The sequence below is a fragment of the Uranotaenia lowii genome, unplaced genomic scaffold (genome assembly GCF_029784155.1).
Source record: "Uranotaenia lowii strain MFRU-FL unplaced genomic scaffold, ASM2978415v1 HiC_scaffold_71, whole genome shotgun sequence".
Lineage (NCBI taxonomy): Eukaryota > Metazoa > Arthropoda > Insecta > Diptera > Culicidae > Uranotaenia > Uranotaenia lowii.
The window spans coordinates 36,717-108,805 of NW_026598656.1; the positions used below are offsets into that span (position 1 = coordinate 36,717).

The window sequence follows — 72,089 nt, forward strand, 5'->3', positions numbered from 1 at the left end:
TTAAGTCAGAAATAATCCTGTCAGAAATCGAGTCTGAATTCAAATCGTCTGAAATATTGTCAGATATTAAGTTTGTGTCAGAAACAACGTGTCAGTTTTAGAGCTTGTCTAAAGTTACAAGTCTGAATTCGCCAGTTTTGAAGCCTGTGTCAGATTACAAAAAGTGTTGCAATGTCGAGAAGTACGCTGAAGGCTTTGCAAAAACGTGAACGGCAGTTATATGTGATTTTCGATGGTACTGATAGATTTATCCAAACCTATCACATCGGTAGTGATCGGTGCCAATTAAGTTCAAGGTTGCAAGTGATTGATACAGTGTACAGCGAGTTTTTCGAAATACGGAGCAAGATTGAAATGTTGCTGGATGAAGCGGCCGAGAAAGAGCAGAAAGATGCTGACAGCGAAGTCAAAGGGGAGATTGCAAAACAGCGCGAAGAAAACGACAAAATTCTGCAGCAGTTTGATGACCGATACTTTGCAATTCGAGGTGACCTCCTTAGACTTCAAGGCGATAAGGATGCCTTAGGGGTGAACACAACCAGCAACAGTCAGAGTCAGTCTGTGTCAGGGAATACGTCCAGAGTAAAGCTGCCAGAGATTCGTTTGCCGTCCTTCAGTGGAACAATCAGAGAATGGGTTACATTTAGAGATTCTTTTCGTAGTCTCATTCACGACAACGAGCATCTGACGAAAATGGACAAATTCACTTACCTCCGTTCCTCTCTGCAAGGTGATGCACTGAAGGAAATAAACAACATCGAGCTGTCAGAGGCGAACTACGACGTTGCCTGGAAAATGTTAGAAGTCCGCTACGAGAACAAAAAGTTAATTGTCAAGGCTCATCTCGACGCTCTCTTCGCCCTCGAACCGCTGAAAAAAAGAGAACTACGACGGCCTGAACTTCCTCATCAGCGAGTTTGAGAAAAACTTGATGATGTTGCAGAAAATCGGTGAGCCAACGGAGTCTTGGAGTACAATACTAGTCTACATGTTGTGCGCTAGACTAGATTCTGCAACATTGCGCCAATGGGAGACGCATTACGGGTCTAAGGAGGTCCCAACGTACGAAGAGCTGCTACTGTTCTTGCAAGGTCACTGTTCAGTTCTCCAATCAATCACCTCTGCAAGAAGTCCACCATGCGAAGCACGTCAGACAAGATCAACAGTTTGCCATACAACCATCCGATCGGATTCACGATGCCCGTTTGTACCGAATCATGGCACTCACCGTTTCACTGCCAGAGATTCCTTCGATTGAAGATATCAGAACGTGTTGAAGCCGCCAATCGAAGTCGAGTCTGTCGAAATTGTCTACAGCCCGGACATTTTGCGACGAACTGCACTCGTAGCAGTTGTCGGTTGTGTCAACAAAAGCATCACACTATGTTGCATGCTACGCGATCCTCCGTTCCAAGTCCGTCGAATCCGAGACTCAGTCAACTGTCAAATGCACAACCTACTATTCAAGAAAGCACCCATATTAATCCACAGCAAGCCTATCATCAGCAAAGACAACAAACCATGCCAATAGTAACGGAAACACACACTCAACCACTAAATGCAACACACAATTCACCAAACACAACCATACAAATCAATTCACCTATGCCAAGCACAAGCCAAAGCTACGTAGCACTATCAGTTAAGCCTGCATCGAATACTCTGCTCCCTACCGCTCTTGTAAAGATTAAGGATCGTTACGGCAACGCTCAGATTGCTAGAGCTTTGTTAGATTCCTGTTCGCAACACTGCCTAATGTCTTATGAGTTTTCGAGAAAGCTGAAGTTGAACGAAGCGCCTGCATTTTTGTCAGTTCAGGGTATTGGGTCGTCTCGGTCAGTTTCGACGAAGTCAATATATGCTGAAGTCTGTCCACGATCGCCAAAAATCTCGGGATTCAGAAAAAATATGCAGTTTTTCGTTTTGCCAGAACTTGAGCTACAAATACCCACAGCATCGTTTGATACTTCAGAATCAGAAAAGAAGCAGAATGTTATGTCAGTATCCTACCCAAGAATGAGTCGGATTGCGTCAGATATCCCTTGTCAGAATTGAGGAATTCATTGTGAGAATTCATGGAAACAGATTTTGAGGAATGACAACGTTATGATATTTTGATTAAACAGAATGCTAGTTCGGTTTCGAACACTTTCCTTCAAATATGACCGATGTCCCCTTAAGTCAAACCAGTTTTAAGTAAGCGAACAAAATCGAATTGAACTCCAAACTATTTTGAAGATTCATCAAGCAGTCGTGCATGAGAGCATGAATGCTCCTATGGAACGAAGGTTTAAGTCAAGTCCGCATTTTACCCATATCGCTTGAAGTTTCACAGTATTGTTCAAAATAACCATATCGCTTGAAGAACCCTAGCATATCTATTAAACGTCCTCGTCAGAACCCTAATTAAATCATTGAAACAATCTGACCTTTTGAAGAACAATTTTATCTTCATAGTAATCGCATTGTATTAAGGTTCATGTCGATTGAAAGATTATTGCCCTATCGTTTTAAGAATGAAGCGTTCTGAAGAACCCCACCGATTGAAGGAAAAATTTCATGCACAAAACCCTATCGTTTGAAGTACCTAACTAAATTGCTTGAAGTACCCTATCAAAATTTTGAAGTTCACATTCTGCCGGAGAAACCCTCTTGAATTGTTCGAAATTTTACTTGCGCTTGAACAACAGTCGTTTGAGAAAAAAAAATGTGTTTAAGTACCCTATCGGTTTTACAATCAAATCATTGAAGAGTCCTTGCATCTTAGACATTAAACTGTCTGAATAAATATTGTCAGTAATACGAATCTTGCCCCATACCCCATAACCATACGTAAACGGAACGGCCTTAGGTTGTCAGGAGGTCCCCACAGAAAAATCGTTTTGCTTTAAGAGCTATCCTGAGCAACGTAGGATTTAACGAACTCCCATAAGAAATTTCGCATTGTCTGAAGAAGATCCCCAAAGGTTTAAGAGGATGTCATCAATGAACAAGGGTCATCAGACGTTCGTAGGAGCGTGGGCGGAGGTCGTGGCCTCCGCATTAGGGAAGTCCCATGTCTATTTAGCTCTTATCAAATGCTAAGCACCTTCCCTTTTACATTCAGGTTGGCTTCCATCGGTGCTAATCGAGCATCTACCCACACCAGCTGGTGACCAACCAACGCTTAAGCAGCTGCAGCATCGCTGGGTCGAATTAGGGTTATCTACTTCGCCGCAAAGAAACCTACGCCAGAGATTCCTCCATTCTTCGATCACCATATGGGTCAAGCAGCCAGTCTAACTTGTGGTCAGCATTAACGAATACATCGCCTGAGCCAAACGTGTACTTATAAGTTGGCTGGAGCAGCATCGTTTATCGTTCAGTCACACGCCAGCCAAAATTACAGATTGGGAGTTACAACCCAGCTGTAAGTCCTATTATCATCGCCTGTAACACGCACTGCAGCGGGCCAAGTCTGCAGCATAATCTAAAATGTTACCGAAGATTGCATGTTAGACTCGTCGAACATATACAATGTTTGTTGTACTCACCTTGCAAATCCATTCGCATTGGCCATCCATCCAGCAATTTCCAGAAACTCTCAACAACACTGGCAGATTTAGAGAATCGGATCCTTTGCACCACGTCCATCATGCTCCTGAAACACGCAATTGCCTCAACGAAATTCTCCGATCAACAACAGGAATTGCGACTCTGAAGGAATGTTCCAGCTATGCGGGGCCTGCGCTGCGCTCTCAGAAAAATGCTTCATCAGGTCCTTTCTAACAGGCAATGAATCGATTGCACTACGTCCCCTAGGTCCGGTGGTCCAACCTGTGCGAAAATCTACAAAGCAAAAAAAAAACATCACTGACGCTGTCGAGAAACATAAGCTACGCAGTTGAAATTTCATCGGTAATCTATATTATACGAACCTTAGCAACTCCAGTGGAACATAACGTAATCCGCCAGCAGCCTATGACGCCAGGTTCCTTCCGAAAGGTTTGAGAGCATCCCCCAGCTCCAGTGATTTCAATCCAGTGTTTCATCAGCAACAAGTCACACTACCTACACCACACTACACAGCAGCAGACTTTAGCAAGCATTAAGGCAAACATAGCCCAGCAGAAGATAGGTTTTTAGAGAAAATTGTGATCACAACAAAACTGATTACTGTTATAGTTGAAATAATATTTCAAGGCGGGCGGCATGTTTGAGTGTAAACTCACCGTGCGCCCAATGGTGGTGGTAGGGAAATTTATTGACACTAATTGACGGGAATTTAGACCTACCCGAAAGCAATCTAAAGGAGCTTTTGGGAGAAATAAGCTCTGTTCAGAACAGGGAGAAATGCACACAGAGTAAAATTTATGCTATTTTTTCAGTTCATATTATACTCACACAAACTTGTAAATGTGTTGATGGTAATGATAGGGTATTTTGTTTTGTATTCATTTTCTCTGGTTTCACCACTTTTTACACAACACATTTTGAGGCACAGTTCAAACCAATCCGCCGTGAAATTTAGATCGCCCAAATAAATTACCCCCCAAATCGAATCGAATAAAGTTTGTTTTTGATTAAGTCAAATCAAAAAGTGTTCGGGTTACTAATCGCGTCCGAAAAGTGTTCCGGTGCCTAAACATAAGTCGATAGTCCGGCTCGTTTTTTGGCTCGATGCACGGTTGTAGACGATACACCCAGCTTATTTGCGGTATCTTGGAGAGAGAGGTTAGGGTTTCGCTTGAAACTACCGGCAACTGTCTTTGTCGTCTCAGCGGCTTCCGGTTTTAAATTTCCCCCCGATCCAGACTTCCTGGCTGTCGACAAACGTTCCCCAAACACTTTAATTACATTTGTAACGGTTGATTTTGAAACTTTTAGCGATTTTGCCAGCTTTGCGTGCGAGAAGCTCGGATTTTCGCGCTGCTCTTCTTCCTTGGACGGCATTTTGACAACTGAAGAGTGAATTCCAAAATCAAAATAGGAGCAACATTCTATACACACACACCTTCAAAATAAGGGGTGTTTAGGTTTTTAACTGCAAAAATGAAAGAAATACGTCAAGTTGATATTGACCAAATTTTGACCGTATCACCATTTACGAGTTATCTTGCTTTTGTTTTTTAACTTGCCGTGCATGTGCTACTCTTAAAAGCGTAGCTCATATATTGTAAATTGAATAATTAAACTCTTTTCTAGAAAATTGAACACAATACCTTCGGTAACCCAACGTTAATAAATTTATAAATTTCGATTCAGCAGGTTTTGAGATACACAATGACAAATTTCTGTGTTTTTCGGCATTCGCGGTTCTTATTGTGTTAATATTTCATTGATAAGTGCCAATGACAACACTTGGAATATTTGAAAATTCAACAAGGCAGACTTCTGCGGTTCACTCCAATGCCAACATACATCAAGCTGTTTAAAAATTTGGTAAATCCTTCAATTCTACTCTGCACAAGCATTCCTGCTTTTTGGGAGAAATTCGTTGATCACATCAGACAAAGATGGCTAGTTTTCTCGCCAAATATTTACCTTTTCTAGTACATACCTCTTCCAGTCCAGGTTCTCAAAGCCTTTCGTTTTCAGAGCTGAATATCTGATATCCGGTAGGATCGCCAAATGTGGTATCTGGACCCGGATGTCTATTATTTAATCCGCCTGCTTTATGGTCCTTACCCAAATATCCATTCCATAAACGCGGCTTCCGGCTGATCGGTTGACGCGTTCTCTGAAGACTTTCTGTTGCGCGTGTGAGTGTGGCGGAAGATGTTGGCGAGAGAGGCGACAATAGTTCGACTCGACTCAACTGTCGAGGGGCTATCGAATGTTAATTATGAATTTATTTATTTATTTACATGGTATTCCGTCTAACGACATAACTTGACGAATATAATTCCTAAAATTCACTCGGTCCATGACAACAGTTCTCCAATTTCTCGGGCACCCCACGTTCGTCAGATCACGCTCCACTTGGTCTAACCACCTCGGTCGTTGCGCCCCCGCTCGTCTTTTTCCTACCGGATTCGTAGCGAACACCTGTTTAGCAGGGCAGTCGTCCGGCATTCTCGCAAAATGTCCCGCCCAGCGTATCCGGCCAGCTTTCACCACCTTCTGGATACTGGGTTCGCCGTAGAGTCGCACGAGCTCGTGGTTCGAAATGGGTCTCCTGTAATTTCCAGGGGTTTATCAGTATTCCTGTAGCCACTATGGGCTGAGATTTGTTGTTACAATATGCTGTGCTGTGTAACGTAACAAACGATTAATAGCCACTACTGCACTGTGTCATGTAACGTAACAGAACATAATTACGATTGAGATGACCGAGTGATGTTGTTCACCTTTTGTGTGCAAAATATATAAAAACCGGAATAAAATAAATCGGCACTATCTTTTCCCATAACGCTCGAAGCTCAATTCAATTTCAGTGGAACCAATCTAGCCACTTGATCCTCACTAAAATCCTTGCTTTACTATGACTGGATAGTCTGTTTAACATTTGGGGGAAGAATTTAAATGCGAACCTCGTTTGCAATTCGAAACGCCATTAATCTCCCGTCCTTCAACAGCCGACGTTCCAGGAAGGTGTTGATAGAAATGGCATTCGGCAGCAGCAGCAGCAGCATTCTAGCGGCCCCAAGTTGGACAACCACCACACATTGGCAATTCACCCAAAAAATATTAAAGAAAAAAACATAAACAAATGATACAATCAACCACCAACCGTTGCTGGTGGTTGATTGTATCATGAACGGTACCAAGGAAACAGAGGGAAAAAATGGCCACGACCCGGGCACGAGATTTATGGCGCGGATTCGGATTTCGCCTGATCCCTTCCGAGAACAATCAACAATCGGGCAACAAGTCGTCCCGGGCCGTGTCCGATATTTGTTGTATGTAGGATGGCTGGTTGGTGAGTTAAATTTGAATATTTAATTGAAAGTTATTGGTCCGTTAGGTTATGGGTCTGCATGGCTCGGGTGAGGAGATCAATTATCGAGGTTCAAAGTGACGGAACGGAAGCGATCGCAACGACGAATTGTTGCACCGGAATGGCGGGCTGTGTCTCTGAGCGGCACCTTAAACAGATTCCTCGATCGATTGTCCGATACCGCGCGGGCTGCAACATTTTCGGAAAGCTATGCTGTGGATTTTGGTGGATTCCTTAATAGCTAATCTATCGGACTTTTAAGGGCTTGTTGACGAAAATTTTAATGGCCCGTTGAAAATGGGGTACTGTGAATGCGTTTTGTTCACCCGTCGAATGATACCGAAAGGTGTGGGCGATAAGCTGACGTGAAAGAGATCGCTTCGATTGTAACCGATTTTATCGAAGATCAATCGATACCAAAGATACACATTTAGAACCAGATAAGTGTCAGTGTAAGGCTTAATTTCTTCGAACGTCAAATCCGCTTTAGGTGACTCAATCCTAGAACGGGCACACTACCACACCCTCTCACAAAGTGATCGCTCTGTCAAATCACCTGGAATATTCATGACCATCATTAATCTGTGTTTCTATATGCTCCGTATTTGTCGTGAAACATATTCCAAGTGCCTATCAGTCTGGGATCTCAATCGCTTCAAATATTGTTATAATGCCAATCTCCGTAGCTCTGAACCAGCCGTGGTCGTGCAAATCCGATCAAGAGACACATCAGCAAACGGAACAGGGCAACCGGGTGCCTTGTATAACGACTTTCGGTATAGCGATCTATAGCGCGGATTAAATCCGTTTCAAAAGAAATTTTGCAATTCCAAACGATTTAAGAGAAATGTTTTTCCTTGCAGTGATTCTCAAAAGCAGCTTTTTCAGTTGCATAATATTGTTTTCGTCACTAAAACAACAGAGCAAATCTTGAAGCTCAAAGGCATAATAAAAAAAAGACGATAATGACAAATATGATGAATAACATAACATAACATAACATAACATAATATAACATAACATAACATAACATAACATAACATAACATAACATAACATAACATAACATAACATAACATAACATAACATAACATAACATAACATAACATAACATAACATAACATAACATAACATAACATAACATAACATAACATAACATAACATAACATAACATAACATAACATAACATAACATAACATAACATAACATAATATAACATTACATAACATAACATTTAAATACCCTATCATATCAATTTTGATTCCTTTTGCTAAATCAGTTCACATCTATTCCATTTGTTTGATCAAATCTGTTGTATGAATGAAAACCCCTTCCGCATCCCCCCGCTGAAAAAAATGGAGCCTCAAACAAACATAGGGACATTTATTGTATATAAATACCCTCTCATGCCAAATTTGGTTCGATTTGTTCTATTAGATCTCGCGATATCGAATATTTCTGCATTGCACGCTCGTTCAATTTAACCATATTTGGTTCAAAAGTAACCATATTTGATTTTTTTCGGCGTTATGTCTTTTTGGATTGCCCTAACGAAGGTGGCTCACTAGCTTGTTGATGTTGAAATCATCTGGCCCGGCAGACGTGTTCTGAAACACAAAAATAACTTCATTTTGTTACCAACCTTGTAAATCCTAGGTATGGGCTATTATCTTCGCAAAATTTATGGGAGCTACATAGTTTTAATCGGAAGTATCTTCCAGTCCTCGAAGTTTTTTTCTTCTTCCGTTTGCTGTTGCTATGGCCAGAAACTGTTAGTGAATCTTCGCAATCTGGCTGATTCGATGCTATTAGTTTTTCAAGTCGACCTGAATCGATGTCCATTCGGTGCCCTGAAATTGTTGTTTTTGTTGATTTTTAAGATTATTGTTATGAAGAAAATTCACAGCAAACCATGTACCTTTCATGATCTCCTACGGATTTGATGTGACTTACATGATTTTTTTTCAAACGCGTTCGGCTACACCATCGGTCGCTTTCAAAATGGCAATGAAAAAATGTCAAATTATTCAATCATTTCGTGGTTCATACTCGAGAAGTACCAAAATGGTTAAATTTGATTTTAGAAAAATCATAAAAAATAACCATATTGACAGTTTTGAGGCAAATGTCATAAAATGTACACGGGCTTTCGGACCTCCTGCTTCGTCAGTGAAAAAAAAAAACGCTGAAGAAGTTCGCAGTTCGCAATGTCAGGAGAATGTTTGACAGTTTGTTGTTAGGATAATGGCTTCCTAACTAATCTAAACTCTACTATGGTCTCGCTAGTGTTTGGTTATATGATAGCTCAGGCGGCGTTTACGTGGTAGGCAGCAAAAATTCTCGGCACTGGTAGTCATTGTAGGAAACACTAGGAAATAAGATACAAGTGCAAAGTAATAGGTTGAAAAATTAGAACGAAAATAAATTAATATACACAGGCTCTGAATGAAATCGAGGAATTAATTTAAAGCAATCCAAAATAATTTGAATTAAATATGATACAGGAAAAGAATGTATTGCATGTACCGTTTGAATTGAGAATGATTATGAATATGAAGAAGTAAAAAGCTAACAATGAATCATGTCGTTACTTGCTGACACCGTTAGTGTGTGAAAAGGAGGTGAAAAAGAGATAGAAATTAGTTTATGAGAAAAATATGTTCAGAATTGTCATAGGAGGCATTGGAAATAAAGATCAGATTTAAGACGTTTGTTTACACGAAAAAATGTGTTTTCAATAATCTGAAGAAAACTCTTTAATTCAAAGTTTTAATTTTAAGTCAAATTCACTACAGTCATATGTTGAATTCTCACAATAACAATTCTCCCAGGATTTTCATTAAATTATTTGCATGTAAAAAGCCGAGTTTAGAGAAAATCCCTGGTAGTTCCGGTGGAAAAATTGCAGCGAGGGTTATTTTTTTCCAAAGTGAATCCAAAAGTTCAAAAAAGCTGTTTGGTTTAAAATATTAATCCCGTGATTCGATTACAAAAGGATTTAGATGTTTCGATTTTTTGAAAATATTCGCGATTTTTTGTAATAAGAATAAGTGTGTGGAAAAGTGTTTGAAGAGCGGATATCGATAGCAAAGGACAAGTTTCCAGTCGAGGACTTCGGATCAGTTGAGGACTTCGGTCCAGCTTAGGATTTTGATCCAAATAGGACTTCGTTCTAGTTTAGGAGTTCTGTCCAGTTAGAACATCGGTCCAGTTTAGACCTTCGGACCAGTTCAGGGCTCGGTCAGTTTATTACTTGGGGCAGTCGGGGACTTCGTATCAGTTGAAGACTTCGGTTGCCAGTGGATGATTTTAGTTCAGTTTTTACTTCGGTCCAGTTAAGGCAAAATTGTCAGTTGGGAACTTTGGACTAGATCAGAACTTTATTCCAGATAAGGCAAAACTGCCAGTCAGCAACTTAGGTACAGTTTAGGACTTCGGTCTAGCTAAGGTCCAGTTTAAGACTTCGGTACAATTAGTACTTCGGTCCAGTTAGGGCTCTTGTCCATTTAGAACTTCTGTTCAGCTTAGGACATTGGTCCAATCAAGGACTTTGGTCCTTTTCAAGACTTCGGTAAAGTTTAAGAATTTGGTCCAGTTTAGGACTTCGGTTCAAAATAGGACTCGACCAGTTTAGTACTTTAGTACAGATAATGCAAATTTGCCTGTCGGGGACTTCGGTCCAGTTCAAGCAAGTTAAGGCAAAGTTGCTAGTCGAGTATATCGGATCAGTTGAGGAATTCAAACCAGATAAAGCAAAGTTGCCAGTGGATGATTTTTATTCAGTTTGGACTTCGGTCCAGTTGAGGCAAAATTCCCAGTTAGGGCTTTGACCAGATGAAGACTTTGGTCCGGATAAGGCAAAATTGCCAGTCGGGGACTTAGATCCAGTTTAATATTTCGGTCCAGTTAGAACTTCGGTTCAGTTTGAGACTTCGATCCAGTAAGGACTTCTGTCCAGTTGAGGACTTCGGTCCAGTCAGGACGTTTGTTCAGTTTAGGACTTTGGTCCAGTTTAGGATTTTGGTCCAGTTTAGGACTTTGGTCCAGTTTAGAACTTTGGTCCAGTTCAGGACTTCCGTCCAATTTAGGAATTCGGGCCAATATAGAACTTGGGCAGTTAAGTATTTTGGTACAGATAAGCCATAGTTGCCAGTCGGGGACTTCGGTCCAGTTTAAGCAAGTTAAGGTAAAGTTTTTAGCCGAGGGCTTCGGATCAGTTGATGACTTCGATCCAGATAAGGAAAAGTTGCCAGTGGATTATTTTTGGTTCAGTTTGAACTTCGGCCTAGTTGAGGCAAAATTGCTAGTCAGAGACTTTGGTCCAGTTAAGAACCATGGTCCAGTTTAAGACTTCGGTCCAGTTCAGGAATTTGGTTAAGTTCATGTAATATCCTTGATCTGCACTAGTCCACGTTCCTATCAAGACTCAGCCTCGCTCTCGTCCTTCCTCATTATTTATACTTTTCTCTACTCGTGTGTCACCGCTCTCATTTATCTTATTATGTGAGATTGCCATATTCTTCAGGATACCACATCCTCTCTTTGCACCAAAAGCTTTATGATGGCATCTTTCCAATTCCAGGTATTCTTGATGCAAGATTCACCTAAAGCTTAAAACAACTCTTCCCTATCACTTCTTCACGATTTTTCGCTAGCTTACTTTCTTCTCTTCCATCTTTTTTTGTTTATCTCTTCCCTGCATATTCAATATCTTTCAACTGTATACTCTCTCTCCCTCCCTCCGTTCATTTCTTTTTCATCATCATAATAATACATTTTTTTTTTTTAATTTTCTTAGTGGATTTTTTTATCCATACACTTTTTCTGCTTCCTGTTTATTTTCATCTCTCGACTTGGTTTTTCCGCTCTTCAGTTTTCTTTTCTTTGAACTAAAGCTTTTTGGTAATCATTATAGTTAATGGATTTTCGTCTCTTAGCTCGTAAATTTTCATTTGATAGTAATCTCACTTCGAGATTCCACTTTTACTCTGTCTGGCCATGGCTTACACTCTGACTCAGAATTGTTTTATTTTTTCTTTCTATTCTCCTTCACCTGCCCTTGAGCTTATACTCGGATTCAGGATTCAATTCGTTTTCTCACTATTTTCTACTTCTGACCGAGAGCTTATACTCTGGCTCAGGCAGTATCCAATTTCACCTGACCGTGAGCTTATACTCTGATTCAGGAGTTTTCCAAATTATCCTGACCATGAGGCAATACTCAGATTCAAGATTTTTTTCCAAATTATCCTGACCATGAGCCAATACTCAGATTCAAGATTTTGTTCCAAATTATCCTGACCATGAGCCAATACTCAGATTCAGGATTTTTTTTACTGTTTAACCTGACCATGAGCCATACTCAGATTCAGGATTTTTTTTTACTGTTTAACCTGACCATGAGCCAACACTCAGATTCAGGATTTTTCCACTGTTTAACCTGACCATGAGCCATACTCAGATTCAGGATTTTTTTTACTGTTTAACCTTACCATGGGCTTATACACCGATTCAAGGTTTAGTCAATTTATCCAGACCAAAATTTCACAACTTTGTGAAATAGAGAAAATATCGGTCGTCACACCATATCAACTGGCAACCCTATTTGTTTGCTCTCTTCATCGATTTCCTCCTCCCACGAATCTCTTCGAGCGAGATATTGTTTCGCCGACCGTACCAACATCGGCCAGCTAGCAACTAAGTGCGGGCTGGCTGATCACAATCATTCGCGAGTACCGGCATGCCCCGTACACCTTCTTCGTCCTGCCACCACCTTTGTCGTTGCACCATCATCTTTCGGGCACCGCTGTTGTACTGGCCTAGCCTTGCCACCATCATCATCCTAACACTGCCCCTCCCTCGAATCGAAAATGATTCACTAAACTCTTTTCTCGAGGGAAAGGCAGCGCTCCTGCTTAGGTCGCCAATGTAATATCCTTGATCTGCACTAGTCCACGTTCCTATCAAGACTCAGCCTCGCTCTCGTCCTTCCTCATTATTTATACTTTTCTCTACTCGTGTGTCACCGCTCTCATTTATCTTATTATGTGAGATTGCCATATTCTTCAGGATACCACAGTTCAGAACTTCGGTCCAGTTAGGGATTTTGATCTAGTTTAGGACTTCGGTCCAAATTGGGATTTGGGACCAACTTAGGACTCGGCCAGTTAAGTACTTTGGTGCAGATAACGCAAAGTTGCCTCTCGAGGACTTCGGTCAAGTTTAAACAAGTTAAGGCAAAGTTGCCAGTCGAGTACTTCGGATGAATTGATGACTTCGGTCCAGATTAGGCAAAGTTGTCAGTGGATGATTTTGGTTCAGTTTGGATTTCAGTTCATTTAAGGCAAAGTTACCAGTTGGGAATCTATGTCCAGTTGGGGACTTTGGTACAGTTCAGAATAGTTCAGTCAAGGCAAAGTTGCCAGTCGAGAATTTTGGGTCGGATTAGAACTTAGTTACCAATCGCGTATTTCGAACCAGTATAGGCAAAGTTACAAGTCGTGGATATCGGTCCGATTAGTTGCAAAATTGCCAATGAACGACTTCTGCCCAGTGTAGAACTTCGGTCCAGTCAAGTCTAATCTTCCAGCTGAGGACTTCGGTCCAGTCAAAGCAATTTATATTCAATAAAGGCTGAGTTGCTTGTCGAGGGATTTCGATTAAGCTTTGGCAGAAACTTCGGCGTTTCACGACCGTTGGCTAAAATCTAGTTCTGATCAAGTGAGAGTCGCCAGTTAAAGATATGCTTGTTACAACAGATCGATGCCTGTTAATTTCATTTCGCGTAGAAATTATTTTTTTTTAAATCCCTGTATATTGGCATTTTTATTTTATAGTTTTTTTTTATACTTGGCAGCGTCAGGTATTAAGATTTGTAGAACGAGAGTCAACATGAACAGCTAAGGGAGAGAGATCTCAAAACATTGTAGGAATCTTCCAGGACTCAAAAGTCCCCGCCTGTCAATTTACAAATAAGTTTAGAAGTTTCAGACTCTGAAATTCAGAGTCCAAAGAGGAAAGACATAGACAGACGGACAGAAAGACAGACACAAAATTATTTCTATATAGGTATATTATATAGATCAATGGGTATATGTAAAACGCAAACCATCGCAAACTTAATGAAATCCAGTGTAATATCTATGCGTATTGGCATTGGTGCTCGCTGATAATACCTTTTAAAAAACTAAAAAAAACTTTTTTCCGAAATGTAGCAAGTTGTACAAGACTGGTTCGAATTCGTAATTTAAGGTTAAGTTATAACAGAAATTATTGATTTTTTCTACGAAACATCATGAATATCTACTCTCAGAATCAAACGTTAGGGAACAAAACAGCACAACTGTCCGACGAAGCCCTGTTCTTTTGACGTAAAAATCTAGATCGAGTGCCATTTGGCCGACTGACAGTCAAATGGGACAGAAGAACTCAGATTGGCCAACTGACTGCGTCGTCGTCGTCGTCGCCAATCGTTTCGAATCCCGCTGTTCTGCTCTCTGCGCGGTTGACTCCGACTCCGGGTGTGGTGATTGACTTCCATAAGTCACGCGCACTAATGACACTGATCCGACGCCTGATTATCGCCATAAGTAGCCAAAATAGAAGGCTTAAAGGCGGCTTGCAGCAGTAACCTTTCGTGGAGTCAGCCTGGTTTGGCCTGGCATGCGCTCTGGTATGATTCGCGTGACTTTTAAGCGATCGCGCCGCACGCCCCTTGATCATCACATTAACATCGAATCCAAATAAACTAGCGAATAATGATTTGCATAAATTGTAGTGATACTGTGCCATTTGTTAGTAATGTGTTTTTTTTTCCTAGGGTGGTATAAATTTGGGCTGAAAATTAGTGATCTTCACGGGTGTGGGGCGACACTTCTAAGAAAGGATGCAGCCAATCAGTGGTTCTAAGAAACAAAATTGTGATTCGTCTTGCAACACTCGTTGAGAACACTTGTGGTTTCGCGCATCTCGAGCATTAGTGTCTAGTAGTGTGTGAGAAAAAAGTGTCCGTTGTCCGTCCGTTTATTCCGGGAGTGGATACCGTCCGGACGGTTAACCTTTTTTTTTTTTTTTTTTTTAAATATGTCTTTATTTGTATCAATTCATCATTACATTTATATTACATTTTTTCATTAAATTAGGTGTTCAGCTCAATAATGAACTGTTCAGAGCCCTGTAGTTAACTAGATATTAAACATTTATTTGTAAGAATTAAATTTGCTTAGCGCAATTAAGTATTTAATGTAGGAGAACATCCTGTAATGGCAAAAATATTTTAAACTTAAAACTAAACACTATCCTAAAATTAAACTAGTTATAAAGAGAACGAATCTCTGCGATGGAAGACTGCATCGATTTGCCTCTGAAGTTGGAGATGATTTTGTTGGCCATCTCTTCGATCGATTCAATGCCCGCAATCCGATGAAGATCTTCGGTGCTGTGCCAAGGTGGAAGCCGCAAAATCATTTTCAGAACCTTGTTCTGAATCCTCTGGATGGCTTTCTTCCTCGTCGCGCAGCAGCTAGACCAAATCGGAACTGCATACATTATCGCTGGTCGGAACACCTGTTTATATATCAGCATCTTATTTCGCAGACACAACTTGGATTTCCTGTTGATGAGAGAATAAAGAGATTTAGTATATTTATTACACTTAGATTGAATATCTTCAATGTGATTTTTAAAAGTAAGATTCCGATCAAGTGTAAGTCCCAAGTACTTCACGTGATCAGACCATTCTAATGAAACCCCATTAAAAGTTATGGAATGATTTTCATTAGGTTTTAAAAATTTAGCTCTTGGCTTATGGGGAAATAAAATAAGTTGAGTTTTGGAAGCGTTAGGAGAAATTTTCCACATTTTCAAGTAATTCAAAAAGGAATTTAAATTTTGTTGCAATCTACTGCGTACCACCCGTAAATTTCGACCTTTGGCTGAAAGCAAAGTATCGTCAGCAAATAATCTTCTACCTTTTCCTTCTGGGACATCAGGAAGATCAGAAGTAAAAATATTGTATAAAATAGGCCCAAGTATACTACCCTGAGGGACACCAGCTCTAATGGGTATCCTTTCAGAGCATGAATTTTGATAGCTTACTTGCAAAGTTCGGCTAGTCAAATAATTTTGAATAATTTTGGTGAGATATACAGGAAAATCAAATCGAGCTAATTTAGATACTAAACCTTTGTGCCAAACACTGTCAAAAGCTTTTTCAATATCAAGAAGAGCAACACCAGTTGAATAACCCTCAGATTTGCTAGCGTTAATCATATTAGTTACACTCAAAAGTTGATGTGTAGTAGAATGTCCATGACGAAAACCAAATTGTTCATCAGGGAAAATAGAATTCTGATTAATGTGGATCATCATTCTATTCAGAATAACTCTCTCAAATAGTTTACTTAAAGATGGAAGCAAACTAATTGGTCGATAACTTGAAGGCTCTGAAGCACTTTTTCCAGGTTTTAAAATTGGAGTTACTTTGGCATTTTTCCATTTATTGGGAAAATAAGCCAAGTGAAAACATTTATTGAAGATTTTACATAAAAAATTTAAAGTGCTTTCAGGCAACTTTTTAATAAGAATATAGAAAATCCCATCTTCCCCCGGGGCTTTCATATTTTTAAATTTTTTGCAAATCAATTTAAGTTCATCAATATTTGTCTCACAAGAACTTTCAAATACATTTTGTTTAGAAAGAATATCATCAAATTCAAGGGAAATTTGAGCATCAATTGGACTTACAACGTTTAAATTAAAATCATGAGCAGACTCAAATTGTTGGGCCAATTTTTGAGCTTTTTCTGCATTCGTTAAAAGAAGTTTATCCCCGTCTTTCAAAGTAGGAATTGGCTTCTGGGGCTTTTTCAGAATTTTAGTTAATTTCCAAAATGGCTTTGAGTAGGGTTTTATGTCCTCTACTGTTTTGGCAAAATTTTCATTGCGAATGAAATTTAAACGACGTTTGATCTCTTTTTGAAGGTCGCAATAAATTAATTTCAAATAAGGATCTCTAGTACGTTGATATTGGCGTCGACGAATGTTTTTCAGTCGTATCAAAAACTGAAGATCATCATCGATCAAAGGTTGATTGAATTTATGTTTAACTTTAGGTATTGAAGCGGCTCTAGCATTGACTATTGAAGTTGTCAAATTTTCTACAGCCAAATCAATATCTTCTATTGAATTCAATGGAACGTTTACATCTAAATTACGTTCAATAAAATTCATATATCGCTCCCAGTTAGCCTTTTGAAAATTAAAAGTTGATTTTAAAGGGTTTTCAATGGGACTTTGGGATAAAGAAAAAGTTACTGGAAGGTGGTCTGAATCGAGGTCCGCATGAGTAACTAATTGACTACAATGCTCGCCTAAATCCGTTAGAACCAAATCAATTGTGGAAGGATTTCTAATCGAAGAGAAACAAGTATGCCCAATAGGATATTCAACAGTGTAATAACCTGCAGAGCAGTCATTAAATAAAATATTCCCATTTGAATTTGATGAAATATTATTCCAAGATCGGTGTTTTGCATTAAAGTCACCAATAACAAAAAATTTAGATTTATTTCTGGTGAGTTTTTGTAAATCTCCCTTCAAAAAATTTTTCTGTTCACCGCTGCATTGATAAGGCAAATATGCGGCAATGATTATAATTTTCCCCATAGAAGTTTCTAATTCAATTCCAATTGTTTCTAAGACTTTTGTATTGAAAGAAGGAAGAAGTCTAAATTGGAGACGACTATTGATGACAATAGCTACACCCCCACCTTGTCGATCAAGTCGATCATTTCGCAAAATTTTAAAGAAAGCATTGCTTTTCAAGTTAATGTCTGGCTTTAAAAAAGTTTCAGTGATGGCAGCAATATGTATGTTTTGAGTTTTCAAAAATAAAAAGAATTCATCTTGGTTAGCCAGCAAAGATCTAGCATTCCAATTCATAATATTTAAACATCTATTTGGATCCATGAGGGAATCGTAAAGTCATAATAATTTTGTTAGCATAACTAAAAGAAGTTTGGAAAGCTTCAAACATTGAATTTGCTTTCAACATAAGTTGCATCATTTCCATTAAATTTTGATGCAAAAATTTTAATTTTTCCTCAGTAATCTCACCCAAATCAACAAAATTGTTAGGATCAGAAAATGAAAGAGAAGAACAAGTATTTGAATTTCGGGGATTTTCCCAAGCCTTCGCATGAACGTTGAGACTTGGTTTTTTCCCATTTTTATTAGTTATGCCTGGAGAGGGCAACCCATTTTCAACCACCTCTGAGAACGATAAACAACGAGTCTGTGGCGTAGATTCAGCACAGGTAACATTAAAATCACTTCGGGTATTACCCAGCCGTGATTCCAATGTAGACCGAGGCTGAATGCGAACAGGCAGGTTGTTTGCCGGCCCGACGTGTGAAGACGAAAAAGAGGAAGGAGGAGAAGAAACTTTTCTGGAAACTTTGGGATTTTTCCTAGAAGCAATAATTTTTGCCCTGATGGGACAGTCTAGCGAATTCGAGGAATGATTACCTGCGCAATTTGCACACTTGAAAAATTCTGTTTTTGGTTTATCACCACCATAAAGGCATTTAGATTTTTCATGATCGAATGAGCCGCAAAGCATGCATCTGGCATTCATTCTACAATTTTTAGTGCCGTGACAAAAAGCTTGACAACGACGACATTGCGTAATATTTTGAAGGAAATTGGTTGAAGATTTTCGAAAAGGTTCGAATTTGACCCGACAATGAAACATAAGACGAGCCTTTTCCAGAATTTGCAAATTATTAACTTGATCCTTTTTAAAATGGATCAAATAAAGCTCAGGACCAAAACCAACACTACTGATATTATTCGTGTTGGTTCTTTTCCTCATTTGAATTACTTGAATTGGCGAAAAACCTAACAAAGAATTTAATTCAGATGTGATCTCATCCGGTGTCTGATCGCCGGTGAGACCACGAAGTACAACTTTAAATGGACGATCACTTCTAGTGTCGTACGTAAAAAATTGATGTTTTTTATTATTCAAATAATTTAAAATTTTTTGAAAATCATTAAAAGATTCCGCCAAAATACGAGCAGTTCCCCTTCGACCGATCTGAAAAGAAATCTTCACATCCTTGACGGAAGTGACGATTTCTTTCCGAAAGGCATTGAAGTCAGGAATCGTGACCGTAATTGGTGGAACCTTTTCGTTTTTAAGAGTATAAGAAGAAGAAGGTTTCTTAGTACTTTTATCAGAATTAAATATGAATATTTCCTCATCACCGATGTTATGAAGGACATCGAATGAATTGGAAATTTCAACTTTTTTGGCAGATGGCCCTGGATTAGGTTCAGCAATCCGTTTTCTTCCGGCCCTTGAGCCGGCCGAAGACTTCCCCATGCTGGAAAGAAAAGAGAAAAATATGAATAAAAGAAAATAGAAATAATTTTAGCACTGAAAAGTGCTGATGGAAAAACAGGTAAGGAAAAAATAAATAATGTAAAAATGTTCCTGCAGGTACACAGCAACGATACGATGCTCCGGCGTACGTGTTGACGGCTCAACGGTACAGATGGAAGTGGACGGTTAACCTTTTTATCCGGAGTTGTGTGCCGGGTTGTAAAAGTGGACATTTTCCTGCCATTCGCCAGGGCAGAGTTGACATTCATAACCCTTCGGAAAAGTGGGGTTATTGGTGGATTGCAGTTTTCCCATTTTCACCAAGCTGACCGACACCGCCAAGAGAGGTTGATTACCACCAGGGGCATCGCAATTGTTTGGCAAATTACCCTGGATATCATCATTTGATTGTGCCCAGTACTAATTGGATTAGCCATCTTCAACCAACAACAGAAGACCACGTGGTTGGGTTCATCGACATTGAAGGAGCCATAAATATAAAAGAGTGCTTAATTAGCTGGTAATTCTTTTTTCATTTTTTCTCTTTTTCTTGTATCTATCATTTTCTCTTTATTATTTCGTTCATATTTCGCTCCGCTCATATTTTTCCACGGTAGACATTCGTGTCTCCGCGAAAAAATATGAGCGAAGGCGGGGGGTTGGATCCACCAGCTGTAGATGATGAGAGGATCATCTACGAAGATGAGGAGCATCTGGAGGATTCAGCAGTAGCTGGTCCTTCAAATGCTAGTGCTCATGCCCCTCTAGTAGTTAGTTCTCCCTCACCACCTACAGCTGTGGAAAAAACATCCCGACTCCGGACCTATCCGGAAAACTCAACCTTTTCTGGGCCCTGGGTGGTTTTTATCCGGCCCAAAGCTAACGGTAAAGGTTTGAATGTGGTGCAGATCACCAAAGATCTGGCGAGGTGGCCCTCCGTTACCAGTGTTTCGAAGGTAAGGCCAAATAAATTGCGCGTCGTTGTGGCAGACCGGAAGGCCGCAAACGCGATTCTTGTTAGCAATTTTTTTAATTTGGAGTATCAGCTCTATATTCCGTCTCGAGACGTAGAAATCGAGGGTGTGATCACCGAATCGAGTCTGGAGGCTGAATACGTTAAGGCTCACGGCGTTGGCAAGTTTAAGAGCCTCGATTCTACTTCGGTCGGAATCGTGGATTGTTGCCAACTCAAGACTGCCATCGTCGTTGATGGCGTTAAAAAGTATACGCCTTCAGCCTCGATTCGAGTTACCTTCGCGGGAACAGCCCTCCCTCACTACGTCTTGATTGACGGAATTTTAAGGCTTCCAGTACGCCTTTATGTGCCTCGCCCAATGGAGTGCAAAAATTGCATAAAGTTGGGACACACTGCATCTCATTGCTGCAATAAGCAGCGATGCTCTCGTTGCGGGGAGAATCATGGGGAAGGAGCATGCTCGGCAATAGAACAAAAATGTGTCTATTGCGGGGGCTCACCCCATGAAATCTCCTCGTGCGAGGCATTTAAAGGTAGCTGGGATAAGCAGAGGCGCTCTTTAAAAGAGCGTTCTAAACGTTCTTATGCCGCTATATTAAAGAGCGCCTCTCCACCGACCCAATCTCAACCTAGCAATATTTTCTCATTGCTGCCAGTTGATAATGAGGACACCGGGGACACAGACACGGCTGATGAGGTTCATCCAGTCCTCTCTGCAGGAGGCTCTCGGAAGCGTGCAAAGGTGCCTTCCCCCAAAATACCTCCAAAAATTCCTACGATTATCTCCTCAATAAGAGTAGAGAAAAATTCATCGTTTTCGGAAAATGAAAAACAAGTTCCTCCAGGCTTTCGCGGGAAAATTCCACAACAGAATAAACCATCGACTGCGGGAGAATCGCAAACCTCATCTGCTAACCTAACGCCAGAATCTATTACTCAATCTGGGATTTTTAAGTTGTCCGACATCTTGAACGGAATTTTCTCGTGTTTTAACGTACCAGAACCCATCAAAGGAATTGTATTTGCAATGCTTCCTGTATTAAAGACATTTTTAACGCAGTTGATGCAAACTTGGCCCCTCCTTTCAGTGTTTGTCTCTCTCGATGGCTAATTTACGCCGAGAGGTCGGAGATATCACTGTTCTACAGTGGAATTGTCGTAGTCTATTCCAAAATTGGATTCACTGAATTATTTACTTCATAGAACTAGCTGCGATATTTTTGCGTTGTCCGAAACTTGGCTTTCTTCTCAATCTACCATCTCTTTCCACGATTTTAATATCATCCGTCTGGATCGTGACGATTCTTATGGAGGGGTGCTTTTGGGGATCAACAAGTGCCACTCTTTTTATAGAATTCACCTTCCTTTATCGGGCGGAATTGAGGCCGTTGCTTGTCATACAACCATAAGAGGTAAGGACTTATGTGTTGTCAGTTTGTACTGGCCTCAGAGAGTTGCAGTGGATCGAAGTCACTTAGAGGACCTGTGCTCAGTGCTTCCTGAGCCAAGGTTGATCCTGGGTGACTTCAATTCACATGGAACTGTCTGGGGAGAACAAATTGACGATAGTCGTTCTACTCTTATCTATGACATTTGCGACAGTTTCAATTTAACAGTTTTGAACACGGGTGAAAAAACACGGGTACCTAAACCTCCTGCAAGACAAAGTGCAATTGACCTCTCGCTCTGCTCAAATTCACTATCATTTGATTGCCAGTGGAAGGTGGTCCATGATCCTAATGGTAGTGATCACTTGCCTATCGAAATCACAATCACCAGTGGGGTCAACTCTTCAAACACAATAAATATGACATATGACCTTACAAGACACATCGACTGGAAAAAGTACTCGGACGAAATATTAACAGCCATCGACTCTATGCATGTTTTACCTCCTTTGGAAGAGTACCACTTTCTCTCTTGTTTGATACACGATAGTGCAGTTTGCGCTCAAACAAAACCCATCCCAGAATCATCTGTGCGTCGAAGGCCTCCTAATCCATGGTGGGACCCCCAGTGTTCCAAGCTTTATAAGGACAAATCAGCAGCATTTAAAGAATTTCGAAAACATGGAACTCTTGTCCATTTTGAAGCATACGTTTCTCTTGAAAATCAGTTCAAAAAATTAATCAAGGGGAAGAAAAAGGCGTATTGGAGGAATTTTGTGGGTGGTTTATCGCGAGAAACATCCTTAAGTACCTTATGGAAAGTGGCACGAAGCATGCGTAATCGATCATCAACGAATGAAAGTGAGGAATATTCACAAAGATGGATTTTTAACTTCGCACGGAAAGTCTGTCCAGATTCTACACCTGTGCAAAAAATAATCCGGAACGTGCCTCCAGATAGGTGTGGTCTGGATTCCAGCTTTTCGATGGTAGAATTCTCACTTGCCCTCCTCTCTTGCAACAATTCTGCTCCGGGAATTGATAAAATTAAATTTAACTTGTTGAAAAACCTTCCGGACGCCGCTAAATTTCGCTTGTTAAATTTATTCAATCAATTCTTGGAGAATAACATTGTTCCCCAAGAGTGGAGACAAGTGAAAGTAATAGCTATCCAAAAGCCCGGGAAACCTGCGTCCGATCCGAATTCGTACCGCCCGATAGCGATGTTGTCTTGTATCCGCAAATTGATGGAGAAAATGATTTTGTTCCGATTGGATAAGTGGGTGGAAACAAATGGTCTCCTTTCAGATACTCAATTTGGGTTTCGAAGGGGCAAAGGAACAAACGATTGTCTTGCTTTGCTGTCTTCAGAGATACAAATGGCGTACGCAAAACGTGAGCAAATGGCTTCAGTGTTTCTAGACATAAAGGGAGCTTTTGATGCAGTCTCAATAGAGGTGTTGTCTGACAAGTTGCACTCCCGGGGTCTGCCTCCACTATTGAACAACATCTTATACAGCTTGCTATGTGAGAAACATTTGAACTTTGCTCACGGAGATATTGCAGTTAGAAGAACCTCTTACATGGGCCTCCCGCAGGGTTCATGTTTGAGTCCACTTTTGTACAACTTTTACGTAAGTGACATCGACAGCTGTCTCTCTGAAGGTTGCACTCTAAGACAACTTGCAGATGACGGCGTGGTGTCTGTCACAGGATCTACTGAGTCTCATCTGCACAGACCTTTACAAGATACTTTAGACAAATTGTCTTCCTGGGCTTTGGGGCTTGGGATTGAGTTTTCTCCAGAGAAAACGGAGATGGTTGTTTTCACTAAGAAACGTAGACCTGCTCAACCTAGGCTTCAACTCCTAGGCAGGACGATCACTCAATCGAGGTGTTTTAAGTATCTTGGGGTTTGGTTTGATTCCAAATGTACCTGGAGAGCCCACATTGAGTATCTGAAAGGAAAATGCCAACAAAGAATCAATTTTCTCCGTTCAATCACTGGCACCTGGTGGGGAGCCCATCCAGAAGATCTTATAAAATTGTACCAAACGACCATTCTTTCAGTTATGGAATATGGTAGCTTCTGTTTTCAGTCAGCTGCCAAATCTCACATAATCAAACTCGAGCGTATCCAATACCGTTGTCTCCGCATCGCTTTGGGCTGTATGCCCTCAACGCATAATATGAGTCTTGAAGTTTTGGCAGGAATACTCCCCCTGAAAGATCGATTCAATTTACTTTCACTCCGGTTCCTCATCAGGTGTGAGGTCATGAACCCATTGGTGATTGTGAATTTCGAAAGGTTACTTGAGCAAAATCTTCAAACTAGATTTATGTCTATATACCATGTCTTCATGTCAATGCAGGTAAACCCTTCTTCGTATTCTCCAACTCGTGTTTGTAGCCCAGACTACGACCATTCTTCTGTCCAGTTTGATTTGTCTATGCAGCAGGAAATCCGTGGAATCCCGGACACGCACCGTTCACTTTTGATTCCAAGAATTTTCGAAGCTAAATATAGACACGTCGATGCTGATAAAATGTACTTTACCGATGGATCACTTATAGAGGAAACAACAGGATTCGGAGTGTTCAACGAAATCTTCAACGCCTCATACAGTCTTCAGTCACCATGTTCTGTGTACATCGCAGAGTTAGCTGCTATTCATTGCGCTCTGGATAGTATTGCATCACGACCAGTTGAACACTACTATATTATAACTGATAGCCTCAGCTCTGTTGAAGCGATCCGATCTATAAGACCTGGAAAGTTCACGCCGTACTTCCTCGAAAAGATACGAGATAAATTGACTACATTATCAAGACGTTGCTCTTTCATCACCTTTGTCTGGGTCCCCTCACATTGCTCAATAGTAGGCAATGAGAGGGCAGATTCCCTTGCAAAGGTGGGTGCAATGGAAGGCAACATTTACCAGCGTGAAATCGTATTCAACGAATTCTACTTCTTGGCTCGGAGAAACTCTCTTGTCAACTGGCAGCGCAGATGGTACGAGGATGAGTTGGGTCGGTGGCTCCACTCGATTATCCCAAAGGTAAGCCTTAAACCCTGGTTTGATAGATTGAATCTGAGTCGGGATTTTATTCGTTTATTTTCCCGTCTCATGTCCAATCATTATTCCTTGAATGCGGTACTCTATCGTATAAATATTGCTGGCAGCAATTTATGCGATTGCGGCCTAGGATACCAAGACATCGAGCATATTGTTTGGTCGTGTGAGGACCACCTTGTCGCCAGAGCGAATTTCATAGATTCCCTTCGGGCCCGAGGAAAACCACCTGACGTTCCAGTGAGGGATGTGTTAGCTGTGATGGATTTGGACTACATGTTCGAAATATATCTTTTCCTAAAAGCTATTGATCTTCAGCTGTAATTCTTTTTATTTTCATATTTCCCTTTCTATCCTTCTTTCTCTTCTAAACAAGTGTTAAGCTAAGCATACCAATTGTAAAAATGCAAAACGAGTTTGGCTCCTTAAAGCCTAGAGGTATGAGCCGTTTCAAATAAAGAATTTACAAAAAAAAAAAAAAACAAAATTGTTGACAGTTTCGCTTTATCAATACTCGAAACAATCAACGAAGCTAAAGCCTTTGGTAAACAAACTTTCTTTTTATCGGTAAACATCGTTCGTTAGGCTTTTTTTCCCTTTTTTCGTGGGAGTGCACTGTTTGTGCAAGCAATCGTTCGTCCGGTCTACATTTATCCACTTTTTGCGTTAAAGTACTTTGCTTAAAACGGTGATGGCGATGTTGATGATGATGACGATGACGAAGTGGAGTGTTCGACAATGTAATGTTTACTCCAGACACACACAGGCAGTATTTTGTCAAGTCATTCAGGATATGGTTCATTGGAGTCAAAAAAAAAACCTTGGCTTGTTTGCAATCGGAGCGCGTTCAAGTACGGGTCTCTTGCGGTTGTGGGAAACAAAATGTCCCTTTGAAGTGGGTACTCGCGGGCTTAGTTTACCTTTCTCGATTTTAATTTTTCTCTTTTGATTTTGGTTCTAGTTTAAGTCAAAGGGGCTTTAAGATGAGCAGCGATTCTTTTGAAACCAATGAGCCATTAGGAGCCTTTCCTTCCGATCTTACGAAAATGTCACTTGACACAACTTGTTACCTCTAAAGTTCTAAGTCTATATTTAATCACCTTGGGTATACAAAGTCAGCTTGGCCTGAAAATGTTGATCTATCAGACAATATTGGATTGCCTAAGCAATAAATTTGTACTTTCGATTTAACTGATCAAAAGTTTTGACGTTTTTTGTAAGAAGGACTCTTTTCAAACATTAGTTTTGATATGTCAAATCGGACGATGTTTGACAGAAGAATGGTAGGCCTAGCCTAAATATTTTTTTTTTAGCATGGACGTTTTACCCCAAGCCACTTTATATCTACTCATTGACATCTGAGTAGTAACCACACTTCATGGACTTATCGGGAACTCAGTTTTATTTGAGCAACATACGTAGGTATATTGCCCATAAAGGCTCGTGTCATAAATGATACGTTTCCTTATCTGTTTTTAACCTCGTTTTGAACCGTATTTTTTACTCCTTCTTCTCTCCCCTGCTCTCTCTCGTTACAGGTAAAAAATCATGTCAAACTCAAACCAGATGTGTCGTGGGTTTTCGTCTGTGGAGCACCCAACTGTTTTGTGAGCAGTCGGCGAGGAAAAAGGTGTGTGAGCGTACTTCTTAGCTCACAAAAGTAGGTATCAATGTTCAACCTCGATGCGTCATGACACCAACCCGGCTAACTGACTACTCACTGACGTGATTAATTTGTGTGGCGTTGCCAAATTTGAGACTGTTTATGCCGATCGGAAAAGGTTTGATGCCCAAATTAAAACCATCATAAAAGGTGGGAGCTCTGTCTAGAAAGTCTCCGTCTCGTCTGTGACTTATAGGGGGAAATGGCCATAATTGGCGATGGTTGACAAAGTAGGCTGGATGAGATGTTGATTCCAATGTGTTTACATTTGGGACGATAACTTTTTTTGGGTATTTTACGCGTAACGTTGTTGCCTTTATTGTCAAATACCGTAGCTGCATGAATATCACGATGTTGTATGGTTTATTCCTCAAAATAAAAGCTGAGCTGCTTCTAAGCACCGATGATCTCCCGATCAGGAGGGGAAAACAAAATTAAATCAAGATGAGATATTTTAATACTCAATTTACAAAATGAGTTATAATTCAGTACTCGTAGCATGTTAATATATCTCAAATTATATCAAAAAATCAATACAATCATAGCTAAAATATATCAGTTTTTGATCTGCTCTAATCAAGATTATGTCTTCTTCAGATAGCAAAGTTGGATACTGATCAGAACAAAACCTTACATAATCATTACTCATCAAGATTTCAATACTTCGAGAGGAATTTCTAGTGGAATATCAATATTCCACATTGTTTACTTAAAACATGCTTCATTTTTTGTTTCCAAAATTGCGTTCAATTTTATGAATCCATTGAGCGAAATTAATCAAAGTGCGGTTTAAGCCGTTGACTTCGATGTCCGTGTTGAGGTCGCAGCAAGCCGTGCTGGAAAACTGACGTGTATTTTCTAAAGCCCTACATTAAAAGCAACCTGTATAGGGTAAAATACCTAGATTTCGACAGATTTTGCTTGTTTTGTCAGGAAAACCATGTAAATAAGTTAATGCACGAAAGTTTTTCATCGAAAATATGATTGGTTATATGAATCAGACTTTTTTCTTCATTCTCTACCTTTATTATTGATCAAAAGTTCCAAAACAAAGTTTTTATTATCCTTTTACTAAAACCTCTCGGTGGTCTAGTTTTCGACATTCAACTTTAGTTTTCGACACAAAAAGTTTTAGTTTTCGACAAGCATATTTCCACCTTCTTTGTTAGCTCAGGAATATGCATATTTGCATAATGGAAGTGCTTGTCTACTTTAATGGCGTTTTTTACACCATGGAAACAGTATAAACATACCAAAGAAGATGGGTGTCGAAAAATAGATTATTAGGTGAATTTTCAGCGCTAGTTTTCGACAGCTCAAAAAACAGTTGAAATTACATTAAATATTAGCAAAATAATAAAATAAATTACCAAAGAGATCGATTTCAGAACCTCATCCATCCATTGATTCCTTTTATGATGTTTTGAATCGATTAAAAGGGGAGTTTTTTCGTGATTCAAAATCATTCTTATTTTTTTGTAAACATTGTAACCAAGTCAATACGTGACGTCAGTTGCATTTTCAAACAAATCGCTGGACCAGCGAAAACCACGGTCTTTTGATACACTAGGTTCTCCGACTTTCACAGTAAGTAGGCGAGGAGTGAGCAGGGCTCTCAATGAGTTTGTTTATTTTTTGCTCAGCTTTACGGTGGTTTGTTGGTAAACAAACTTCATGAGTTCCGTATAGTTGCATAGCCTACATAGCCAAAATGGCTGAATCGGGAAATCGATATTCGGTAACACCTCCTGAATATGTACACACCTTGGCGAAAACTAGAGAACAAAATCATTGCCAACTGCTGTTTTCGATTCTCGCCTAGGATACATAAACATCCTGGCAAGTGACGTAGGCTTTGTTTACCATTTTACTTTTTGAAAAAAGAGTTCTGTAATAGTGTGCGTGTTTGTTCATCACCTTCTTTGTATCACATTGCATTAAAAGTGCGGCAGGCTGTCACCGCGGAGTTCCAATCGAACTGTCAAAAGTCGTTCCAATCGAGCATAACTATTTTTACCTAAAGCCCTACAGTATACAGGATCCGGCAGTTGAACTGCTACATTACTTCAACCGTAATTATTTTGTTGCACACGAAACAGTATTGAACGACCTCTCGTTGCTTCGTTTAGATTAAATCTTAGCTATCATAGGATGTAAGTGTTACTTTTGTAATCAGGTGTTATCCGGAAAAATGCATCTCAAACAGAAACGTAGCGCTGTGGTTGCCTTGTTCCTAGCTGGCAAACGGCAGTAGGACATAGTTCGTGAGCTGTCCGATATAAGTGTGCGCAGAAGTTTTGTATACCGTACAGTTAAAAGAAACCTGGAGACTGGAAGTGCCAAAAAACGGTATAGTGAGGCACGCCGACCTACTGTGGTGACACCTGCCATGGCAGAGAACGTCAAGAAGCGCCTTAAGAGAAATCCTCGTCTTAGTGCCACTAAGCCGCAGAGGATTTCAACATATCGGATCGAAGTCTTCGTCGGATCCTGAAAGATAAACTTCAGGCCAAGCCCTACAAGATCCAAAAGGTTCAAGACCTCACGGTGAAGCAGAAACAAGAACGGGTAAAAAGAGTGAAGGCGCTGCTGAAGAGGGCCGCGGAAGGAAGGTTGAAGAATATCGTGTTTCCGACGAGAAACTCGGTTTGGGCCGGAATCACCCGTAAAGGCCGGACTCCGCTGGTTTTTATCCCTGAAGGAGTGAAGATCAACCAAAATACATATTGGGAACTAGTTTTACAGAATGTCGTCGAACCGTGGGCACGTCGGCATTTTGATTCCAGGAATTGGGTTTTCCAACAGGACTCGCGCCGGCTTCCAAAGCGAATAAAACCCAACTTTGGATAGCGCAATATTCTCCAGGGTTCATTTTAAGCTCCGAATGGCCAGCGAGTTCGCCAGACCTGAACCCTATGGACTTCGCTGTTTGGAGTATGTTGGAGGCCGAAGTCTGCTCTAAGAAAAATGAAGGTATGAAGGTCTGAAGCGACATCTCGTGGCAGCCTGGGATAAAATACCACAAGAACACCTGCGGGCCTCATGCGATGCTTCGAAGATCTGCGATCTGTATCTACAGTTTATCCGAAAATTACAGCATTCATTAAAATAGAAAGACATTCTTTATGATTTATTCGTATTGCATCGTGCCAACATTCTTAATCCTATAGGAAGAAGCTCGTTCCTTTTTTTCTCCTTTTTATAAACTTATATGATTAAGCAATAGTATTTTATTGAATTCTTCATCAATATCTGCCAAGTAATATTTCCTATAAACATAACCTTTCTACTTCCTATCTTCCTAAACCGACTCTTGATAATCCAACACGAGCGTGTACCGGAGCAAGTCAGTCAGTCAATGAATGGGAGCGGGTAAGCTAGTCAAGTGGTACGGCACGTAGTAGCTCCGGCTGGATGTAGTCAAGTGATCCAACAGCATCGAACCAGTCTGCGCATTTGGCGACCGTGACAAGTAATCGAATTGTGGCTTTTATCAAATTTAAAAAAAAAAATCGAACCGATAAAAAAAACAACAATCGTCAAAGCTATAAACGCTCAGAAAATTTACCTTTTTTTGTAAAAATATTAAAGAGTTTTAAAATTATTAAATTGGGGCTATTAAGCATAGAATTTAATTTTTTATATTTATTTAGTTAATTTATGCAGATATTTGAAAAACATTTACACATAATAAAAAGATACTATCTTCCTCTACTTTTGAACACAGTCTTAGAAATATCAAAATAAAAATTACTAACTATTTCATTGAAACGAGCACGACATGTATCCAAAGGGTTGATTTTTTTGTCCGTATCGGGTTCATCTAGTAGTAAGTCTGAGGAATTATTGTGTCCAAGTTGATCTTACAAGAGCGTTAAACGGAAGTAACGACAACAATTCTGGGCAGTCCACATTATTCTGTAGAATATCGAAGATGAAGAGTCGTTGTAGGAGAATGCGCCTTGATGCCAGCGTCGGTAAATTCAGCATCAAGCAGCGCTATTCATAGGGCTGGAGGTTCAAGGCCAGGCTTGTAAGTGGTCACCATCGTTTGAATTTTTCCGGAGACAACCACCACACATCGTTCGTTACAATCGTGGAGAGCGCAATCGTTTGATCGGAGAGCAAAAAAATGTCAAATGAAATTTTGATCTTGTTTGTGGTTAGTCGTTTGACTTTCATCCCTCTTGCGTAGATAATCGAGAAAATCATTCCACATTGTTCGACCAACACATCCAAACATCACCCGGCGCTGCAGAGTGGCGAATTTTTTTTCAACAGGAGGGAGTGAATAGAAAAGATTGCATTTGCTTATTGAGTCTGTAAGTTCCGCTGCGTGAAAGAGATAGGCGATGTCGTAAACTGTCGGGAATTATGGTCGTTTGACCATCAAATTATCCCTCTCGTGTACCAAGACACGAAATTTTGTTCGACAATCACACAAAGAAGAATGAATGTCGTTTCGTTTGATGGTAGTCGGCTGTTCGGCAAGTTTTCGGTCGTATTCATTTAATGGCACGAACAATGAAACTGATAAAAGCAGGCTGTGCGACTGTCAGAGAAAATGTCAATGGTTTACAAGTCTGTTCAAGGCGTCGTTCCATGGTATCTGGCGCAGAGCGTATCTGAGGAAGCATCGCTGTACTCTTTCGATCTGGTTTGCCTGTACAACCTAGTATGGGCCCAGATTTGCACTCCTTATTCGACAATGCTGCTGTAGTAGTCGTTGAAAAATTGCGTGTTTCGTCGTATAAAGCTAAGAACCGCAAAGTCCTTAGCTGTTGTAGTCGAGATATGCTGCGAGAAAGGAAGCTTGGTGTCCAAAATTATGCCAAGGTTAGTAGTTAAGGTAGTCAATGACATTTTGTACTCGAAGTTCAAAGGTTGAAGTTTACGAGTGAAAGATATGATTCTACATTTGGAAAAATTAGGAGCCATACCATTCTGATGACACCACGTAAGAATGGATTCGCCAGCAGATAGTGGCCTAGAGGATAGCATACTTGTCTTCTAAGCCAACGTTCATGAGATCGAATCCCGATCGTGACATAACCTGGCACACATAGTATGATGAAGGTTGGCGGTTATAGCATAACAGTGATTGAAATCCTCAACCATTTTCTCATCAGAGGCATTCAAAATACACACTTAGAGGCCTCGTATAGTAATACAGGAGACGATACATATACATTCATTCAAACCTCCCTCCATGAGGAGGATCTGCTCCGAGAGACACTATTCGTTCGCTGCCCCGAACGAACTCTCTCAACGTTCGGTTGCTACATGATGCATGAAGAAGACGAGGCACACATACTCATTTACGTTATTGAATTTGATGGACTCAAGCCGATAGCTGTCGTTGAGGAGAACATCTTCAACCTCGCCGCAAAGGTTGAGGCAACAACGACAACAACCAAACTTATTGCACTGCATAGGCCCGCAACGTATGGAGCAAGGAGAGGGGAGGAAAAGAAACGAAAAAATAGCTGCCTGCGTGCGGTTGCTGTGCAATAATAGCAATAGCAGAAAAACCTCGGGTATTCGATCCAGGCACAAACGAGGAGACTCGGGTTTGCTCTGCCTTTTAAATTCGGTTCCCTCAAGAATGTAACAGGAGATGAGTGAGAGCCATTCGTTTTGTTTTTTGGATTCGCTGCCTCGAATGTATATTGCTTTGAGAAGGCGGGCCATGTGAGAGCGTATGCATCATCGGTTTTGTCGTTTTCGCTGCCTCAAAGAAACCATTGCTACCGAGTAAAGCGTTGAGCGAGAGATGGTTGATCAATTCATGCTCAGCAAAATTCAATCACTGTAGCATAAGGTTGCCAGAATTTTTTCCACTCCTATCCGGGCCAGGCAATTCCGGGCATTTTTTCAAAAAAAACCTGGCAAAATCCAGGTATAGATTTCGTTTTTCAAATCCAAAAACCGGGCAAAATTGAGATATTATTATATATAAAAGCAAAGAAAAATTGCAAAAAAAAATTAAATTAATTTTTTATTAATGTAATTGCAGACTTCCAACAACTTTTTGGAACACTTAAATATTTAAAGGTTTATAGAAGTAAAACAGCGAAATTATTTGAAACAACCGTTGAAAATTTCCATGCCGTCAATCGATTTAGCTCAAATATTGATTTTTTTTTTGGTTTCTTTGTGAAAGTTGTGAAAAAATCCGGGCAATATCCGGACTTTTTCCACGATATCCGGGCAACCGGGCCGGACCGGACTTTCTCAAAATTTTGCATCAAATATCCGGGCAAACCCGGATAAAACCGGGCAATCTGGCAAGCTTACTGTAGCATAAGTGAAATGCTAGCCGTGTATACCTTGGAATTGTACGCCTCAATAATGCAGCACATGCATGTGGATGGATCTTTTCAAGGGAACTTAGATTGCACTTGGAGATCCTACCTTGATATGTGTGTGCTCGTAGTGCTACCGGTAAACAACTGCAACTTCAACCAATAGTGCAGGGGTGTAAAGTAGCATAGCAAAGTAAAAATAGTAACGCGGGGTAATACCACAATAGATCAACTTAATGGTCGCAGTGGACTCTCTCCCCAACAGGAAAAAAAAGAATGGATTCGATGTCTTTTTGGAGAGTCAACTGGTGAAGCTATGGAACGAAAAATTTTTAGATTGTCTGCGTACAACAGCTTCTCCGATTGAATAATAGTGCATAGATCGTTGATAAAAAGAACGAAGATCAGAGGTGCTAGATGACTTCCTTGTGGAACTCTAGAAGTGATTCGGAGAGGTGTTGAGTTCACGTTTCTCAGTCATACGTAAGCATTCCGGTCTACGAGATAGGCGTTGATCCATTTGCAAAGCCAATCAGGTAGTCCTATCAGACGCATTTTTTCGATGATAAATTTGTGCGGTACTCTATCAAAAGCCTTGCTCAAGTATACATAAACTGCATCAATTTGTTGACGTATGTCCAGCCAAGTAACCAACTTCGAAACGAACGTTATGAGGTTGGTGGTCGCAGATCTACGTTTCATGAATCCATGTTGATGTTCAGAAATACAGTGATGCACCGATTAATAAAGCACGTCTTTGGATTTCCACTCGATGCAAGTCGCCGGATTTGAGGATTGGAGCTTCCGGAAGACGTCGTTCGAGGAGAAATTTCAACAAAGGAAGGTTGAAGTCACGGTTCGGCAAGCTACTTAGGTATGATTCTCATAATGTGGTGAGTTAGTGTTAAGCACACTTTGAAAGAATGTCGAGAATTGGATTGCAACAGAATTTGGCGTTTAAGCAGTTGTATCGTTGTATGTGGGTACTTGAGGTATACTATGAGTACGCTTTCTTTGTCGCACTGGTCATACGTGCGATGATGACGTGAGAAAGATGAGGAATCGGTACGAGAGTTATCCTGAATGCCATTGATGTAGTCACAGAAACTTGTCACGTGTAATGTGTTGTAGGCGCTCTCTAAGTTGCGTATCTCAATGAACTCAGTCATATCATGGCCGTTGCGGAACCTTTTTCTCGCTTTCCTCAGACGATTGCGAAGGCTACGAAGTTCGGGGTTCAGCTAAGGTTGACTTATTCCAATACGTGAACACCGTTTTTAAACAGGAACAATATCTCGGAATACTTCATTCAATTTTCCATAAAAAGCTTCTACCAAGTATAAATAAAATACTTGGTCGATCAACAACAGCTAAAGACTCATTCAGAGAGTCGAAATCAATTCGTCCTGAATTTGAGGTGGCAATTCATCATTATAAAAACAGGAGGATGATGTAAGTCGATATCGAGTAGAGGCTTCGGTGGAACGGAGATATTACCTAATGTTGACGGAATTATTCATTAAAACCAGATCTAGCATTCTCATGATGTTATTCGTGATATCGTTCATTTGTTGTAATCCTACCATCTAAAATTCGGTAAATTGTAGTCCCTGGCAACAATTAGTTTATCTTGTACATTGACTAGTAAACTTAATTCTTGCAGGCAAGCAGCTTATCGTTCGTAAGTCCATAGTGTAGAACTTGCTGGCAAATATACCGCACACACGAAGATCGATGAACTCTCGTTGATAATTCGGATTGCAATTTGCTCAATATGATCCGAACCACTTAGTTCGACTAGAAAGCTATTTAACAGTCGCTTAAGGGGGGGGGAGGGGTGTAGGGTCTGTGTAACGTGCAAATGCGTAGGAAACCACCCATCGTGATTAAGCGACAGTTAACAATAACTGTGACGTGTACGCTGAGCTGACGCGTCCTGACTGACTGGACGAGACGACCGTTGAACTGCTCGAATCAGCTCGGAAGGGAATGTGTGCTGTCTATACGACGTACTAACTCAGACATTCTCAACAGCTCGAGTCAATTCTCGCGGGAATGTACTGTTGTGCTCACTAACACATTTATACTACACACATCTCCCTTCCTCTCGGGAAACGAACGAAAAAGAAAAAAAACAACGAATGAGAGCTCGCGCTGGGAAAGCTTCCCATTTGAAGATTATCTGAGGCTTTTTTGTATTTGGATTGGTATCATATTTTGGATTTTATCTCTTTGGATTTCTCACACGAATATACCTGTGTTGTCTACCTTCTGGCATGGAAAACATCCAATCAGGATAAGCCACTAAACCACCTCTACTGCCTGGACGACAGAGGCAATAAAGCCCAGCGTTGCCACATTAAAATCTGTACTTCCATTGAATATTTTTTTCAGTACCGTTTATTTAAAAAAGGCATCTGTAAAACCAACGATAAAGGTTATTAATGAGGAATACAAGAAATATCTGTACGTTACCATTGATACACTTCTTCCGCTCTCAATGCGGCTCGCGAACCGCACCCATTTTTTAGAATTGGCTTGAACTTCTCCTGTCTCGCTTAAACTTTTTTTTAAATGAAAGCTCATTGAATTTTTTCCTTTTTGATAGGAGTTTAACCCGTTAGGGTTATTTTTCCTCGTCATTGAAAATTTGTACATTATGAATTATTTTTACTAAAATTGGTTCGCAAGAAACAATTAAAACAAAGGTTGATTTGTTGATCAAAAAAGTTGCTCCTCTCTGGATTAACCAATTTCTAATCAAAATTCGAAAACAACCTACTATGAACAGTATAGTACAACTTCTCATACTTGATATCCTTCTCAAACTGAATTTTGTCTGTTCAAAAGAATAGTTATTTGAATTGATTTTTTTTTAATTAGTATTTTCCAAATGGTGTAAAATCCTTAAAAACCTGTACCAAAGCTCAATAAATCTGTTCTATAGTGATAGCCATGCTCAAACCTTTCAAGGGAACATTTGAGGGTAGGTGCATTTGTAAATAATGACTTTTTCCTACACACGTCTTCATCTCTCGGGAAATAAAAAAAAAACTTCGAAAGACAGTAGAAGCAGTTAATTATTATCTATTACTTTTTTAACAGAGTCCAAAATAGATCGAATGTGTAAGATCGTCGTCCTCTCCGTCTAACGGTCAGTAGTAATCTAACCTACCTGTCTGTACACGATTAACTTGAATACAATCAGTCTCAGGACACGTCCATAAATGTCGTGAATAAGTACTGGGTATAAAAGACGTAACGAAAGGAGTTGAGTCAAAGGATATGTAATAAATAATAATAGACAATACACTACAACCCACCTTTTACTTTTATGAATGAAACAATATGGTATTGTGAATTTATTTAGGAAATATCAAATTATTATAAATTAATGTGGAATATAATCATTAAACTTTGCCGGTTGTTGTCTTATTCTTTTTGGTTCTGTTGTTGAGGTGGTCTTATTGTGGTTGTCTTGTGATAATGGTTCTAACACATAGTTGTTGTTTTCCGCATCCTTTTCGGCAGATACTAATTCATTAGTTTCTTCTTGGCGAGAACTGTTATCAGAATCTTGATTATCTCGGAAAATCTTTTTCAAATGAGCTGAACTGCGACGATATTCTTTCCCAGTGTGTAACGATTTCACTGTTGTATCTGTTCCTTTCTTTTCACATACAACATACTCTTCATTAGCATATTCAGTTTCCAACTTATTATTCTTTTTCATTCGTTTAATCAAAACGTGGTCACCCACGAAAATAGTACTCTCTTTGGCTCGTCTTTTGCTATCGCTGTATTCTTTCCCTTTAGCTTTTACAAGAGCGTCACGATCCATAACTTCCTCGTCTTCTCGAAAATCTGTGAGTGACGGTAGCTTCGTTTTAATTCTTCGGGCAAACATTAATTCACCCGGAGATTTACCCGTCGTGGGATGTCTTGTAGCATGATAGGTCAGTAAGTAAGTACGAAGTTCTGCTCTCCAATCTTTCCCTAGTTCTTGAGAGATTTTCAATCGTTTCAGGATGGAGCGATTTTGGCGTTCGACTTCGCCATTGGCTTGGGGCCAATAAGGTATAGTATTCACTATTTTGATGCCGTGATCACTACAGAATTTATTAAAATCCACGCACTCAGCACTCAACTGAGGCGCATTATCTGCTTTAATAACTGAAGGAACTCCGTATCTGCTAAACATGATTCTTAGTTCGCGGATAACATCCTTCGATGTTATGGTGTTCATCTCGCAGATTTCCATAAACCTACTAAAACAGTCAATCACCACTAGCAGATGTTGGCCATCGGGTAAAGGGCCTAGAAAATCAAGCGCCAGTGATTGCCATGGTGTTGTGGGAAGCTGACTTCTACACATAGGCTCCGGTGGATCCGGTGCTGCTACGAGGGTACATCCTCTGCAATTTCGAACAAATTTCTCGACTTCTGCGTCCATCTTTGGCCACCAAACATTCGTACGTCAATGATTCTTCATCATTACGATACCCGGATGACCTTCATGTGCTGTGCATAGAACCAAAACTCGGAGATCTTTCGGTATAACAATACGGTCACCTCTAAGGAGAACATTTTGAACACTGCATAGTTCTCTTGAAACTACTCGAAAGTCAATCGGCAATGAATCAAGTTCGTCAGTTGATATTTTTTTTATAATTTCATTTATCTCTGGGTCACTACTTGAAGCTTCCTTGATTTGGTCCCATGCTATCGCAGCTGCACTCGCGACGCTTTCAATAATTTCTCTAACAAAAATTTCTTCTGTACTGTCAAACGGTATCGGGGTAGTAACGGAAAGCCTGGAAAACACATCGGCCAAGTTGCTTGCTCCTGGTACATGGACTATCGAGTAATTGAACGCCTGCAGTCTAAGGACCCATCGTTCTATACGAGCGCAAGGTTTTGAGCGAGGTGTAAAAAGAAAACTCAATGCTTTACAATCCGTGAAAATTTCGAGCACTTTGCCCAACAGATAATGCTGAAATCGCTCGACACACCAGACGATGGCTAGTGCCTCTTTTTCGGTCTGGCAATATCTTCGCTCGGTTTCTGTTAGCGATTTTGAGGCAAAGCTAATGACCCGGTGTTCATTTGAAGAGTCAAACTGAACCAGCATTGCGCCTAAAGCGCACGGACTGGCATCGGTCATGACAACGGTACGATCTTCTACTTTGTAGAAGCCTAGATTTTCTATTTTAGCCATTGCTCTCTTTATTTTATCAAAAGCATGCGCCTGTGAAGAGCCCCATTGAAATGCGATGTCTTTATTGAGCAACCGACGTAAAGGTTCATCGATGGTTGAGAGGTTTGGAATGTACTTATTCATGTAATTCGCTAGCCCAAGGAAGCTGCGAACTTCTGGCTCAGATTGAGGTTCACGGAAAGACAGCAATGCTTTAACTTTGCTTTCACAGGGTCGAATACCAGATTGAGAAATAGTGTGGCCCAAGAAATCCAGCTCCGTTACTCGAAATTTGCATTTCTCCCAGTTAAGTTCCACTCCACGAGATTTGAATCTGGTAAGGACCTAAAATAAATATACTTCATTCAAACAACAATCCATTCATTTTATTTATTTAATTCATTTAACCGATCAGCAGTACAATAAAAATAAAAAAAAAACAGGAGAAATCAAACACCACATTTCATGTTACTGTACCTCTTGTAAACGATCGTCGTGTTCCTTCAAATCACCTCCTTCTATGATGATATCGTCTAGATACCAATAAGTGCCAGGGCATCCGGATAAAATTTCGTCCATAGCCTTTTGGAACAATTCTGGAGCCGTCGCTAATCCGAAGCACAAGCGCTTGAATCGGAACAACCCCTTCGGAGTTATGAACGTGGTGATATCCTTAGAATCTTCCGATAATTCGATTTGCAAGAAAGCCTCACGGATGTCTAACTTGCTCCAAATTTTGCCTCTTCCCAAACGGGCCAGGTAGTCGTCTACTACCGGCATGGGATGATGTTCTCGAATGATGTTTTCATTAACACGGCGCAAATCTAGACAAAGCCTAGGTTCCCCGTTTGCTTTTCCAACTACCACGAGTGGTGATACCCAGGTAGTTGGACCTTTTTTCTCTTCAATAATATCCCGTTTAATCATTTCTTCCAGCTTACGGTGAACTGCGGCTTCTAGCGGTAATGGAATACGACGCATAGGCTGGAAAACAGGGACCGCGTCTGGTTTAATTCGGATTTTTGCCTGAACACCGCTAATTTTAGTAAAGGGACGCGAAGACTCTCCCAGTTGGTTGACTTCTAGACCAACTCTTAGGACACCTAAATCCTTAGCGGTTTTGTCTCCTAAAAGGCATTTCTGTCCTCCTTCCACAACCAAGAATTCTGCATCCACTTTCCTATTTCCTACAGCTATGTTGGCCCAAAATGTACCGAGGATGATTAAAGGGTCATCTCTTCCGTAGGAGCGCAGAATTTTATTACTCCCTTTGGTCGAAGACTTTACTATGATTCGCTTGTTTTTCAGGGAGGTCCACATAGCATCACTGATGAGATTTGCGTCTGCTCCAGAATCCACAAGCATCTCAAGCTTTACACCTCCAATCGTACATGGAATCATATTCGATTCGTTTCCCGAGTAGAATGCATAGTAAACCTTTTCCTGCTTGGCCTTGTTTCCGAGTTCTGGGTTCGAAATACTTTCTTTCAGAACATTTGCTTCAACACTTCGAACCTAAAGAAAAGTTTTGAATAAATAATCTGAAAAACATTCTAATGTTTTCAAACTCATACCTGATTCTGCGGTCTAATTTGCGTACGGTTATTCTGCCGACAACAATTCTCATAATGGCCGAATCGACGACACTTTTTGCATTCTTTACCTCGAGCCGGACACCAACGAGATGTACTTATATGCCCCTTGTGTCCACAGTTGAAACAGCTTCTAGAATCAGCATGATCCTCGAATCTGTTTCGTTCCTGAGTACGTTTTCCCGAGATTTTACCGGTTAGTCGTTTCATTTGGTGTTGGCCAGCATAATGGACACTCGATTGCTGGTCGTTGGAAATAGCTTCAATTTGTTGTTCAACGCCTTCTTGAGAGACACCCAGAGCTTCGATTTCCGTAAAAGCTAGATCCTTCATAAGGATTCGTCTGCGAACTTCGTTTGACCGGCATCCTTCAAGCACAACATCCGTCAGGTAGATGTCGGTCAAGACTCCCTGTACTTCGCTTCCATATTTCTCGAAGCCACATTCGGTCACTTGCTGCTTCAATCGGATGATAAAATCGGCAAATCTTTCACCCGGATTCTGTTTCATTTTCCGTAGTTTACTTCTCTCCGAAGTGCACTGATGTTGGGGTTCAAAGAAATCATCTAACTTTTCCACCGCGGCTTCGTAGTACCTAGGCACCAAGCAAACCATTGGAACATGGTCCTTGTCCTTCAGGTTCTTGAAGACCGTTTGTAGTGCTGGTCCCCCGAGATGTAGCAGTTTGGCTTTCATAACTTGTTGATCGGTGATGCCGTATGCAGCAAAATAACATTCTAATGCATCCTTCCATGATCGCCATTCCTTAGCCAGTCTTCCGGTTTCAATCTGGTTACAGCGGAATGGTGGTACTGGTCTATTATCTTCCATCTAGAATTCAGAAAGATTCCCATAAGTGCAAATCTCAAACACTTCACAACTTCAACTATCAATCACTTTTTTAAACGAGCAAAGCAGCCAGATAATTTCTTTCCTCTTGTAATCTCAATTTTTCGACTAACGTTACTTTTCCAAATCTATTCCTTGGCAAGTGAAAACAAACGAAAACGTCAACAACATTTTTTTTTTTTTTGGTAAATACACACTATCTACAGATTACCCAACTTGAGCTTTATTCAACCTTAACTCAACTACATTATTTACTCATTTTCTCGGTTAAATTTATCGCTTTACTTGAGTAAATCATTGAAGCGTGAAGCTCACTGTTTTCGCGCACTTTTCGTGCAGATTTTTTTTCTCCCAAGCATTTAGTCCCGTACAATAGCAAAATTCCAAAATTTCACTCATTGTTCGAACAATAGCTAATTCCCTTGGAAACAGTTTTACACTCAACATCCGGAAGATACTTGAATCCTCGCTTAGGAATAAGTATGTTCCTATTCACCCTGAAAAACACAATTTCTGTTATCCGCCGGAGGATCCTTAAAAATCCTCGCACAGGAGCTCGCTATTTCCTGTTCTCCCTTGAAAATTAGTGATTAATTTTCATCATCAGTCAGGGGGATTCCAAAATCCCCGCACAGGAATTTCATCCTGCACTCCCAATCCGGAAGACCCCAAGGTCTTCGCACAGGAATTGGATTCCTGCTTTACCGGGAAAATTTTGATACAAACTTTCCGCCCGTAACTGGAGGGTCCTAAATACCCTCGCTAGGAAGTAGTATCTTCCAGCTCCCATTTGCTCAGCTATACAAAATACTCACATTTGGCTGCCCCGTAGCGGAACCTCCGGTTCTTATTTTCCAATTTTGATACTCACCATGTGCTTGTAAAATAAAATTTCCCCTCGTCGCCAGGTTGTAAGATCGTCGTCCTCTCCGTCTAACGGTCAGTAGTAATCTAACCTACCTGTCTGTACACGATTAACTTGAATACAATCAGTCTCAGGACACGTCCATAAATGTCGTGAATAAGTACTGGGTATAAAAGACGTAACGAAAGGAGTTGAGTCAAAGGATATGTAATAAATAATAATAGACAATACACTACAGAATGAATATTTCTATTTTTCCTCCAAATTTATTTGCAATGATAATGCCGATTGTTCTTTCCGATAACGTTCAGCATCTCTACCTCCATATTCTTCCGAAGTCGTTTAAACTGGTATTGGTGTTGTGCGCACTAGACTCAACACGGGAATCACTCAGCACATCGGGAAAGCACGTCTTACCTTGAGGTCAGCCCGCGATCGAAAGAGGACGAATCATTGACAGCTGTATTCTCGCCAATGTCACGACGTGTTGCCAGTTTGCCAATTGATATATGACCTACTATCTAATTGAGCTACTTCTTGACGAGGGGTCTTTCTATATCTCACATCTTCCCTCCTCTCTAGAATGTTTGAATTTCAAAAAGTGTTTATCAAAGTGTAAGGAAAATCTAGTTTAAATTTTTTATTGCCATCTCGATAAGTTTTCCTACCTAAAAAGAAACGAGAAATAACTTCGGAAAATAGCGATAGGAGAATAACAACTTTAATCCTTCACCTGGTTTAAAACAATGCGACAGGGCATATATAAGTGAGTTACTGATCCCATGGATTCAACTGATCATGATAGTTTAAAAACAGACATAAACGGTTAAGAGAAAATGAGCGTGCAACTCTCAGCACATCAACCAATTTAGAATAAAAATGTAAACAAACACGAATTCAACCATTCTGAGTTCAAATTTTATTGGCGTAGATTCTGTTACAGGTAATTAATTAGAATTAGGTTACTTTATTTGGAATTTTCGATTTCAACTACTTCTACGTAATCTTTTAGGTATCCCGGCTTGTTCCGTTCTCTCATTGGTCGCAGCTGGTGTTGTATGTTTTGGTTTTGCTGATGACAGTGCTGATGTTCTGAGTTTTGCTCATCGTCTGCTTTGCGCCACGGATGGACTTTTTTCGTTTGCGAAATGTGTCGTTTTCGGATTATGCCTGTATCATTGGATATTGTCAAGTTACCGTTATGTTCTTCGACTACCGTATAACGTGTTGGGGAAAATCGGGTTTCTCCTTTTGCTCGAGATGCCCGTTCAACGATCACCACATCACCAGGCCCAACACGGCTTTTCCGTGCATTTCGTCGCGTATCTTCACGTTCCTTAGCTTCTAATTTTGCTTCGCGGTCTCGTTGGTCCAATAATTCGTTATCGATGCTGATATTTTCGTGCTGCATGAGTGGGAGGTTCCGTTTAATCTTTCGTCCAGTCATGATCTCCTCAGGTGCTATATTTGTGACACGATGGATCGCTGAATTGTGAGCATCAACAGCTTCACGAAGCTCCTCAACAAAGTTAGTTTTATTTGATGCAGCCGATGACATTGCCTTGTTGATTACTTTCATGTAACCTTCCACAAGGCCGTTTTGCTGAGGGAACAGTGGGGTCGTGTAGATTGTTTTAATGCCTCGTTCAAGACAGTAACTCTTATATTCGTTACCGTTAAACGGTGGGCCGTTATCAGTCCTGATATTTGCAGGGAAACCCTCGCGTTCAAAAATCGTTTCTAGTACCGGTTTCGTGTGATGAAAACTAGTTGATTTCACCGGCTTGGCAATTAAGTATCGCGATCGATAGTCTACTACCACGATGATAGAAATACCTCCGAATTGTATGTATGGCCCATTAAAATCTAACGCGATGGACTCCCAAACAGTTTTGGGGGCGAATATGCGCCTCATTGGAGTAGGTTTCTCAGGACGTCCATTTACAGCACAGGTTTCGCAGGTTTCTACCCATTTTTCAGCTTCTGTAGCCATTTTAGGCCACCAAACACGCTGTCGCAGGATGGATTTCATTTTTGCTGCTGATGGATGACCTTTGTGAGCTACTTCGAGAGCTTTCTTTCTAAGGTGCTCTGGGACAACCACGCATCCGGTTTTAACAACAACGCCATCGCGATTACTAAGATCGTTTTCAAGTTTTTGAAACTGGCGGAGATGTGAAGGCCAATTTCCTGATTTTAGGGCTTGTATTAAGAGTTGCAGTGTCTCGTCTTTGGCAGTTTCTTCCGCTATCTCGGTGTGTGTTAGAAATCCAACAACATTTGCTTCAAGTGAAGCAATCTCCCAGGGGCTGTTGTCTTCCTCAAAAGGAGGATCGTTGCCGTTGTACAGTCTTGACGATGAGTCCGCAATGTTGTCCCTGCCACGAACGTATTCGATATCGTAAACGTAAGGACTGAGTCGAAGAGCCCAACCATCTGCGCGGGTCAGCGCTCGTTTGGAGTCTTCACGTGTACGGTTCAAGATGAAGGTCACTCCCTGGGCGTCTGTTCGAAGTGTGAAACGTCTTCCCAACAAAAAATATGAAAAATGTTCCACGGCCCAGATGACCGCCAAAGCATCTCGTTGGTTCTGTGGATATTTTCTCTCGATTGGAGTGAGTGCCTTTGAAGCAAATGAAATTACTCTACTAATATGGTTTTCATTCTCTTGTATAAGGACGGCACCTAACGCCACCGGTGAGGCATCGGTGAATAAGATCGTTTTTTCATGTAAGGAGAAGAAACCTTGAGCTATTGTACATTGTATTATACGTTGCTTTACCTCATCAAAAGCTCTCTTTTGCTGAGGCCCCCAGTTCCATTGGGTCGTAGCGAGCCAGAGAGGGCTAGCAATTTCAGCAAAATTTGGTATATGAGAGCTCACAAAGGAAGCAAGTCCCAAGAAGCTTCGCAATTCCGAAATGGTAGTTGGTTCTCTGAAACACCGAATACTCTTCACCTTCGCTTCCTCGATATGAAAACCATCACTATCCAATTCGTGGCCCAGAAAACTAATGCGTGTTTTGTCGAATTCACACTTCTTCGTATTGATGGTCAAGTTATTGGCCCTTAAAACTTGCAATACTTCCGCTACTGTCTTGCGAAGATCTACTAAGCTTGCAGCGAAGATCAATATGTCATCGATGTATACTATCACGTTTCTGATGTCTCCTAAAATACGCACCATTTCACGCTGAAACACTTCGGGTGCGCAATTCACGCCGAACATCAATCTCGTGAAACGGTACATACCAGTTTCGGTTAGAAAGGTTGTAAGATCTCGGGACTCGTTGCATAACTCTAGGTGATAGTATGCATTACTTAAATCGAGCTTCGAGAAAAAAGAAGAACCGTGGAGCTTGATTTTCATTTCCTCTAACAGCGGTAGTCGGTAGTACTCCCGATTGATCGCTTTGTTCGGCCCTCGCATATTAACGACCAATCGGAAATCGTCCTTGCCCTTGGCAACAGCCGACATACCGCTGATCCAGTCCGGTGCCTTCGTGACTCGCTCGATAATGCCACGTGTTTCCATTTCCTGTAGCCTTTTCCGCGCTCCCTCTCTAAATGCAGCGGGGACATTGTAATACGCATTTTTGATAGGGGCGAAACTCCTATCCACACTAAATTTTATTTTAACTCCTGGCATTTTAGGAAAAACTGATAAGCTATCTGCGACTTCACAGTTGTTGACAGCTGAGCCTACGTGTAGCAACCCCATGTCATTCGACGTAGACCGACTCAGTATTGATCGGCGTCCTTCTTTTGCAACATAAAACAGAGTTTCGATTGATTGTTGAGGTAATCCTTGCATGCTGATTTTTGCCTTAAACGCTGCATCGATTTTTATTGAATTTTGGGAACCATAGGGATGCAGCCCGCCGTTTGACGGCTGCACCGGATGAAGGTTAGCCTGTCCCTGATGAAATTCTCGTTTCAGTAGCTTCCAATCCTCACCGCCGATGACATTCACGTCGGCCCCCGAGTCGATAAGGAATGTTATTGAGCTCGAGGACCCTACGCTACAGTTAACCAGAACATCGTTTAGGGATAATGCATTCACTTGCTGAAATGGTATTAAAACACCAGTTTATTTTCAAAAATTTTTTAATAAAACAGAATCGAAAAACATGACACTTTATTTAAATGGTACCTTTTTGTTTTCTTCTCCTTCATCATCAGTCCAACCAGACGGGTTTACTCGGTCCGAATCTCTCTGCAGGTTGTTTATGCGTCGCTTTGGGCACGTCGCAATAAAATGTCCACGATCCCCACAACCATTGCAGGTTTTGTCCAGAGCCGGGCAGATTGTTCCAGGCTTATGTGAAGGGCGGTTACATCGGTGACATCGGCTGCGACGCTCTTCGAACCGTCTATCGGGACCACGGTATCGTTTTGACTGATGCTGATCATTTCGAGTGCCATCCCACCCACGCTTCCGGTGAGGTTCGGATGACCGTTTCCAATTACTTCGCTGAACGATGGCAATATCGGAACCACTGGGTTGGCTCGTTTCAGCATCGTAAGCTTCCTCCCTTGTCGCTGATTGTACGATGAAGTTGATATCGTAGTTATAAATCCGTGCTGATTTAGACAAGTCTCTATTTCGAAGTCCCTTTAGCAACTGGGCTCTGACGAAACGTTCTTGATCGGAGGGGCTATAACCGCATAATCTCACTTTCTCCTGAAGTCTGGCATGGTAAGCTATAGCAGACTCTCCTGGTCCCTGCTTCATTGCGGCGAACGCTTCATGCTCCGCCGCAGTGTCCGTCATGGATTGGAGATAATTCCGGATGTTGTTCTTGAAGGTTGAATAGCAATCAGGTTCAGTTAGGCTCGGCTTCAGCTTTGCTGCTCTCACGATACCTTGTAGTTCTTGTCCCAAGCACAGAAAAAGCAATTTTGAACGTTGCACTGAGCTGCCGGCGTTTCCTAGGGAAGCAGCAATGTCAAAATTTTCAATAAACCGATTCCACTCTTCCCACATCTTATTAGCATAAGGTTGCCAGAATTTTTTCCACTCCTATCCGGGCCTAGCAATTCCGGGCATTTTTTCAAAAAAACCTGGCAAAATCCGGGCATGGATTTCAATTTTTCAAATCCAAAAACCGGGCAATATCCGGGCAAAATTTAGGTGTTATTATATATAAAAGCAAAGAAAAAATGCAAAAAAAATTAAATTAATATTTTACTAATGTAATTGCAGACCTCCAAAATCTTTTTGGAACACTTAAATATTTAAAGGTTTATAAAAGTAAATCAGCGAAATTATTTGAAACAACCGTTGAAAATGTCCATACCGTTAATCGATTTTGCTAAAACTTACTCAAAAACTTTGTTTTTTTTTTGGTTTCTTGGTGAAAATTGTGAAAAAATCCGGGCAATATCCGGACTTTTTTCACGATATCCGGGCAACCGGGCCGGACCGGACTTTCTCGAAATTTTACATCAAATATCCGGGCAAACCCGGATAAAACCGGGCAATCTGGCAAGCTTATATTAGCAGGAATGCCAGAGGGAAAAGGTTTAATGTGATCCCATTTGATGGCAGCCTGAGTACCTTCCGTACGGTCATTTGCGTCATGTGAAGTACTCCAATTATCTTCAACAATAGGTCGGCTAACACTCGGTTTTTCATATTCACTCAGCTTTCGAGATAAGTCCTCTATGACTCGCCGCATACGGTCAAGCTCCTCAGCAATGTTTCGCGGTTGTTCTCCTGCTTCCTCCGGGAGCTCTCGGTTTTCCTGTGAGCAACTCACGTCACCAGTGCTACCCACTTCGATAGATTCGCACGAAGTCGTCGATGAAACCGAATCTTCCGATGTCAGAGAGTCTTCGCTTTCCTCCTGGTTGCTCTCATTACCACGTTCGCTTTCCTTGGTTTCATAACTCCGGTCATCTGGGAATGCGTCGTCTTTAAGAATGTCCGATTCCTGATGTTCACTATCTGAACAACTTGGGATTCGAACGTATCTTCCTTTTTCCTCCATTTTCAAAGATGGCGGTCTCTTCACCTGATATGCTTGTTTTCAAATGTTATCTGAAAAGATGAACAAAGCATTAACATGCTGGAAAAACTTACATATCCAGCACATTCGAAAAAAAATTCTATTTTTATCACAGTTCGATGAATTTAATTTTTTTTATTGCCATAGGTGAAAACAGTCCACCTTGTTCTAATCGTTTTCATTCCAGAAAACTATCGACCTCCTCGGTCTTTACATTAGTGTGAAAACAGTTCACCTAATTTGAGTCAAAATCCTTCTGGATATAAACATAACCTGATACTTTCACAGTAATCCAGGATTTACAAAAACCTCCGCGGTTTCAGTGAAAACGGTCCACTTCTTTTTTCTACTACTGGTCATTTCCAACCTCCGCGGTTAATCAACGAGTGAAAACGGTCCACCTCGTGTTTTCGGATTTTTTCTTTTCACTTGAACTAAACTCACACATTAATCACTTAATGTCAAAAACAATATTGTTTTTTCATCCCTGCTAAGGGATTCCCGTCAGCCATGTTTTTTTAAAAAGAACGCCGTCAAATTAGAAAAAAACCTCCTGGCAGGGGTCGCCAAAATGTGCGCACTAGACTCAACACGGGAATCACTCAGCACATCGGGAAAGCACGTCTTACCTTGAGGTCAGCCCGCGATCGAAAGAGGACGAATCATTGACAGCTGTATTCTCGCCAATGTCACGACGTGTTGCCAGTTTGCCAATTGATATATGACCTACTATCTAATTGAGCTACTTCTTGACGAGGGGTCTTTCTATATCTCACAGGTGTAGCTCGGTTCGATCCCAGAGTGTACAACAACCGAATGCTGCTCAAGAAAAAAAAAAGAACATTTTTTTTTTGCAGCCTAGTTTTTGGTAGTTCCCTTCTTGATTGTGTGAGTATACCGAGTATGCTATTTGGATTTCTTTCTGTTTGGCTATAAACACTAACGTATACGTATCTTGCATTTGATTTTTCCATTGAGAAGAACACACATGGGAATTTCGCATAAATGGGCTCATCGTTCCCAAATCAACAGATGTCGACCATTTCCACGAAACAATATTAATTCTACTGATTTTTTTTTCAAAAGGATCTAAGTTTGTTTTCTCCAAAGCATTTGTACTATTTGTTTATCTTCTCGTTCTACTTGAAAATTTCCATGGTGTAACAACTTAGAGATTTTGTGAATGTTGTTCCCTTCTGGATTCTCAACTTACTTTCCTCCGCTGTTTGATTATTTGGCCTTAAAACGCTCTATAATGCTAAGCAAGCTCCAAGAATAGTTCTCCACCATAACCAATTTCAAGGGTGATTCTCTCGACAGTATTGTTCACGGCGAACCATTTCACAAAAAAAAGCCTATTCTCTTGTTACCCTTTTATGCATATTTTAATGGTTTTCCTTATTTACAATTAATTTCTAAGAGTGGTACTCCAAACCTACTCTTCCATAGCTTTCTCCCTTAGAGTGGTCCTCCCAACACACTCGAACAATAACTGTCCTTCCGACTCGCTATTTGAATTCATGGTTTTCCAAAACACAACTTTAGGAACTCTTCATCTTTCTTTGAGTGGTCCTCCCAACACACTCGAACTATAGCTGTCCTCCCGACTCGCTATTTCCGTTAAACCAGTGGTCCTCCCAACACACTGTTTATTATGTTTATCTTGAGTGGTCCTCCCAACACACTCGAACAATTGCTGTCCTCCCGACTCGCTATTTTGCAAAACACTACTTTTGAAAACCGACTATTTCCTTTGAGTGCTCCTCCCAACACACTCAAATTACAGCTGTCCTCCCGACTTGCTATTTTTCTTTGAGTGGTCCTCCCAACACACTCTCGCTAAATCTGATTTATTTTTATCATACAAACCTCTTGATAACCAAGCTTTTTTTTCTAGTTCTTCTCCTTATTTGCTTTAAAGAATTTTATTGATTTTTATCTGATTATGTTTGGCTATATTTTCTCTCTGTTTTTACAATTCGTGAATTCTGCAGTACTGTAAGTGTTTCCACTTTCCGATTCCTTTTCATTTTTTTTTTCAAGTAAACTAAAGCACAAATTTGAACCGATCTAAACATTTAGCAACACTGCCCACTATCGTCACTTCACATATACACTTCTTAACAATATGTTGTTATTCACAACCTTAATCACTGTGGGTGGTTTCCTTAACAGGTTCTTTTTACTGACCTTAATAGACCTGTCGGTCGCCAAATGTGTAACGTGCAAATGCGTAGGAAACCACCCATCGTGATTAAGCGACAGTTAACAATAACTGTGACGTGTACGCTGAGCTGACGCCTCCTGACTGACTGGACGAGACGACCGTTGAACTGCTCGAATCAGCTCGGAAGGGAATGTGTGCTGTCTATACGACGTACTAACTCAGACATTCTCAACAGCTCGAGTCAATTCTCGCGGGAATGTACTGTTGTGCTCACTAACACATTTATACTACACACAGGGTCTAACACTTTCAAAAAATCGATTTTTTTATTTTTTTATTGTAGAACCTTTCAAGAATGTTGTGTAAAATTTTCAAGTCAATTGAAGCAAAAATTGTAGAAATTGTAGGCCTTATCTCCTTCTATTTAATACTGCAAGAAAGCAAGAACAGAAACTTAAAACGCGTTTTTCTCGAAAGCACATTTTTAAAGTCCGTGGACATCGTCATTTGAAATCTACTTATCCGATTCTTTTCAAATTTGGAACATATTTTCTACATATAAAATACCAGACCCCAACTTTTTTCTTTTTTTTTTACTTTGGGGAGATTTTACAGATAAAAAATGGCAGATTTTCTCGTGAAAAATCGTAGTTTTTACTTCAAACAGCCACAAAAATTTCATTAAGTTAAATAAAAACGTTGGGGTCCAGAAAAACATCTGTTAAAAATATTTTGCTCTTATTTTTTGACTTCAGATGATTCTGTGCTGAGATACATTGTCCACCGCAAATCCTATTTTCTAAAAGGCATCCTCGAAAGTGCTCCGTCACCGGCTCATTTTTCAATATTTTTCTATGAAAAAAAATACTAAATGTTCTTTGAACAATGCTTTGTATAATGCAAAAAATTTGAATACATTTGTTTGAACGATAGCTCTAGAAAAAAAAAATCGTGAAAATGGTGTTTTTTTTGACCGGTTAGACCCTACCCCCCCCTCATTTTTATTCTTTTTTCGGTATTATTTTATAAGTCGCTCATTTCTAGTCCAAATAGCTTCAAAAAAAATCATCACGCTACATTACCTTTATCTGCTTCAACTACTTTTCGCTTAATAAGTATTTGAATTACTCATTTCATCACTTTTTTGCGATATGGGTGGTGAAGAAAGTGTTTGATTTCTAACCAACTTTGATGATAATTTACTCAACGTGAACCGTTTGTTTTTCTTTTTTCGGTTCGATTTTTCTTCATAATTTCTCATTTTATTAAGCTTAAGAGCAATTACCTGTCACGGTCGTCAAATGTGCAGTTCTGTCCAGAGCTCCGAAGCTCGGAAGCAACACCGGTGAACCGCCGGATCACGAACTACCAGGGGAACACACACACTAATTGACTCGCTCCTTTGATCGCCGACTGACTGACTGACTTCTAGCTCACGCTAATGATCAATGACGCGATGTTGGTTTGATCCGTTCACACATTTATGATTAAAAAAAAATTTTAAAAATAATAATTATGTGCTACGTATAGCTTCTAACTTCAGCTTCCTCGGACACTAAAGGAAATTTTTTCGAGCATTCCGTAGCTGATCTACAGTTTTTTCCGAAGCATGTTTTTTCGTATTTTTTTTCTCAGAATTTGAATAACGGAAAACTGAAGTGTTGCATGTGAATAATGTCTAAGAAACATATTACGATGTTTTCAAATCTATAAATTTTGGGTTGTGAAACAAGAGAGATATATTGAAGTGTCAATTTGACACTTCAGGGACTGCAACGGGTAAACATTTCTGGGACGAATGAGGATTAATGTTACAGCAGTATGGGTTAGGAGAATCGATTTAAAAAAAAATTAGAATCATGATTCGAAACCTATATTTTTTGTTGTTCAATATATAAATTCACGAATTTTATCCATAGTCGCAATGACTCTCTCTTTTCTTCTGGACCTGTTTGTAAGTCACAGAAAAAATATTGTGAAAAAATCATTCACACCATTTTACATAACCATAAATCATAACACGTTTGTCGGGTGTGAAAAAATGGTTGTCTTTCAAATCCTTCATCGGTGTTCGAAAGTATCCAGACCCATCTTTCGCTTGTTTATTTGTTTCTGTTTTTAATCGAATTTTATGATGCATGCGTTTTCCTTCCAGGAATTTCGTTTACGTTTTCACTGTGTGTAGCAAGGACCTTCAACACAAAAGAGTGGAAGGTGAGAAAAGCGAGAAACCCTCCCATCCTGGTGTTCCGTTCACAATGCTTAAGGCCGTTTGGACATGTGTGCCTATTTCGAACCATTTGCTGGACAAAATCCATTCCCATCGGGATTCGTATTACGTTAAATGTTCTTTGGTTTTTTAGTCGCGTTTGTTATTGTATCCCGATGATAAATGATGTCTTGAAGGTCAAGGGGAACAGCTGGAAGAAAGCTGCATTCGAAGTTTTGAAAAGGGTTTATTCCTTTGGCAAAACAAACATAGAAAATGTTTCAAAATCATATGGGTACCATGCATTTCATAGAAATAAATCTTCAAATTGTTCTCAAATTTATTGGCTTTGAATAACGATTAAATAATTATTAATACTTATTATCAATTATGCAATCAATCAAAATATTCGGGCTCAACCGGGATTTGAACCCGGGACCTCTCGCACCCAAAGCGAGAATCATACCCCTAGACCATTGAGCCGCTTGCATTTACTAAAATGATTTGTGCCTCAAAATTGGTGGCTCGCGTTGTTATTTTCAGTGCTTTCACTTAATAAACCAGCTGAGCCAATAAAATACTACCAACAGACTACTCAACAAGCAGCATTGCACCAAGACGAAAAAAAAAATCGTGCCAACGATGTGAGAGGTGGTTGAAAGCAAAGAGACTGAAAATAGACAAACCAGTTTTCGTGGGGGGAGTTGCGTTTTGTTTTGTTCGGGGGGGTTGAAATCAAGTTTGATTTTCTCGATCAGCTGGCTTGCTGGTTGGTTTGCTACCATTTAGGCTCAATTTTGTTGCGCTTGTGCACTACGGTCTCTTCATGGCATGTGGCTCAATGGTCTAGGGGTATGATTCTCGCTTTGGGTGCGAGAGGTCCCGGGTTCAAATCCCGGTTGAGCCCGAATATTTTGATAAATTTTGTAGGAGTCAGCTCAAGTTTTGACAAATATTCTGTTCTCCCCACGATGATCAGTGGAAGAAGTAGCAAAACTTTCGAACATGAAAAAAATAATCCTGAATAAGGCGGACAACGTTTCGAGATTAAAAGAAGAATTTCCAAGGTGTAAACAATTTTTGAAGCAATATATTTATGTTTCAGCTCAACTTACCCTTATACTGATCAGAAAATGTTCAGACTCTAATTCATCAGCATAATTATTCCTATCGAGATCCATGCCTTCGCTCACGGAACAATGTGGGTCGTGTTGCCTTTTATTTTCGAAAGGGGTTTCGACGAGAGACGTAAAATCCCATAAGTGATGTTTTCAAAACAAACCCCACTCATTCGGAAAGAATATTACAACATCATACCATTTAGAGGGCCTTATCGGTAGTTTCAATCTGCAAAACAAAAAAAAAGGGCAGAGACGAATACTCTCGACGACGATATGATTAGTGTTCCCACTTCTTCTAGCAGCCACGCGGCGGCGTAAATTGCAACGAACTCCATCCAGATTGTAATGTTTGCTCCGCGATGAAAATCTTGCCAAAACACCGTGGGCGTAAGATCTACTTCACGTTTTTTTTTGCGCTCTCTACCCCACCGTTATGTTGTTGTCTATATCTATATGGCTAAGAGTCCTCTCGAAAAACTATCTCAACGGTGCATGTTAGGGCGGTGAACTTGCGCGTATTTGATGTTGGTTGTTGTTGGGGCTGTTGCTGGAACGATTTGCTTTCCTTCGCTTGGAATTGACAACTCGCCGACCACGCCACACCACACCAAAACTTCAAACGCTGCTCTCAAAAGCTAAAAAAAAAATGGCAGCAGCTGCGGCTGCCGCTAACATAAAGAGTCTGCCATTAAAACAAATTGCGTCCATGTTAATACAACTCGCGCGCGTCGAACTCACACGCAGAAGTAGGTTGTACTCAGCTGTACCTACGACTTCTTGCGCAGCGCATGATGGAAAACCTTTGGCACCAAATTATGGTTCCAAACAAGTTTGATGGTCCACATCGAGTGGAATGGTGGCGGCGGCTTGGAGCAATTGCATACGCCCTTTCGGTTACCTACTTGAGTAAGGGCCGCAGTTTTAAGCGAAATCGATCGAGCAAATTGGCACCAGCAAAGCCTTCAATATGCAGCGGAAAACAACCACGAGCTGCTAGAACAATTTGCAGTTCACTCCTGACTTGGCCCACATACCTTAGATGGCTAGATCGGTTCAAAACATAACAAAAAATGACAAAATTCGAATAGAACTGAAAGTGATAATATTTTGACAATTTTGACAATTTTGACAATTTTGACAATTTTGACAATTTTGACAATTTTGACAATTTTGACAATTTTGACAATTTTGACAATTTTGACTATTTTGACCATTTTGACAATTTTGACAATTTTGACAATTTTGACAATTTTGACAATTTTGACAATTTTGACAATTTTGACAATTTTGACAATTTTGACAATTTTAACAATTTTGACAATTTTGACAATTTTGACAATTTTGACAATTTTGACAATTTTGACAATTTTGACAATTTTGACAATTTTGACAATTTTGACAATTTTGACAATTTTGACAATTTTGACAATTTTGACAATTTTGACAATTTTGACAATTTTGACAATTTTGACAATTTTGACAATTTTGCAGTGATTGAATTTTGCTGAGCATGAGTTGATCAACCATCTCTCGCTCAACGCTTTACTCGGAAGCAAAGGTTGCTTTGAGGCAGCGAAAACGACAAAACCGATGATGTATACGCTCTCAACATGGCTGCCTTCATGAAGCAATATACATTTTAGGCAGCGAATCCAAAAAACCAAACGAATGGCTCTCACTCATCTCCTGTTACATTCTTGAGGGAACCGAATTCAAAAGGCAGAGCAAACCCGAGTCTCCTCGTTGATAGATGATAAACTCAATTTTAAATGTCATTTGAACCTAGTTCGTAAAGCTACCCTCAACAAAATTAACATCCTCCGCATCCTTAGCAATAAAACCAGCCTAGCCCATCGTGAACCTCTCTTCCGTTTTGTTCATGGTTGGCTGCTACCAGCCTCCCTGTACGGTTTGGGTTTTATCAGTAGAGCTGGAGAAACTCTTTTTAAAAAACTTGAACCCCTGTATAATGAGTGCATACGAACAATTGGAAACACCTTCAAAACCAGTCCTATATTATCGCTAATGGCTGAAAGTGGCCAAATGCCCTTCAAATTCCTTATTGCCCAACACCTATCTTCGAAGTCTTTGCGATGGTTAGCCTTGGGTGGCTCTGAAAATGCCTGCATTGTAATCCGTACCAATTCCCTACTACAAGAGTTAACTGATTCGCGTATCCCTCCTATATGCCCAAGAAAAGCTACAAGATTCCGTTACTGGTCCGATAAAAATCCTTCAATCGACTTAAGTCTACTGAATAAAGTAAAAGCTGGCCAACCTCCCCAAGTTGTGCTACCTCACTTTCGATCTCTGGTTGAACAAAAATACTGCTCTCATGTTCATATTTTCACAGATGGATCCAAAACCGATGATCATCGAGTGGGATGTGGGATCCATGATGGCTCTAACAACAGAAGTCTTGCCCTGCCTGCCGACTGTTCGGTGTTTAGTGCAGAGGCCTACGCCCTACTCAACGCTCTACGTAACTTGAATCCAGAAGTTGGTTCCCACGTTATCTTCACCGATTCCGCCAGCGTTCTTAATGCGGCCCTCACCGGCAACTTGAAACATCCCTGGGTATCGAGCATTTCAGACGAGGCTCTTTCGAAGAAGGTTAGCCTTGTATGGATTCCTGGACATGCAGGTATAACGGGGAACGAAGCCGCAGACCGACTTGCGGCCGAAGGAACTAAATTATCTCCTCCCTCCCTACCCATTCCTCAACAAGACGCCTACCGATCAATCAAAAACACACTGTTCTACGCTTGGGAAGCCAAATGGAGTTCGATACAGAACAATAAACTCCGGGAGATTAAAAACAGCACCCTTAGATGGGTAGATCGTCCCAACCCCAGGGAACGCCGCGCTCTAACACGGCTACGCATTGGGCACACTCTCCTTACCCACAGCTACCTAATGGATCGAAAGGATCCTCCCATCTGCTTTTCATGTCACTGCCAACTCACAGTCAAGCATGTTCTCATCAATTGCCCCATCCATGAAAGCCTAAGACAGTTCTTCGATATAGGCATAAGCCTTCGGGAAGTTCTTTCCAACTGCCCCGATGAAGAAGACAAACTGATAAAGTTCCTTCAGAAAACCGGCCTAATCTACCAAATTTAAATCTTATGTGTCAATCTATCCTCATCTTTCCTATCAAAAATATGAAAACGACCGATATTATTTCCCTACTTTTATGTTTCTATCTTTCCCTTTGTTTCTTCCAAAAAAAAAAAAAAAAAAAAATAAAACCAAAAAAAACAAAAAAAAAAAACAAAAAAAAAACAAAACAAAAAAAACCAAAAAAAAAAACACACACACTAGACACGGACGGAGTCGGGATGAATCATCCAAACGGATGAAAATCCTTGCAAAAAAAAAAAAAAAAAAAGAGTCTCCTCGTTTGTGCCTGGATCGAATGCGTGAGGTTTTTCTGCTATTGCTATTATTGCACAGCAACCGCACGCAGGCAGCTAGTTTTTTCATTTCTTTTTCTTCCCCCCTCTTTCACCATACGTTGCGGGCCGTGCAACGCAATAAGTTCGGTTGTTTTTGTTGTTGCCTCAACCTTTGCGGTCGGCTCGAGTTATTCAAATTCAACAACGTAAATGAGTATGTGTGCCTCGTCTTCTTCATGCATCATGTAGCAACCGAACGTTGAGAGAGTTCGTTCGGGGCAGCAAACGGATAGTGTCTCTCAGAGCAGATCCTCCTCATGGGGGGAGGTTTGAATGAATGTATATGTATCGTCTCCTGTATAGCTATGCGAGGCCTCAAAGTGTGTATTTTGAATGCCTCTGATGAGAAAATTGGTGAGGAGGAGAGGATGGCAACGCTGCCGTGTAGAAGCTGCTCGTGTTTTAGTCCGCGTATTTTTCAACTTTTAAAACGTTTTTATTATAGAGTTTTAAAATATTGTTCCGAAACATCATCAAGAAGCCGACAACGAATGTTATTGATACATATTTGTGTTATTTGCTAAGTGGAAGTGATATTTTGAAGATTGTGAAGTGCAATTACGGCCCCGAAGTCACTGAGGAGAAGGGGGCTTATGCTACGCCCTCTGGACGCACACAGAAATGCTGACGTGGAAAATGGGACCTTCCAAGCAAACTGAGCTAAAAGAGGCCATCTGAGTTCAAGATAAGTGATTTGTTTCTGTTTTTATTTTTATTTTACCATAATATTAAATGCATTTTTTAAATTTAAAATCAAACATTCAGCAAAATTGAAATTAGAACCTTTTCTTACCCTGGTAGTAAAGCCCGAAATATTTCTTGGAAATATTTCATTTTCCCTATTTTATGCAAGATTGTACACAAGCAGGGGTACAAGTCGAAAGCTTCTTCGATAATAGTCAAAGCTCAAAAGAGCTACAACCAGAGAAGCTCAAATCTAACTACTTGTGAATTTAAATTCCAATTAGATTTCAATCAAGATAATTCTCATTGAATTTATTTCGATGTTTGTTGTTGTTGTGGTCATCTGTTTCATTACACGAAGTCAGGTGTTTAGTTTGTCAATAAAAATCAAAGGTAACATTAAGTCGGGGAATTTCATGTTAGGCTGACGACATACTGGAGCGGTGTGTGCTGTTGCAATAAGTAATGAGAGTGAATAAGACGGACATAGTGTGGAAACAAATGCACTGCGGGGACATAGCAGGACGTAGCTAAGTAGAAATAAGTGTAGTTGCATCTCGTTTACACGTATTGAAATATCGGAACATTATTCCGATATCAGTTTAGAATAGCATAAGCGATAGAAGAAAAAGGCTACCTATTCTTTCCTTAAAACCTTTCTATGGGCATCTATTAGAATTTGAGTGAAATGTTCTTTGCATTTCACTTTCGCACAAAACCATCACCAAACCTCGTTTTCGCTTCCATCGTCTATAGCTATACAAAGAGAAACTTCTAGGGGTGCTCATCTATTCAAATTATTCAATAAGTTGGATTTTTCTAATTAATGTATTTTTTTTTATCTTTACGGAATGAAATATCTTATTAAGTGATGTAGTACGTGTCAAATTAATAATAATAATTTATCAAAATTATAATTATAATGATATTATAACTTTTCAATCATGGGAACTCGATAGTTAAATCCAATTTTTTTAATTCTTCATGAAGGGTAAAGAGAAACTTTATAATGTTAAATCATCAATTGTCGATTGAAATTGCTTACCGAAATCTATTTTCCGATACACCGAATAAAAAAACATTCCTCCTCACAAGCTCCTACAAGTTTTACTCTTTATGCAACGAGGTACATGTTGCTATGGAGCAATGTCATTTATTACTATCGTTAAGTGGAGTCCTTTTTTCTTTTTATTAGATTTCCATGTTTATTGTTCTTTTTTTTCTGTTATGATCCATCCTAATAAATCACCTAACACAGATCGGAGCGCAGCATATTATAAAAATAATATATGTGCATATCAATGTTATATTTGTCAATTTTAGTTGTCTTATCATCACATTGCAAATATTTCAAATTTAAATTATTTTTATGTCAATTAATTTTTTTCAGTTGGCCTTATTCATCGTATCAAATTTACAATTCTGATATTTCTGTAGTTAGTTTAATTGAAATTTTTAGATTCAAAGCATACATTAAACTACGATTTCAGCATATTATAATTTGAAGCCATCATTCCCATTCACCGCCCACGGGCAAAAATATAAATTTAAATAATGTATGATTTAAGTTTTTTAATTTTTTTTTAGAACGCTCTCAACTACATATTATGAAAAAGAAAAATAATGAAGGAACTATATCTCTTACATTTGCTATTATGTAGGGGAGAGTGGGGTATCGTGGGCCATGGGGAAACGTGGGCCACTTTTAATATCTCAGATGTGTGTTGAGATAAAAATCTCAAACCAACTGTCATCGTCGTCGCTTTGCGTGAGCATATATTCCTATATATTGTTGACTGAAATACGCATCATATGCTTCTTTTATTTATCAAGCTAAAAAAAGTTGGAAAAATTTACTTATATAATTAAAAAAACACCCACTAATTTCATCGACGGGGAACCTTAAGTGCATAACTAAAATATGCTCATACGCTTTTGATCTTTGTTTTGTCATGATCTTTCACATGGAAAAGGAATTTTTGATGAAACATCAATAAGTCACACAAACGCAACCAATTTGCAAATCATAGCTTGTGGGGAATCGTGGGCCACACATCTTGAATCACCTATATTTTTATGTTTTTATACACATTCAGAACTTAAAATACGTTTTACCTATCTGCAAAGTTTTCTTATGCCAAATGAAGAGTTATGAAAAATATTTTGTCCATCCTATATAAGAAATTCAGCCAAAACGTTCGCGAGCTAGGTTTTGAAATCTATGCGATCATACACTGCTCCCTTTTTTATTTCATCATCTGAAATTGCTTTAAAATAACGAAATGAATTAGGAAATCACAATTTTGGGTCAATTCATAAACTTCGCATGTTATTTGGTCGATTTGAAATTGGTGGCCCACGATTCCCCACCATTTTTCAAAATCCAAAAAATATTGCATTTTTTTAAACAATCAGAATTTGGGGAAAATAACTTATTAAAAATTTTAAAAAAATACCTTCTGATACCTTTAAAATGTAGAAAACCATATCATTTTTTATTTTCATTTTATCTTTTATAATAAAGAAGTTATGGAACAACGAAAAAAAGTGGCCCATGATTCCCCACTCTCCCATATTACATCCACCAAACATATAATTATTTTAATGTTACTTTTTTTTCAGCTCCTCAGAACATTAATTCCATGTGTAATTTAAACTGTTTTAATTTTATTTTTTTTATCCATAATTTTTACCTCCGTCCATATCACTATAAAACTTATCAACATGCATTGTACTAAACAATAAACTAAATACACGTCGATCTTTTACTAGGTGTCTAAGAGTACTAACTTCATATAATTAGTTAACAGTTGTTAAATTTAATTAGGGGCCGTTTAAATATTACGTAACGCAATTTTTTAGCATTTTCAACCCCCCCTCTCCCCTACGTAACACATTCGTCTCAAAATTTCTAGGCAAAATTCACGAAGCGTAACAAACTTCTATACCCCCTCCCCCCCTAAAAGCGTTACGTAATATTTGAATGGTATCTTAGGTGTTCCGTAGCTGCCTGCCGGTTGAAGAGGTTTAAAACATCGCATGGATTACTAGTTTATACGGGTTCATGCGTAGGACAGAATTGAGTGTTTTCAAACCGTTTACGGGATGAATAACAAAATGTGTTAAAATTCCTCAAAAACAAAGAAAAAAACAAACTTAAACCAGATTATGTTGTTCAACATAAATTACTAATTATTATTGAAGTTTCACAGCTTTATAGGAAAAAAACCCAATTCACAAAAAATGGTCTAAATCTTATAAAATTTTATGTTTTGGCTGATTTATTAATGGTTTAAGATTTGTAAAAGTTAAACAGTTATATTAACATTAGAATATGAAGATTTTTTTTTTAAATCCTTAAATTTTCAGCTGGATCGCCACAGGATGAATAACAAGCAGAAATTTCGAACAATTTATGCATCAAATGTTTTATTAACCATGTTTTTTTTTCAGAAAAATATGATAACTTTATTTCAGTTTTCAACTCTTCCGAATTATTCGTTTTTTAAATAAATCTTTTTTTTTTACCCATATTATTTATCTTTATCTACATCATAATAGTAATTATAATTGAAACATAAACTAAATACCTGTCTATCTTTTATTGGACGTATTAGGGTGCTAAGTTTATATAATTTGGCAATTATATTTATGAAGTTCCTGGATACGTCAACAATAAAAGATGGAAAGACTAATCATAATTTCATGACCCTTTTGGTCATGCGGCTATGATTGGGCGGGGCTTATTGGCAATGAAAGTAGCCTCAGGATGTGCAGTTGCCATTCTGAAATGGGTTACTGGAATTTCAATAGAGCTAACACCACCAGCACCCGCGATTGAACAATTTTAATCAAACGGATTAATATTGGTTCTTTTGCATAACATACCTGCCAGCTCAGGGGGTCGTTGGATGGATTATACATACATACATACATACATACTCTGATGAGAAAATTGGTGAGGATTTCAATCACTGCAATTTTGACAATTTTGACACTTTCGACAATTTTGACAATTTTGACAATTTTTATCCGTTCATGTACATAGAACTTTCTCAAAAGAACAAAATATTTTCAATCTGAATTTGGCAAGCTTTTTCCAGAGCTTATAGATGTGTAACGAGTTTGCGTAAAATCTCTAGATTTTTGTTTTATTTAACTGTTTTACGCCGGGTGTCTTCGTATCTAACCCGAAATTTCGGATTTGTCTACATTTTTCATAGCCTTGAGTAAGTGAATGTTTCATTTTGGTGTCTTGAGATGATAATTGCGACAATTATTGAGCTACAAGAATAATTTTTTTGCCTTTTTTTTCAAATTTAATCTGTTATTATAGGCTTATTAAATTTAAATACGTTCTGATGTAATTCTTCATGATTTCTGTTGAAAAATTCATAGTTATGAGCATTTGAAAAATGATTCAATTTCTAACACTTTAACTTAAAATATATTGATTTCTATTTCAATTTGCGTGAAAATTTTGGGGAAAAATAAAGACCCCAGTTGTGCGGAAATCTAATAAATTCCATTAAAGCTTGTAACCCTTAGGATCGGGGCGCATACAATTTTCGATTTCTACACGAAGAAATAACACACAAAATTCCCAGCTAACATGAAATCGTAACAGAAATTATAATCCAAATCAACTATTAATATATTTTCAATAACAATCACAAAGACGTTGGTATTGAGTTATTTTCTATCATTTATTAACGACATGATTTGCCCAAAATAAGTTTCGTCTAAAAGCAGTATAGTTTAATATAATCTCATACAATTTCATCTGGAATATTTGCTTAAATAATTCTGTTGTCACTGCGATATACCTTCTTAAATGTTTGCTGGAGTGGTACGAATATGTTTTTGAATGATTTTTATTTAACGAAGAGAAAAATATAAAAGAAAATTGTTTGCTGTTTTCATGATTTTTTTAAACTTTTCGTCGAATACCTCCCGTAACCGTATCGCTTATTTTTTCTATCGCTTTGTCATATCAGATGATGATTCGATTGATTTGCCACCCTTTTTTAATTTACGCTTGACTATTGCTCAATATCTTTCGATGCCCAGCAAACATTATTGTAGCTTTATTGTTATGCTGTTTTAATATACGTTCCGCATACATTACAGAATGGTCGTATGAAAGTTAAAAGAAACTGCATTTGCTTACCAAAGTGAAGGCAATATACATACAAAAATTTCATTTCTTTCTAAACCGACGAAAACTACACCAATTAGGCGTTATCCGACATCTTATTCGTACCAATCGGAAGAATGCAATAGAGCGCCAGATTTTGCTTCATAGCTTTCAAATCGTTGCCAGTGACAATATTTCCCAGTTCCCTCATTGGTCAATATTACTCAATTTCCACCTGATATTTGTAGCCATCTGAATGCACTGCTGATAACGATGTTTTCCTCACTTGAAGCCCACGCGGAAGCAAAATCATTTCAAAATTTTCAAACATGGTGGGCTTGCTATCATATCCGATTTAAACTGACTTCAGACGACATTTTATACGATCTTTTATAGTTAGAATAGCGATTCGCAACACCATTGAAAACGACTTAAACTATCATTTCTGATACGAATTCATGTTTGCTGGATTTGACGAACTTTATCCGAAAATATATATATAAAAAAAGCTAGATCGGGCCTCATGAGGCCTTCGTTTGACTGGATAAACGGCATAGCTATATGTATGTATTTTCTGAAGAAATTTCTACTAGTAAACTTGTCCATACATGGATGCTCCAGTGATGAAAACTTTCATCTTCTTTTAACAGCCAAACATGTCCCGCTTTGTACGAAAATGTCCCGCCGTCCCGCTTTTTTTTTCTGAGAAAACTTTTGGGGTAGATTCAACCAACTCTCTCCGATTCTACCACTTCAAAATAGTTGGTCCGCGCTACATAAAAAAGGCTTTTTATAAAATCTCTTCTAGATTATTTGCAACTCCCTCTTGTTTTTCTAATCTTCTTTTGTCCATCTTTGATTTTCAAAACAAGAAATGATCATGACAATCATCGATAAGGCTGTAAAAATTAAAAACACTTTTATGAAGTTTCACTGACTTACACTGGAAAAACCAATATTAAGCCTCAATTTAAATTTATAAGTTCAACACAGAAAGTCATTCAAATATAATGTATTTTTTGTGACTTTTTCTTAATATAAGCAGCGTTTTTTGTTTTTCAAAGTTAACGCAAGACACACACACAAGACACAAGACAAGATAAATAACTCGTTTAATTCTTGAGGCCGATTTACACTACACAAATCAACGTGAAAAATCATATTTCGTCAATAACTCAACAACGCGACGAAACGGGGTTTTGTAACATAGTGGAATCGATGGGGAATGGTTAAAATATGAAATCCCAGCCGGACTTGTTCCTTAAAACCTGATAGAATTGCTATTATTCCAATTCCTCCGCCATAAAGAAATTTTCTCGGTGAAAACCGGGGGTAACGAATTAAAGATATTTTAAGAAGGTTTTAAGCAACAAGTCCGGCTGGAATTTCATCTTTCAACCATTCCCCATCGATTCCACCATGTTACACATGCTTTTCGTGAGTTGTTGTTGAAATAACTCACTCGAACTGTAAACTGAGCTCTACCATTTAAGGTTACCAGGATATTTTCCAGAGAAATCTGGACCTGGCGAATCCGGGCACTTTTATCAAAAAATATGCAGAATCTTGGCATTTAGTTTTACAATTTTCAACCCAAAATCCCGGCAAATTTGGGGAAAACCACGAAATTATTCAATAAAAATCAAAATCAATACATTTGAAAAAAAAATTTTCATCAAAATACATCAACAGATTTTGAATCGAATTTAAGGCTTCCGAAAAACTGTTCATGATTATTTAGATAAAACTTGATCAAAACCCGTAATAGGACGCAAAAATAAAAATTTTTATAACTTAATATGAGTTTTTTTTTCTAAATTTTTAAAATTTATTGCATAAATCTGTGCAAACCCTAGGCTTTATTCTACAAATACCTACAATCAACCCGAACCGATATTTTCTTAATTTGTTTGTCAAATATCCAGGCAAGTCCGGGTAAAACCGGGAAATCTGGCAAGCTTAAATATCTTAGCATCACGTAAACAATCTGGTTCAGTTAAGCGTTTTTGAGAAAGTTCTAGCGATGTAAATATTTTTCAAATGAAGAAAATATTCTATAAGATGCTTCCAAATAATGATGGCTCTAGACGGTTCCCCGGAATCCCAGCAGAATCCTTTGAATGTTAATCTTCAGGAAAAAGTCAAATTCCGGATAAAATAGAACAGGACAACCGAACAAAAAAAAAATGCAATAAAACAATGAATGTATGGACGAATTAAATAAAATAAACTTGATATATGGTCAAAAACGGCTGTTGATAAATTTAAAACTTTTTACAAATTTCGGGTTTTCAATTTCTCTGATACAACATTTTAGACTGGAGTGTTTGCGGTATACAAAATGGAAGTTTTCTTGAGAATAAAATTATTTTAACAAATTTCATTTATGCATAACTTATTACTTTCTACGAGCTATTTTTGCAAAAGGAACAGATACTTATGTATGGGAATGGTAGTAAAAAATAGGTTTTTAAGAGGTTTTAAAATGTCCCGCTTTTTTCGGCAATGTCTCGCTTTTTTTTCGTGAAATGTCCCGCTTTTTTCTGAAAGTATCTAGTAAGCCTACTTTAGGGGAACTTAGTGTGAAGTTCTTCACTTCAGAAACATGTCTTTCATACGGGAAGTAAAATTCGGGTTGCCCTGCCAGTCATTGCTATCTTGGGTGAAGCGTTTTCTCGGAGTTCTGAGCTTAACATGGAATCACAATTTTGAAATGCATTTTCTGGCCTGCCTTTAGAAAGGTTTCTTCGGGGTTCTGAGCTTAATTTGGGATCACAACTTCAAAATGCATTTCCTGATTTTAAGAATCGTTTTTTCGGGATTCTGAAGTAATTTGGAATCACTGTTTTGAAATGCGTTTTCTGGCCTTTAGAAAGGGTTTTTCGGGATAATGAGCTTAATTTCTGATCACAGCTTTAAAATGAATTCTCTGGCCTTCAGAAGCATTTTTCGAGATTCTAAGCTTAATTTGGGATCACATTTTTAAAATGCATTTTCTGACCTTAAGGAGCATTTTTCGGGATTCTGAGCTTAATTTGGAATCACAACTTTAAAATGCATTTTGTGGCCCTATGGAACGTTTTTTCGAAGTTCTGAGCTCAATTTGGGATCACAATTTTGAAATGCGTTTTCTGGCCATGAGAAACGATTTTCGGGATTCTGAGCTTCATTTGGGATCACAACTTTAGAGTGTGATTTATGGCCTTGAGAAGCGTATTTTCGGGATTCGAGCCCATCAGCACCGCCATGATGCAATTCAACGAGAAAACTGACTTTACCAACTGCATGTTCCCTAGGGGGACCCCACAAAGGGGTATGTCCTAAAATCAAAACCCTGGGGCTGAAATTGTTCTTTGGCTTACCAAATTTCAGCTCATTTGGTTGATGCACCGATTGCTCTACAAGTTTGGTTTTCTTAACCTAATCATAATTTCTCACATTTTCATTGGAGACTCAATGATGGTACGATTAGCGAATGATACACTTGCTGAAGAATTGGTTTATCTTGGATAGCTCAAAAATCAAATTTTTCGGATCGATTCTTTGGTCTGAAAAAAAATAAGATCAAGATTACAAAAAAATGTGCTCATATTTAAATGTTCTCCTTTACATCCTCTAAATTTATTCGCAGGTTTCTCCAAACTTGAACCGATCTAACTAGAATGTTCGATTCACCTTACAGCAATGTGCCAAATGGAGTTGAATTATCACGCCAACGCTATCATTTGGTTCCATTCTGAGAATTTCGCTTGTACGGCGTTCTGGCGGCGGCCTCCAGTGATAAAACCTTGAAAGGAGTGAAAATCCGCCAAACCAGAAATTATTTCTCTATCCTCTCGACTAACGGCCTAACGGTGTTTGTGGCTCCAAAGGAATTCCACGGTAGTATACTGTTTTCTGATACCTACCTCCTACAGCAACCGAATGCTACCAAGGAAGTTTTGGCCAGCCTTCAACCCTCCATTATTGATTGCAGCAACAGCAGACCTTGCAAGGTAATTTCAACTTATGCAAAACTCACGATCACTTGGAGCAGCACTTTTGTCCGATGCAAAAATGCAGCGAACGGCAATAATGCGAACTATGATTCTAGTCCCCGGGTTTCTTTCTGAGCCGTTAAATTTACCGTTTCGAATTTGCTGATAATACGTTTGTTGTGCTAAGATAGGTCCCGGTATCTACCAGTCGTGAACCTTCTTTGTGGCCTATAAGTACACACTTTGGGAAATGACCTTGAGCAATGGACGGACACGTTACGAAATCGGAATCTCAATTGCAAATTCTTGATTCCGGTCAAGCAGATCGAATTGATTTGTTCCTGGTTTAATTTGAGGACACTAAGAAAATTGGTAATTTTTGTTTTGATTGCGCATCATTGCGATGCAAATTATGGAGGCAAATTGGCTGATGCGTGTGACTTGCGGTCAATCTCTAAATTAAAAAAAAATGTTTCAACTTTAATTTTGAAAAAAGCTGGGAATGACCTAAGAAAACGAATGCAATGACAAAAAAAACAACAAAAAGCAATTTAAAAAAAAATTAACACTAACATAAAACGAAAATGATACAAAAATGACAAAAATTACAATAAATACAAAAATTACAAAACTGACAAAAATTAAAAATGACAAAAATAACAAAAATTACAAAAATAACACAAATAACAAGAGTTACAAAAATGACAATAATGACAAAAATGACAAAAATGACAAAAATGACAAAAATGACAAAAATGACAAAAATGACAAAAATGACAAAAATGACAAAAATGACAAAAATGACAAAAATGACAAAAATGACAAAAATGACAAAAATGACAAAAATGACAAAAATGACAAAAATGACAAAAATGACAAAAATGACAAAAATGACAAAAATGACAAAAATGACAAAAATGACAAAAATGACAAAAATGACAAAAATGACAAAAATGACAAAAATGACAAAAATGACAAAAATGACAAAAATGACAAAAATGACAAAAATGACAAAAATGACAAAAATGACAAAAATGACAAAAATGACAAAAATGACAAAAATGACAAAAATGACAAAAATGACAAAAATGACAAAAATGACAAAAATGCCAAAAATGACAAAAATGACAAAAATGACAAAAATGACAAAAATGACAAAAATGACAAAAATGACAAAAATGAAAAAAATGACAAAAATTACGCAAAATACAAAAATAACACAAATGACAAGAGTTACAAAAATGACAAAAATGACAAAAATGAAAAAAATGACAAAAATGACAAAAATGACAAAGATGACAAAAATGACAAAAATGCCAAAAATGACAAAAATGACAAAAATGACAAAAATGACAAAAATGACAAAAATGACAAAAATGACAAAAATGACAAAAATGACAAAAATGACAAAAATGACAAAAATGACAAAAATGACAAAAATGACAAAAATGACAAAAATGACAAAAATGACAAAAATGACAAAAATGACAAAAATGACAAAAATGACAAAAATGACAAAAATGACAAAAATGACAAAAATGACAAAAATGACAAAAATGACAAAAATGACAAAAATGACAAAAATGACAAAAATGACAAAAATGACAAAAATGACAAAAATGACAAAAATGACAAAAATGACAAAAATGACAAAAATGACAAAAATGACAAAAATGACAAAAATGACAAAAATGACAAAAATGACAAAAATGACAAAAATGACAAAAATGACAAAAATGACAAAAATGACAAAAATGACAAAAATGACAAAAATGACAAAAATGACAAAAATGACAAAAATGACAAAAATGACAAAAATGACAAAAATGACAAAAATGACAAAAATGACAAAAATGACAAAAATGACAAAAATGACAAAAATGACAAAAATGACAAAAATGACAAAAATGACAAAAATGACAAAAATGACAAAAATGACAAAAATGACAAAAATGACAAAAATGACAAAAATGACAAAAATGACAAAAATGACAAAAATGACAAAAATGACAAAAATGACAAAAATGACAAAAATGACAAAAATGAAAAAAATGAAAAAAATGACAAAAATGACAAAGATGACAAAAATGACAAAAATGACAAAAATGACAAAAATGACAAAAATGACAAAAATGACAAAAATGACAAAAATGACAAAAATGACAAAAATGACAAAAATGACAAAAAATGACAAAAATGACAAAAATGACAAAAATGACAAAAATGACAAAAATGAAAAAAATGACAAAAATGACAAGAATGACAAAAATGACAAAAATGACAAAAAATAACAAAAATGACAAAAATGACAAAAATGACAAAAATGACAAAAATGACAAAAAATGACAAAAATGACAAAAATGACAAAAATGACAAAAATGACAAAAATGACAAAAATGACAAAAATGACAAAAATAACAAAAATGACAAAAATGACAAAAATGACAAAAATGACAAAAATGACAAAAATGACAAAAATGACAAAAATGACAAAAATAACAAAAATGACAAAAATGACAAAAATGACAAAAATGACAAAAATGACAAAAATGACAAAAATGACAAAAATGACAAAAATGACAAAAATGACAAAAATGACAAAAAATAACAAAAATGACAAAATGACAAAAATGACAAAAATGACAAAATGACAAAAATGACAAAAATGACAAAAATGACAAAAATGACAAAAATGACAAAAATGACAAAAATGACAAAAATGACAAAAATGACAAAAATGACAAAAATGACAAAAATGACAAAAATGACAAAAATGACAAAAATGACAAAAATGACAAAAATGACAAAAATGACAAAAATGACAAAAATGACAAAAATGACAAAAATGACAAAAATGACAAAAATGACAAAAATGACAAAAATGACAAAAATGACAAAAATGACAAAAATGACAAAAATGACAAAAATGACAAAAATGACAAAAATGACAAAAATGACAAAAATGACAAAAATGACAAAAATGACAAAAATGACAAAAATGACAAAAATGACAAAAATGACAAAAATGACAAAAATGACAAAAATGACAAAAATGACAAAAATGACAAAAATGACAAAAATGACAAAAATGACAAAAATGACAAAAATGACAAAAATGACAAAAATGACAAAAATGACAAAAATGACAAAAATGACAAAAATGACAAAAATGACAAAAATGACAAAAATGACAAAAATGACAAAAATGAAAAAAATGACAAAAATGACAAAAATGACAAAAATGACAAAAATGACAAAAATGACAAAAATGACAAAAAATAACAAAAATGACAAAAATGACAAAAATGACAAAAATGACAAAAATGACAAAAATGACAAAAATGACAAAAATGACAAAAATGACAAAAATGGCAAAAATGACAAAAATGACAAAAATGACAAAAATGACAAAAATGACAAAAATGACAAAAATGACAAAAATGACAAAAATGACAAAAATGACAAAAATGACAAAAATGACAAAAATGACAAAAATGACAAAAATGACAAAAATGACAAAAATGACAAAAATGACAAAAATGACAAAAATGACAAAAATGACAAAAATGACAAAAATTACAAAAATGACAAAAATGACAAAAATGACAAAAATGACAAAAATGACAAAAATGACAAAAATGACAAAAATGACAAAAATGACAAAAATGACAAAAATGACAAAAATGACAAAAATGACAAAAATGACAAAAATGACAAAAATGACAAAAATGACAAAAATGACAAAAATGACAAAAATGACAAAAATGACAAAAATGACAAAAAATAACAAAAATGACAAAAATGACAAAAATGACAAAAATGACAAAAATGACAAAAATGACAAAAATGACAAAAATGACAAAAATGACAAAAATGACAAAAATGACAAAAATGACAAAAATGACAAAAATGACAAAAATGACAAAAATGACAAAAATGACAAAAATGACAAAAATGACAAAAATGACAAAAATGACAAAAATGACAAAAATGACAAAAATGACAAAAATGACAAAAATGACAAAAATGACAAAAATGACAAAAATGACAAAAATGACAAAAATGACAAAAATGACAAAAATGACAAAAATGACAAAAATGACAAAAATGACAAAAATGACAAAAATGACAAAAATGACAAAAATGACAAAAATGACAAAAATGACAAAAATGACAAAAATGACAAAAATGAAAAAAATGACAAAAATGACAAAAATGACAAAAATGACAAAAATGACAAAAATGACAAAAAATAACAAAAATGACAAAAATGACAAAAATGACAAAAATGACAAAAATGACAAAAATGACAAAAATGACAAAAATGACAAAAATGACAAAAATGACAAAAATGACAAAAATGACAAAAATGACAAAAATGACAAAAATGACAAAAATGACAAAAATGACAAAAATGACAAAAATGACAAAAATGACAAAAATGACAAAAATGACAAAAATGACAAAAATGACAAAAATGACAAAAATGACAAAAATGACAAAAATGACAAAAATGACAAAAATGACAAAAATGACAAAAATGACAAAAATGACAAAAATGACAAAAATGAAAAAAATGACAAAAATGACAAGAATGACAAAAATGACAAAAATGACAAAAAATAACAAAAATGACAAAAATGACAAAAATGACAAAAATGACAAAAATGACAAAAATGACAAAAATGACAAAAATGACAAAAATGACAAAAATGACAAAAATGACAAAAATGACAAAAATAACAAAAATGACAAAAATGACAAAAATGACAAAAATAACAAAAATGACAAAAATGACAAAAATGACAAAAATGACAAAAATGACAAAAATGACAAAAATGACAAAAATGACAAAAATGACAAAAATGACAAAAATGACAAAAATGACAAAAATGACAAAAATGACAAAAATGACAAAAATGACAAAAATGACAAAAATGACAAAAATGACAAAAATGACAAAAATGACAAAAAATAACAAAAATGACAAAAATGACAAAAATGACAAAAATGACAAAAATGACAAAAATGACAAAAATGACAAAAATGACAAAAATGACAAAAATGACAAAAATGACAAAAATGACAAAAATGACAAAAATGACAAAAATGACAAAAATGACAAAAATGACAAAAATGACAAAAATGACAAAAATGACAAAAATGACAAAAATGACAAAAATGACAAAAATGACAAAAAATAACAAAAATGACAAAAATGACAAAAATGACAAAAATGACAAAAATGACAAAAATGACAAAAATGACAAAAATGACAAAAATGACAAAAATGACAAAAATGACAAAAATGACAAAAATGACAAAAATGACAAAAATGACAAAAATGACAAAAATGACAAAAATGACAAAAATGACAAAAATGACAAAAATGACAAAAATGACCAAAATGACAAAAATGACAAAAATGACAAAAATGACAAAAATGACAAAAATGACAAAAATGACAAAAATGACAAAAATGACAAAAATTACAAAAATGACAAAAATGACAAAAATGACAAAAATGACAAAAATGACAAAAATGACAAAAATGACAAAAATGACAAAAATGACAAAAATGACAAACATGACAAAAATGACAAAAATGACAAAAATGACAAAAATGACAAAAATGACAAAAATGACAAAAATGACAAAAATGACAAAAATGACAAAAATGACAAAAATGACAAAAATGACAAAAATGACAAAAATGACAAAAATGACAAAAATGACAAAAATGACAAAAATGACAAAAATGACAAAAATGACAAAAATGACAAAAATGACAAAAATGACAAAAATGACAAAAATGACAAAAATGACAAAAATGACAAAAATGACAAAAATGACAAAAATGACAAAAATGACAAAAATGACAAAAATGACAAAAATGACAAAAATGACAAAAATGACAAAAATGACAAAAATGACAAAAATGACAAAAATGACAAAAATGACAAAAATGACAAAAATGACAAAAATGACAAAAATGACAAAAATGACAAAAATGACAAAAATGACAAAAATGACAAAAATGACAAAAATGACAAAAATGACAAAAATGACAAAAATGACAAAAATGACAAAAATGACAAAAATGACAAAAATGA

The 72,089-nt window shown here is 38.1% G+C and overlaps 4 protein-coding genes and 2 non-coding genes across 6 annotated transcripts; 2 read left to right on the forward strand and 4 right to left on the reverse strand.

Moving 5' to 3' along the window:
* Positions 1-171: 171 nt before the first annotated feature.
* Positions 172-921, forward strand: LOC129760654 (uncharacterized). The gene has a single exon (XM_055758311.1). The coding sequence runs from the start codon at positions 172-174 to the stop codon at positions 919-921; it is 750 nt and encodes a 249-aa protein (XP_055614286.1).
* A 35,179-nt stretch (positions 922-36,100) lies between these two features.
* LOC129760655 (uncharacterized protein K02A2.6-like) lies at positions 36,101-37,162 on the reverse strand. Its single transcript, XM_055758312.1, has one exon. It carries the CDS (start codon positions 37,160-37,162, stop codon positions 36,101-36,103), a length of 1,062 nt encoding a protein of 353 aa, XP_055614287.1.
* A 1,212-nt stretch (positions 37,163-38,374) lies between these two features.
* On the reverse strand, positions 38,375-39,307 carry LOC129760656 (uncharacterized protein K02A2.6-like). Its single transcript, XM_055758313.1, has one exon. It carries the CDS (start codon positions 39,305-39,307, stop codon positions 38,375-38,377), a length of 933 nt encoding a protein of 310 aa, XP_055614288.1.
* Positions 39,308-42,179: 2,872 nt separating this feature from the next.
* Positions 42,180-47,205, reverse strand: LOC129760658 (uncharacterized protein K02A2.6-like). The gene is made up of 3 exons (XM_055758314.1): positions 46,773-47,205; positions 45,366-46,144; positions 42,180-45,278 (listed from the first exon to the last, which is right to left on the reverse strand). Exons 1-3 carry the CDS (start codon positions 47,203-47,205, stop codon positions 42,180-42,182), a joined length of 4,311 nt encoding a protein of 1,436 aa, XP_055614289.1.
* Positions 47,206-52,010: 4,805 nt separating this feature from the next.
* Trnap-ugg (transfer RNA proline (anticodon UGG)) lies at positions 52,011-52,082 on the reverse strand. Its single transcript has one exon. It is a non-coding gene; the product is annotated as a tRNA-Pro (tRNA).
* Positions 52,083-52,434: 352 nt separating this feature from the next.
* Trnap-ugg (transfer RNA proline (anticodon UGG)) lies at positions 52,435-52,506 on the forward strand. Its single transcript has one exon. It is a non-coding gene; the product is annotated as a tRNA-Pro (tRNA).
* The last annotated feature ends 19,583 nt before the right edge of the window (positions 52,507-72,089 follow it).

Bases quoted from the DNA above. Each gene is read 5' to 3' on its own strand.
- LOC129760654 (XM_055758311.1), top strand. From the start codon at position 172: ATGTCGAGAAGTACGCTGAAGGCTTTGCAAAAACGTGAACGGCAGTTA.
- LOC129760655 (XM_055758312.1), bottom strand. From the start codon at position 37,162: ATGGACGCAGAAGTCGAGAAATTTGTTCGAAATTGCAGAGGATGTACC.
- LOC129760656 (XM_055758313.1), bottom strand. From the start codon at position 39,307: ATGATTCCATGTACGATTGGAGGTGTAAAGCTTGAGATGCTTGTGGAT.
- LOC129760658 (XM_055758314.1), bottom strand. From the start codon at position 47,205: ATGGAGGAAAAAGGAAGATACGTTCGAATCCCAAGTTGTTCAGATAGT. The intron at 46,145-46,772 runs GTACTCAGGCTG...CTGCTTCCCTAG, and splicing joins CGCAAATGACCGTACGGAAG to GAAACGCCGGCAGCTCAGTG. The intron at 45,279-45,365 runs GTACCATTTAAA...ATACCATTTCAG, and splicing joins AAGGAGAAGAAAACAAAAAG to CAAGTGAATGCATTATCCCT.